The sequence below is a fragment of the Adiantum capillus-veneris genome, chromosome 25 (assembly GCF_014529385.1).
Source record: "Adiantum capillus-veneris isolate H3 chromosome 25, ASM1452938v2, whole genome shotgun sequence".
Lineage (NCBI taxonomy): Eukaryota > Viridiplantae > Streptophyta > Polypodiopsida > Polypodiales > Pteridaceae > Adiantum > Adiantum capillus-veneris.
The window spans coordinates 54,331,748-54,403,836 of NC_140955.1; the positions used below are offsets into that span (position 1 = coordinate 54,331,748).

At 41.6% G+C, this 72,089-nt stretch overlaps 2 protein-coding genes across 2 annotated transcripts; both read left to right on the forward strand.

Moving 5' to 3' along the window:
• The first annotated feature begins 5,723 nt into the window (after positions 1-5,723).
• Positions 5,724-6,483, forward strand: LOC147424910 (uncharacterized). Its single transcript, XM_086500003.1, has 3 exons — positions 5,724-5,780; positions 5,830-6,159; positions 6,241-6,483. The coding sequence occupies exons 1-3, from the start codon at positions 5,724-5,726 to the stop codon at positions 6,481-6,483; spliced, it is 630 nt and encodes a 209-aa protein (XP_086356129.1).
• Positions 6,484-15,684: 9,201 nt separating this feature from the next.
• On the forward strand, positions 15,685-20,872 carry LOC147424911 (nuclear poly(A) polymerase 1-like). Its single transcript, XM_086500831.1, has 18 exons — positions 15,685-15,840; positions 15,901-15,923; positions 16,067-16,162; positions 16,237-16,266; positions 16,336-16,422; positions 16,501-16,578; positions 16,751-16,858; positions 17,799-17,861; positions 17,945-18,106; positions 18,178-18,291; positions 18,369-18,431; positions 18,515-18,844; positions 18,917-19,081; positions 19,179-20,016; positions 20,260-20,268; positions 20,316-20,322; positions 20,405-20,500; positions 20,581-20,872. Exons 1-18 carry the CDS (start codon positions 15,708-15,710, stop codon positions 20,633-20,635), a joined length of 2,457 nt encoding a protein of 818 aa, XP_086356957.1. The 5' UTR covers positions 15,685-15,707; the 3' UTR covers positions 20,636-20,872.
• The last annotated feature ends 51,217 nt before the right edge of the window (positions 20,873-72,089 follow it).

Here is a 72,089-nt window from a genome sequence, read left to right on the forward strand (position 1 = left end):
CATATCATTCATCTATTAGGATGACTCCGTTTGAGGCAATGTATGGCTATAACTATCCTACACCTATTCATTTTCTTAATTCGAGGAATAAGGTAGAACTGTCACGTGAGATGCTTGAGAAAATGGATAACGAGTTGGCCAAAATCTGGGGGAATATTAGAGAATCTCAAAAGAGACATAAACTGTATTATGACAAGAAACATCGTGTTGTGGAGTATGAAACTAGTGATATGATTTTCTTAAAGGTCATTCCTGAGAAGTCTCATTTGATTCTTGGAAAGGATAGAAGATTGTCTCCATGATTTGCTGGGCCATTTAAAATTTTGAAGCGCATTGGTTCATTACCTTACAAATTGGAAGTGCCTTCTCATGTTAAAGTGCATCATGTATTCTATGTGAGTTTATTGAAAAAGTATGTTCCTAATGTGCATCATGTTTTAGAGGACAACTCTAAGTTGAAAGATGACAGACCATTGACTGTAGAATCAGACTTAGTACTAGATAGGTGTTTTAAACATCTGAGAAATAGAGACATTGTGGAACTTTTGGTTAAGTGGCAGAACTATCCAGTAGAGGATGCATTATGGGTTGATCTTAGTGTTTTGCAAAGAGAATTTTCCTCTCTTTAGACCAACTATGAGGACAGAGTTAATTTTGATAAGGGGAGAATGTAATAGGACTAGTCTTTGAAGTTCTTAAAGTCGAAAAGAATGTAGCAGGGCATATCTTTCGTTAGTACGATTTGAAAGATTGTTGAATAGTCTATTAAATAGAGCTTATACGAATGAGTTGAGATATTAAGAGAGAACATATATTCTTTTTTTTTAAAATAATACACTAAAGACGGATTTGATAAAGATTAATGAATAACAGATAGTCTGTCTATGAACAGTAAAATTGAGATTTTTATTAATATCAATGTTTATATTTATGTGTTTTAGCTTAAAATGCATGGGTAGGCTTAAAATAAGTTGTAAAAGTAGTGGAGACCCAAAAATAGAGGTTTTATGAATCGCGACCTAAAAGTTGCGTTTTTAGCCAAACAGAGATGTTTTTCGCAATTCTGTCCACACTGCCTTGTAGACCAGACCTATTCCCGTCGTTTTGAGTACCTGGATTGCTCTGTTCTGAGTTTGTTTGTATAAGTTATGATGAAAACAAACAGAAGGCAGCAGCAGTGTAGTGTACACAGGGACAGACAGACATACAACATCATACAGTTCTCCCTGCTATCAACCAAGAAGTGGATTGTTTCTTCATGGTAGAGTATGACAATTGAAATTATGAAGGTATATAATTTTATTTTATTTTTACTTTGATTATCATGTTGAATTGGTTGCACGAGTATGTTCTTTTGGCTATTTTGTAGGCGATGCAGAAATCAATGTGTGAAAGAGGATTTGTGCAAAGTGTCATGATAGAAATCTAACCTTTACGGATCGCTTAGCGATCACGTTCTTATATTATTCTCGCAGGTATACTTGGTACAAAAATCGTGCAGGCTTTTCGAGGAAAAGAAGGATAAAAGCACGACGGATGGTGCGTTTGGGGATCATTCACCGATCTCTTCTTCTGCGAGTGCGAGTGAGAGTGCGAGTGCGAGTGCGAGTGAGACGCTGCATGCAAGCGAACTGAAGCTCGGGGGTGGTCGGGAGGTTCGAGCTCCGTACAACGAAGTGCGTCCATATATTTTGCTCCTCTGTTGTATCAAAACTCTACAAAGATTCATCAATACAAAGATCTCTTTCTCTATCTTTTGCTATCGATCTCTATTATTCGGTTCCCGTGACAATTACAATAATGGCAACGCATCTTCTTTGCCCTTATCACCAGAATTTCCAGACGAATTGCTGCTAGCAGAAGCATTAGGAACAGAAGTTTTGTCACTCGCAGCAGAACCATAAGAAGTGGTTGCATTGTTGTTACCACCCTTTCTTTGAGAAGCAATAAAAGCCTATTCAACTACACGTTGCCTAGTACTGTTTTTTCTAGAAAGCGACTCTTGCAACAGCAATGTGCATAATGCATCAAACTTTACAACTTCAGGATTTCCTTGGGTCATTAGTCTCCAAGTACTAGCAAAAGTCTGGTAAGAATCTGGTAAGGCATCAAGGACAGTCTGCACAGGGGGTCTCTCTGAAATGACTCCACCTGCAGATTTAAGTTGCTCATTGATATCCTTGACACCAACAAGGAAAGTGTCCATATCATCTTCCTCATGCATAATCTTCAATTCCAACTCTTTACGCAGCAAAGAAATTTTAGCCTCATTACGGCTTGTATAAAGACCTGCTAGAATATCCCAAGCCTGTTTTGCAGATTTCACTGAATGAATGTGAGGAGTAATGGTGCGCTTCATAGACAACACAATCAATGCATGATCCTGTGCATCCTTTACATCCCAACGAGCTTGTTCTGCCATAGGCAAAACAACTCTAATAGCAGCAAGACCTGCAACATCCTCAACATCGCCTACATCCTCAAACCTAGGACGTACATCAATGCCCTGCACAATCTTCTAGACGCCCTTTGACACAGAACATGTTGCATCATGTAAGCCCACATAGGGTAATTGTCCCCATCCAACCTGTCCTTAGCAGCAAACATATTGAACACATCTGTGTTGTTGTCAGCCATGGAAAATGTCTGCACCTGATGTGAAAATTGTCCAAAATGAGGAGAAACTGAGTGAGACTAGCACGTGCTATATAGCACAATCCGCAGTAGACTGTATAGGACCTGTTATGCAAAAAACGGCACTCACAAAAATTCTGCACAAAATGACAAAATTGCATGTGTAGACTTGGCTGTAGTGGAAATGGAAGCCGAAATGAGCCTGAATCAGAATTCTGAGCACACTGAGCTCTACGATCATGCCTGAAATTTTTGTCGGCCTGCGAACGCTCGCCAAAGCTCATAGAAATTGGAGAAAGTGAGCAAGCGTGTGCTGGAGCTGCTGGCGACTAAGCCCGGGAGGACACAACCTGCTCTGATACCAATTGTTGGAATTAGGGTTATAGAGAAATGCACACAGCTTGGAGAAGATAAAGGAAGCTCAAGGCACACAATAGAGAGTGTGTTACTTAGTGTGCAATGGAAAGATAGATAGCCCTAGAGTGATGGGCGTATCTACAATGCACGGGGGAAAAAACCTCCTAAAGAGGGAAAATGCTACGGCGGTCCTAGTGTGTTCACACACATCACTACCGCATGTATATGGTAACAATTTATAAGCCAGCAATCAACGTGAGGGAACTAATTATACACAGTCAAACTAATTATATCAGCCAATTGGCGATATTCATAGCAAGAACGATGGCTTCAACGCTAGCTGTTGGCGCTTTTAACTGAGTGGGGGAGAGAGAGAGAGAGAGAGAGAGAGAGAGAGAGAGAGAGAGAGAGAGAGAGAGAGAGAGAGAGAGAGAGAGAGAGAGAGAGAGAGTAGGTAGCATAACTTATTAAGTACTAATTTTGCCAAGAAAATGTGAAAATCATAAGCATTTGTTCAAGAATTACTCTGACCAAGCCTCATTTTCCATTCATGCCTTAATAATTACATGTGATAAGACGTGATAGGGAAAAGGATGCACCAAACATATGGGAAAAATGTCACTAGAAATTGAATTAGAGGGGTGGATGTCTTGTTACCTCTGTGTGTGTGTGTGTGTGAGAGAGAGAGAGAGAGAAAGAGAGAGAGAGAGAGAGCTTTGATGCTATGCAAGCCGAGCAGAATCAAAAAGGAGAATCGAAGACCTTTCTAACACTGGTAATATTTTGCAGATCATCAAGCTAGAGAGCGCTTCGATTGCCTGCTGACGTGATGAACACTCTCAAAGATCAGATGCGTGTGCATACCACAATTTGTTGAGCGCTAGCTCTCACAAATTCTGTGATACACTATCAATTTTAGCTTGTTGAGGCAGTAGGCGATTTATAAGCCATGAAGCGATGTGAGCGGAAATTGTATGATACAATGTCAATTTTATTATATGTGGCAGTAGGCGATTAAGCCAGCAAGTGACATGAGGATTGATCCTTCACAAGATTATGATGGTTATCTTCAAGTATTTAGGCGCTAGTCTTCAACGCTAGCTACTGGCAGTGTGAGGGGATTAATGCAAGTAGGGTAATTTTGGGCATTTTTGAACATTAGTTGGTGTCAAGTCACCATAACTCATTTGCATAAGCCATCAGATTATTGGTGATGCCATCAACAATTTGTTGAGCGCTAGCGCTCGTAAATGGTTTTATACACAATCATTCTTCTTATTTTAGGCTTTTCACGATGCAAACGGCAGAGGACGTGAGGCGAGAAAACACCAAAGTGGACGTGAGGCGAGAAAAGTTTTGCAAGATCGATCACACTGAAGCTTATGATGGTTATTCTCAAGTAATTAAGCTTGTGGCTTCAGTGCTAGTGCTTTTAGCAGAGTGTGAGGGGATTTGTGGCAAGCCTTCAAACAATTTGCGAGCGCTAGCGCTCGCAAATTGTATTGGTACACAATCAGTCTTCTTATAGAAAGCAATATTTTTTAAATTTATCAGGAAACAAATCTCACAATGCAACCATGGTTATTTTGGGCATTTTGATTTTTTTTGGGAATCCATGACAAAATATTGGGCCAACCTACAATTTATTGAGCGCTATTGGGCGTTTTGGTAAATTGAAAGGCATTTTGGGAATTCATGACAAAATATTGGGCCGACTAATTTTTAAATTGAATAACTCCCTCTGTCGCTCTCTCCCTTTTGCACAACAACCCGAAGAGCACTGCTGCTCGCCTCCATTAGAGAAAAAGAAAGGTACATGAGACAAGATGTGTTTTCTGACGTCTATATAAATTATAGATGTTGGTACAATGCATAACGTATTTATGATCATGAGAGATGCGTTTTTTGAAGTCTATATAAATAGATGTATGCGGGTTTTTTTCATCATTCATTTTCTATTGATTACGATGTTTAACACTGTCAAGGTATTTTCATCCTTTTGATTGATAACGTCTTTATGATCATGAGAGATGGCGAGGGAGGGTTAGAGGGGGGGGGGGGGGGGGGGGGGAGAGAGAGAGAGAGAGAGAGAGAGAGAGAGAGAGAGAGGTTAGTACGATTGGAGAGAGGAGTGAGAGCGAGAGAGGCTTGTAGGACAAGAGTGAATCCGAGGTAAAGAGGTTGATAGAGATAAGACAACAAGTAAGATAATGGAGGAAGAGAGAAAGAAAGAGCGAGAGAGCAATAGAGGGTTGTAGGACAAGAGAGGAGAGAGAAAGAGGTTGATAGAGATCGTGGTAGGCCGGGAGGGGTGAGATAGATAGATAGAAAGAGATAAAATTTTGAATTTAACATTCTTATATAGTAGAGAGAAAGATGGTTGAGAGAGAGAGAGAGAGAGACAAGGAGTTGGATTGTCTGAGGTAAAGAAATTCAAGAGTGAAAGAGAAAAGAAATAGTGATACTAATATAACCTACATTTCTTTTTGACATATCAATATATTGTACTAGGCTTTTAGTTATCTTCCAATGGCCAAGAAATCTGATATTGGTGCTAGTGTTGAGTTCATTTATAACGGGGAGGCGATTGGTATAGGGCGAATAGAGAAGACTTCAAACTTGGCAAGTTACATGGAAGCAGATTGCCTTCAAAATGATTTTTTGTTGCCGTGTTAGAAGTGTATGATGGCAAGGATGCTCCTCTGCCCCATGTACCTTCAACGAGCCAAGAGATGAAAACCATGAAGAAGGCACAGAAAAGCCTTGTCGCGTGGCCGAAAACCGATCTGGTAATTGTTTTTTTCATTTTCCCAGAAGTTTGTGTTATTTATTTGAAAGCGGGTCACCAAGATCTCAAGGAAAGAAAAAGAAGAAGTGTCTTCATTTGCTGCTTTGACTATTTTGAAGAACGTAGCAACTAGTACGATGCCATCTCCACCTATCGCGACAATCGATAAATCCAAAAAATCTGCAAAAGGAAAAGCTAAAGTGCAGGAAGGAGCATCATCTGGGTTTGTGGAAGACAAATACAACTCTGATGAGGAGATTGATGTTATAGAAATGGAGGCTTATATTACTGCAAGGGCAAACGCTGGGGGAAAGTTTCCCATCAACGAAGATGTTATTGTTCAACAAGATATGTTATCAAAGCATCTCAAAAATTTGAAGGTAAATTAGAGCTTTTTGGTTTAAGCTTAGTATAAATGTCCTTTGAATTGATCTTTGACATATATTGTTGCTTGCACGTAGAGCATGAATCTACTCCCTTGGGTTCCATTGTGCCGTTTAGTGAAGCTAGAAAAAGAAAGACAAGTTAGTTGGGATACCAAGAGTCTGCAACCTCTTGCAGATACATTCTTGCTGGAGGGGTATTACGAACACAAGGGAAGCTTTTTATGCTCTCTCGATGCACCGGGATATCCAATCATTGATGTGGATGATGACACCAAGAAGACATGGGATCCCTTGTTGCTAGAGCGATCTATGCGGTAAACTGTTGTATGCCTAGGATGACAACTTGAGGGCAACATGAAGAGGAAATTGATAAGTGTCCTAGTTGCTTTCTTTAGACCAAGCTTGCCTTGTGTGATGGTGTGTGTGTTCCCTATCTAGCTCCTAAAATGAGGGCTCACCCCCCCTTGTGTAGGGATGCGTTTTGAATTTTTGAACACCTTAACCCCTCAAGCACCTTAGTCATGGAGAACCTTAGTACCTTAGTCATTAAGCACCTCAAGTACCTTAGTCAAAAAGCACGACAAGCACCTCAAGATTGGGCCGCGTTCCCACCTCAAGCACAACCCTATCTTGCCTAAGGTCAAAGGACTTTTAACACTAACCTTTGGAGGTCTTTAATGAAGGTAACCCTAAGGTATTTAAGCTCCATTAGCTAGCCTTGCTCTTTGACATACCATCTCTCATTTGGACCCCTTTGACATTGGCCCTTTATTGAGATAGATCCGTAAGGACATGTCTATATCCTAACCCTTGTTCCCGTTTATTCTCCCACATTAAATGATCGAGTTAATATGAGAAAATCATTTGGGTTGGTTAGATATTGGATTTTATGACATAATAACATAGAATGAAGATGAATAAGATGGATTACTCTCTTTCAATACTCCCATCCAGGTAGCGAAGCCTATCAGTTGGCCTCTCAAGGGGTCCAATGATAATTTAGTTAGTTAAATTAATTGTTTATGCATTTATCAAGTCCTCTCTCTCAAAGGGGAAAGGGGGACACTTGTCCCAACGCTAGCATGCTTGCTTAATATGCACTCTACATGTGATTGGCCAGGTTTGAAGGGGTCCAATGAGCTTCCATCATCAGCTAAGAGAGGGGGTCAACCAAAGCAAGGAGGGGGCTAGCTTGGGGGGTATACTCTCTCTCTCCCCCCCCCCCCCCCCCCCCCCCCTCCCCTCCACACACGCACACACACGCACACGCACACACATGCATGCATGCACGCACACACACACACATTGTGTGAAGTGCAAAGTGCAAGAGCTCCATCTCCTTCTCCAAGCTTGTGGAGAAGTTGAGAGCCTACTCCAACACTCTTGGCTATGGAATAATCCAACCAAGAGCCATGCTCCAATGCTTAAGCTTGCCATCTTCTCCATCTTGATTACTATGCTATTATGTATAATAACCAAGAAGAGTGATGATAAGTGAGGAACTATTTCTTTCTCCTATGAATGTTTCTTCTTCCTCTTCCCTACCCTCATTCTCCGTTAGCTCTCTCCACCTTTGAAGGTGTTTGAGGCCTTGGAGCTGAGACCGGGGATGGTTAATGCTTTTTGCAAATATTATATTATGATCGTGATTCATGAAGCTTTCCATCTTCATTGCATCACCTAGGCACAAGGAACACAAAGATAGTATTGTACCAAGTCTCTCTTGATGGGAGAATCTATAATACAAAAGCCTATTAGAGGGGGGACCGCCGGCTCCACATAAATCCGGTCCTCAACTGTTGTCAAGTTCTCTAACTCTCTCTCTTGCAAGAGTATTGTTCATGCCAAGTTAATTGAGTATTATGGTTATGTTGCTACCTCTAATTAAGTTCACCCACTATGTTCTCAAAGTAGTCTCACAAAAATACTCACTCTAATTCTCTTAATTCCGCTATTCTCAAAGTTCATAGGCCATTTCCATTATATTAGTATCAGAACTATTGGTTTCTCTTTTCTTGCTTAAGAAGAGAGGTCCTTAAGTTGTCCATGAAAGGATGGGCTTGTTCATTGCAATAGGGTGAGTGGGACAGGGATCTATTATCTTGATTGAGAAGGACTTAGTTTGAGGTACACCGTTGGGAATTATAGTCTTAATAATGGAGCCTCTCGAGACTTGCCTTTGGCTTAACCATTATTGAGCTACAAGCAATCTCAAGAGGAACCATAATCAGCCGAGCAATATTAGACCCTCTCCACTAGTCTTTGCAATCAATAGTGTCTAAACCACAGTTGTTGCTGCTTGAGGACTACTTTTCAAAGGTAAAGAAGAGTAGCGACCAAGGTTTTTGAGGGTACCAAATCACAAAGTAATTCTATACATAAGTTTAATTAGCATGGCTGACAATAACCAAGAGAGTAGAATGAACATTGATAACTTTGATTTTTCACATGAAGGTTCTAATGATGATGCCCCCATGTTTGTCAGTTATCTTGTTACTAGGTTGCACATGAAGGGCTAATGATGATGCCCCCATGTTTGTCAATTATCTTGTTACTAGGTTGCAACAAGCTATGTGCAACCCTTCTTTGCAAGCCAAAGTTACTCAACATCTTCGTGCTTATGGGATTTCCCTTCCTCTCCAAGAGAAGAGAGAGCTTAGGAGGCCTCTTAATGAGACTCCCAAAAAAGACTCTCTCCCATAAGAGAGGAGGAATCCAAAGAACGAGAGAAGCGAATCCCTAAGTTCCTCTAAAGATGTGGCTCCGTGAAGACGGCAGTCTAGACGACAGCCAGATCCTCCCAAGAGGAAATGGTCAACCCACAGTCCTTCTCCTCGTCACTCAGAGAGGAAAGAGAGGAAACAAAGGAAGAAAAGGGTAAGAAAGAGGTCACCCTCTTCTCCTTCTTCTTCACCTTCCTCCTCTTTCGAGGAAAGCGATAGCTATTCTCCTAGAGAATACAAGAGGAGAGGACATCACAAATTTTACCCTGCATGGCAAAGGTCCCAAAAGCTCAAGAAGTTCAAAGAGGGAGGAAAGAGTATCTCTTTTCTCATATGGTGGCACCTTTGGTGCTACCAACAAAGTATTGGCCTTCATCCAACAATTTGATGCAGCCTTTGGAGATGAGGGCTTCACAGTGTCCTCTAAGCTACATCATATAGCAATGCACTTCCAGAAGTCTGCTCGTCAATGGTGGACTAGCCTTCGTGGCAACGGAGAGGCCCCAAAGACATGGAAAACTCTACGAGTTTCCATTATGAAGCAATTCCTTGCAAGCGATGCAAAGGACAAAGTGCTTACCGAATGGCGGAGCGTGAAGCTCCTCTCCAACGAGTCTATCCACAAATAAGTGGACAAGTTTTGTGATTTACTTCTCAAGGCTATTGTCTTTCAAAAGACATACTTTGCTGCAAAAAAGGAACATTTCTGTGCGAGATTACCTGAAGAGATGTCCGAGTACGTCAACTCCCAACGGCTTGGTTCTATCACCGAAGTAATCCACCACACTATGGTTGTTTCGTGCATCAATTCCAGCAAGGGGTTGAAAGGAATGCCAAGCCCATGGAAAGCAAAGACAAAAGTGATGCAAAGGAGAAAACCAATGCCCAAAATTCTTCCCACGGCAATTCCAACAACAACAATCGATCCAAGGAGAAGGGAGTTTACAAAGGTAAAAATAAACTCTCTTCTGAAGATCTTGAAGCTTTTCGTAAGGACCACAAATGTTTTAAGTGTGGGGAGCAAGGACATGGTTATCGTTCTTGCCCCAAGAGCAATGCCTAGAGACTCCTAGAGCTTCCACGATCGAAGCTCCAAAAGAGGATGCTCATTGTAAACGATCACCCCTCTCCTATGCTTGGGGAAAGGTAAGGGAGTTGGTGACTGAGTTGGGCATTCAAGCTTTCGAGATGGGAGATACTGTAACTGTCGATGGATCTTTCACGAGACGGCAAGCCTCCGTTACTTCCTTGATTGGGGAGTTGAGGCTTCATGTCCAAAGCTACGTCGACAAAGAAGACTTTTTTATCGCTCCTCTCCAACATGAGGACGTTATCCTAGGGGCACCATGGTTCAACCGCATGGCTGCCAACATGAAGTTCCCTAAAAGGAGAATCTACTTCACCCTACAGGGACAAGAGCATGTATATAGATTCTAGTGAGTCCAGTTGTACTATACCTCATGTAAATTCACCTGCTTTTGATAAGTCAATGAAAAGCTTAGTTTTTGCGTACTTGAGTTTTTTCAAAGAGTCTCTAGATGATGCTAATGTTTTAACAAAGTAAAGTGTTAGGAATCAAGAAGAGTATAACTTGTCTAATTTTCTAAATGGATTCCAAGATGTGCTAATCGGTGATATTTCTATGGACTTACCTCCAAAACGAGGGGATGATGACCATCGAATTGAGCTCCTACCAAGAATCTCACCGCCTAACAAACCTCCTTATCGAGTTTCTCAAGCTCAACAAGAGGAGATCATGAGGCAAGTACAAGAATTGGTAGACAAAGGGATGGTGAGGCCTAGCTCCTCTCCCTTTTGCTCTCCAATCCTTTTAGTGCAAAAGAAAGATGGTACATACCGCATGTGTGTAGACTATCGAGCACTAAACTATATCACTATCAAAAATAAATTTTCCGTACCACAGGTAGAAGATCTGCTTGATAAGCTACAAGGCTCTACCTACTTTAATAGGATTGACCTTAAAAGTGGCTACCATCAAATAAGGATAGTGAACGAAGGTATCCTAAAGACCCCGTTCCATACAACGTTTGGTCTTTGTGAATATCTAGTCATGCCTTTTCGCTTGAGTAATGCACTAGCCACGTTCAATCGTTTCATGGAGAAAATCTTTAGACCCTATCGCAAATTCACTGGAGTGTTCTTTGATGATATCATCATCCACTCCAAGTCCTTGGAGGAGGAACACAAGCAACTTATCAATCAAAACAAGAGCGAATTTTTCCTTTAAGAGATTCATTACTTAGGTCATATTATCTCTCAAGATGGTATTTGTATAAATCCATCAAAGTTGGAGGTAATAAAAGCATGGCATAATCCAAGGAATCTACATGAGCTAAGAAGCTTTATTAGTATGTGTGCATACTATAGATGCATCATAGCTAAATTCTTTCAAATAGCGGGACCATTGCATGAATTAACAAAGAAGAATGTAAAGTAATCATGGATTGCTAAAGAGCAAAATACTTTTGACAAGATTAAGAGAATCTTACTTCCCAACAAGTCCTTATGCTTCCAATTCTCTCAAAGCCATTTGAGGTCTAATGGTGATGCTTGTGGTGATTGTCTTGGAGCAGTTTTGCTTCAAGAGGGGCATGCCATAGCATATGAGAGCCGAAGGCTCAATAGGGATGAACGAGTCTTGGGTATATACGGAAAAAAAAGCTTTTATCTGTTCTACATGCCCTAGACACATGGAAGGACTATCTTTTGGGGACTCCATTTATTTTGCGAACAAACCACCAAAGTCTCAAGTACTCATGACGCAATCCAAGCTGTTTGACAAACAAATGAGGTGGGCAAATTTTCTTTCCTAATTTTATTTTCATATTGCTCACATTGATGGTAAGCACAATCAAGTGGCCAATGCACTTTCACAATGACCAAGAGTTAATGTGGTATCTATAGCAACTCACGATGATCTATCTTCTATGATAGATGAGTATGCTATTGACCCTAACTTTAAAGACATAATGTCAGCCCTTGCATAGGGGAAGAAAGAAGAACCATTCACCTTGCATGATGGTTATCTTCTCCATGGAAATAGGCTATGTGTTACCCACTCCCTCGGTGAGAAAGTCATATATGAATCCCATGCTCCTCCCTATGTGGGGCATAGAGACATTCAACCTACGTAGAGACGTACTTCTATTGGTCTACCATGAAAGTGGACATACAAGAGTATGTTTCAAAATGTGTGGTATGCCAAAAGACTAAGTATGAAAGAGGGAAGAAACCTGGATTACTCTAGCCATTGCCAATCCCTAATTCACCATGGGAGAGTATATCCTTGGATTTTATCTTTGGATTACGCAAGTCTATCCATGGGAATACGGGAATATGGACAATAGTCGAGAGGTTTAGCAAGTAAATACACTTTATTCCTGTCAAAAAGACTCTTAAGGCACTTCAAATGGCAACTCTCTTTATATCTTAGATTTTCAAAAACCATGGATGATCAACATCCATCATGTCAGATAGAGATCCTAGAATAATCAATAATTTTTGAAAATGTCTATTTGGAAATTTAGGTACAAGATTGAATTTCTCTTCGGCCTATCACCCACAAACAAATGGCCAAAGTGAGATAGCCTCTCTTACGGTACTCGATCTACTAAAGATCTATGTTACAAAAGTAGATCAACCCTCATAATGGCAGAAGTACTTAGCCCTTGTAGAGTATGCGAACAATAATACTGTCCATACTTCTATGTGAAAAGCACATTTTGAAAGCATAGAGGGAAGACCTAAAAGTCCCTTGCCACTCAAAGTACAAGGAAGATCTTCACTGCCAATGACTATAGCCGTGACCTACAAGAATCTTTTCAAAAGATTAAGGAGGCTATATCCATCTCTCAACAAAGACAAAAAGCTGCCGCTAACAAGCACAAAAGGGCCTTAGCATTCAAAGAAAATGATTGGGTCTTACTTAAGTTTCCCACGGCTCGATTGAGGCAAACGACGGGCAAAAATCCTACGGGCCATCAAAATTATTATGCTAAACTAGCAAAAAGATACTATGGTCCTTTTCAAAACTTAAATCCAATCAATGAGATGGCTTATCATCTCAAGTTGTCCAACCATTGACTCATACACAATGCTTTTCATGTGAGCCTACTTAAGCCCTACAAAGGAGAGCCACCAAGTGAACCAATTATTGAAGACCCTCTAGAAATCGAAGACCAAGAAGAGGTGCTACAACCAGAAGCTATCCTTCGGCATGAAGACAAGGTACTACGACATGGTAAGATTATCCGACAATATTTTATTAAGTTAAAATATTATCCTTTTGAAGATGCTAGATGGATGCAAGGAATACAACTTAAGGATAATATAAACCTTGTCAATGCTTACAACGCTACATTAGAGTAAGCAAATGTACACGTTTCTTTTAAATGACCTATGTTTTTGTCTTATAAGACTAATTCTCTTTTTATTGTGCACAAATTTTAATAGTATGCATGCTTAGAATCATGTTTGTGATGACGACGTCTCTCAAACACCAAGTAGAATTTGTCACTCTACTTTGGGAGAATGAAATGGATTAAAGAACAAACATGCTTGCTACAGCTACGTCTCCCAAGCACCAAATGGATTAGTCGTCCATCTTGGAATGATGTCATAGGGTAAAAGGGATCCTCTACCCGCTAAGAAACATAGACTAATGACCTAGACTTTATCTCTTCTACCTCATAGTCGAGGACGATTATAATGTCAAAAGAGAGGTAATGTCATAAAATCTAATATCTAACCAACCCAAATTATTTTCTCATATTAAATTGATCATTTAATGTGGGAGAATAAACGGGAACAAGGGTTAGCATATAGACATATGCTCATGGATTTGTCTCCACATGGGGCCAAGGTTAAAGGGGTCGAAATGAGAGAGGGTCTGTCAAAGAGCAAGGGTACCTAATGGAGCTGAAAGACCTTAGGGTTAGCTTCATTAAAGACCTGCAAAGGTTAGTGTTAAAAGTCATTTGACCTTAGGCAAGCTAGGGTTTTGCTTGAGATGGGAACCCGGCTCAAGCTTGAGGTGCTCGTCGTGCTTGCTGACTAAGGTGCTTGAGGTGCTTGTCGTGCTTGATGACTAAGGTGCTTGAGGTGCTAGGCCTGAGCTTGATGTGGGAACCTTCTCCAGGCTTCATACAGTTGAGCTTGAAGTGAGAACCTTTCCCAATCTTGAAGGGTTCAAGGTGTTCCCAAAACTCAACATGATCCCTACTCAAGGGGGGGTGGGCCCTCATTGTAGGAGCTAGAGAGAGAACACATACACCCTCGCACAAGTCAAGCATTGTCTAAAGAAGTAACTAGGACACTTGTCAAGTTCCTCTTCATGTTGCCCTCATGGTGTGCCTATAGCCTATTGGTTGGCCTCTCAAGGTCCAATGATAATTTAGCTAATTTATTTAATTGATTATGCATTTATCAAGTCCTCTCTCTCGAAGGGGAAAGGGGGACACTTGTCCCAAGGCTAGCATGGTTGTTTGATATGCACCTTGCATGTGATTGGCTAGGCTTGTAGGGGTCCAATCATCTTCTAGCGTGAGCTACAAGGGGGGGTCGACCAAGGAAGTCGGGGGCTTGCTTGAAGGGTATACCCCCCCCCCCCCCCACACACACACACTCATTGTGTGAAGTGCAAAGTGCAAGAGCTCCATCTCCTTCTCCAAGCTTGTTGAGAAGTTGAGAGCCTACACCAACACTCTTTGCTATGGAATGCAAATCCAACCAAGAGTCATGCTTCAATGCTTAAGCTTGCCATCTTCTTCATCTTCATTACTATGCTATGCTAAGCAAGAAGAGTGATGATAAGTGAGGAACTATTTCTTTCTCCTATGAATGCTTCTTCTTCCTCTTCCCTACCCTCATTCTCCGCTAGCTTTCTCCACCTTTGAAGGTGTTTGAGGCCTTGGGACTGAGGCCGGGGATGGTTAATGCTTTTACAAGTTTATGTTATGCTCGTGATGCATGAAGTTTTCCATCTTCATTGCATCACCTAGGTCACACAGAACACAAAGATTGGATTGTACCAAGTCTCTCTTGATGGGAGAATCTATAATACAAAATCCTATTGGAGGGGGGACCGGCTCCACCTAAATTCGATCCTCAACTGTTGTCAAGTTCGCTAAACTCTCTCTCTTGCAAAAGTATTGTTCATGCCAAGTTAATTAAGTATTATGGTTATGTTGCTACCGCTAATTAAGTTCACCCTCTATGTTCTCAAAGTAGTCTCACAAAAATGCTCACTATAATTCTCCTAATTCCGCTATTCTCGAAGTTCATAGGCCATTTTCATTACACACTAAATAGTCGATATTACCAAGGTGAATGGCAATCCACAAACAACTACCAAAGTAGGTTAAGGAGTATGTTAATTTGCAACCTTTTGCTCGATTCAATTCTTTAGTAGCCCTTTGTTGTTTAAGGAGTACTATGGGACACAACTTGCTTCTTCCCAATGCTCATCAAGTCCCAAGTTGAGCTATTATTGGTGCCTATCAATTGGCTCTACTCATCTGCTCGTGTTCTACATTAATCGCAACCAACTAACCAAGCAACCAAATGCGCTCCAAGATCTATCGGATTATGTACGGCAAAGGCCCACCTAGCAAGGCTAGTTTTTTTTTTCCCAAACGCGCCACGGGAAAGCCTCTCATGCCCACAAACACACCCCTATATTTTTTTGGCAGTTGATGCCTTAAAACCTCAAAACGCAAAAAGATTTCTCCTAGCGATTTTTGACAAAAAGCACGATTATTAACAAAAGCATGAGAGAGAGAAAGCCTGTGGGCCGTGTGAATGTGTGTCGTGCGGGTTGTGGATGGAGTAGGTGGAGTAGGAGCAAAGAAACCCTCCTGTGTATCGACGGCGGCTGCCGCGTGCTGCCGACTGCAGAAAAGCGACGAAGACGAAACGACCAGGAATGAGTTAGGTCTGCAGCAGATCGCGAAGGTTTTCGAAACCCTAGCTTCATAACCCAAGTCACCGGCAGCTCGGCTGCTTGATCTCCGCCAGGTTTGCCCCTAATCCATATGTCTTCATGTAGCGGTGTCAAGCTAGGCGTTTTACCTTCTGGTTGTGATTGAGTTTACTGCTTGCAATAGATAACATCACGTGTTCTTCCCTAGAGATTAAAACGCTAACAGCTGCTTTTCCAGAAAATCACAGGTTCCCCAGGGATTGCTTTTTTGGATTTGCTTAAAGATTGCAATTTGGCTTACGCACATGTCCTGCGGCAGTCTCAGCAGCTCCTTGTGTGCTTCTGAATTTTCATGGCTGGTACCTTAGTGGTTGCTGGCGGAGCGGGTGATCCAAATTGATCACATAGGGTTGCATCCCACCTAACCTCACGAGCAGGGTATTCTCTCATCACTTCTTTCAAGGGGAATAAAATCTCAATATTGACAGCAGAATGGCATCACAACAGAATGGTCAGCACTATGGCGTTACTGAGCCCCTTTCTACTTCAGGACCCACAGAGGCTGACCTTGCCAGAAACCGAGAATTAGATAAGGTTTTTAATCTCATTCTTATCTCATCACAAAGCTAACCATTTGCTATTTTCACTTTCACCTAACCACTTGAATTTCAGTTTTTGGTGAGTGCGGGGCTTTATGAAAGTCCAGAGGAGTCAATGCTGAGAGAGGAGGTACTTGGCCGCCTTGATCAGGTTGGTTTGCTTTGAATCGTCTTAGATCATGCATATGGATGTGTATACTTCGAAGGTTGCTGTGCTGCTTGAGTCAGCACCGAGGTTTTATTGTTGAGTTTCCGAGAAAAATTGCAATTCTTTTCCTTCAAGAAGCCTTGGAAACTCATGTTTTTGAAACTTGCTGATGTAGATCGTGAAGATATGGGTGAAGAAAATTAGTGTCAATAGGGGCTACAGTGATCAGGTTGTGCAAGAGGCAAATGCAAAGATTTTTACATTTGGTTCATATCGGCTGGGGGTAAGTACGTTTAGTTTTGGAAAATAAAGTTTTGTTATTATCCAATGCATATATGGTTGGGCATGCCTTGCATCAAACCCTGAATTGATTGTTACAACATTGGAAACAAGATGTTGACAGATTGTTCCTTTTAGTACCTGGTTGTGGCATTATATACTCTCCGTTTTTCATGGTGGGCAGGAAAGGCAATAAGATGTTTTATCTGTTCTGATTCTACATGTTATTTTAGAGCTTTTCTGTTTGGTCACTGATGGCAGTTCAACAGCTGCAGTCCAGCAACTTCGGCTCTCAAACCTTTCATGTTTGTGGTATGTGTTGGCCAACCGTATTTCAGAGCAAATGTGAGCCTTCAAATTGGGCAGGAGGGACCTGCTCAGATTACGCCTCAATCTTCAAGGCTCAATACCTAGCCCAGTCCCGTACAGTTTCTCAGCAATAATCGTCATTATATTTGGCCTTTGTGAACCGCTAGCAATGACTGCAGCTGGCCTTGGCAATCTGTCCCATGCTTCCTTTCACATCTGCTCATTGTTTGGTCAAGTGGTCCTGAAGGAAGTACAAAAGGTCAAAAACTAGAAGTTCCTGTGAGTGGTGTGGCATACATGCTTTCATACGAGTACACACTAGTTTTGAAGGACTGTGGTTCTTGGTTTAGACATGATGTCCTCATTTTGGTTTGTGAAGTTGTTTTCACTCCTTGATAAGAGTTGTGAGTGGTGTGGCATACGTGCTCCAATACTAGTCGAAAATAACTGTGGTTCATAGTTCAGACTTTGGGTTTGCAGGTTACCTGCTTAAATCTAATTGTAGACTTAGTTGTAGGTTTCACAATTAAGTTTCCATTTTGTTGCACTACTCCAGTGTGCTTGAAGGTAACAAGTTGGGTGTGTTTTCTTTACTGAAGAGTAGACTGTGCATGTTCTTTGTATCTGTCTTTCAGGTTCATGGTCCTGGAGCCGATATTGACACACTTTGTATCGGCCCTCGCCACGCTACTAGAGAGGTATGTGTTTTGTGGAATGGCTGTTCTTGGGTGCATTGACCTGACTGCCTTTGTTTCATGGGATTTGGTTCTCTTTGTTCCAGGAAGACTTTTTTGTAGTGCTTCATGATATGCTTATGGAAATGCCTGAGGTTACAGAGCTTCATCCTGTCCCGGATGCTCATGTGCCTATCCTCAAATTCAAGTTCAAAGGCATTTCAATCGATTTGCTGTATGCCAGGCTTGCTCTTTGGGTCATTCCCGAGGTGTGTTTAGATTTCTTTTGATTGTTTTAAAGAATAATTGTGCACCTGGGCTTAAGCTGGCTAGTGTGTAGGATCTGGACATCTCACAAGAATCCATACTATGCAACGTAGATGAGCAAAGTGTTCGAAGTCTGAATGGATGTCGGGTTACTGACCAGATATTGCGTCTTGTCCCTAATATTCAGGTATAGCGTGTGCTCTATAAGTACAAGGAACTGGACACGAAGTGGGCTTATTTGTCTTTTTGTGTTGTGTTGTGCAGAACTTTCGGACCACGCTCCGGTGTATGAAGCTGTGGGCTAGAAGACGAGGGGTGTACTCTAATGTATGAATCTTTTTTGCGGTAATAGGATTATCTTTTTATTGACTGACGTTCGTAATCACCGCTGCTTGTGAATCTGTGCACAGGTCACTGGGTTCCTTGGTGGAGTAAATTGGGCTTTGCTGGTGGCTCGTATTTGCCAGTTATATCCGAATGCTGTGCCAAGCATGCTGGTTGCTAGGTTCTTTCGAGTATATACACAGTGGAGATGGCCAAACCCTGTAATGCTCTGTGAGATTGAAGAAGGGACACTTGGCCTCCCAGTGTGGGATCCTCGAAAGAACCCACGGGATCGATTACACTTGATGCCCATTATAACACCTGCATATCCATGCATGAACTCTAGTTACAATGTGTCCACAAGTACCCTGCGAGTCATGACTGAACAGTTTGAAAATGCGAATGAAGTGTGCAAGGTTAGATGCTTGTAGGTAGCTTGTGTGGTGACTATTGTGTGACTCGATGAGTGACTTATTTTTGATTGGCAGGCTGTGGAAATGAAGCAGGCAGAATGGAGTTCTTTGTTTGAATCTTATGCCTTTTTTGATGCTTACAAAAATTATCTGCAAATTGATATTATGGCTGTAGATGAGGATGATCTACGAACATGGAAGGGTTGGGTGGAATCACGCTTAAGACAATTAACATTGAAAGTGAGTTTTTCTTGTGCATTATATGTAGCCTCTAGCTGTGATGCTTTTCTCAGGTTTCCTGCTTTTTTTTTTCATAGAACATGGCCTGTTTTGCCAGATTGAGCGTGATACATTTGGTATGCTGCAATGCCATCCATATCCTTGCGAGTTTGTAGACATGTCCAAACAAGTACAACACACAGCCTTTTTCATGGGATTGCAGCGCAAGCAGGGTGTTCCTATCCGAGAGGGTCAACAATTTGATATACGGGGGACGGTGGATGAGTTTAGGCATTCGGTTAATAGTTACGGTTATCGGAAGCCTGGCATGGGAATTTTTGTTTCCCATGTACGCAGGAAGCAGATACCACTTTATGTGTTCCCAGGAGGTGTGCGCCCTTCAAGGCCTCAAAGGGCTTCTGGAGTTCTAGCATCTTCCAAATCAGGTTCCCCAGGACTTAAAACATTAAACAATTCTCCGCCATCTGGACAAGGAGGTCCTATGGGAGATGAAACTGATGAAATGCCACAAGAGAGTTCAAAGAGGCCGATGGAAAGAGTTGCAGAGGTGCTGAAAGCTGACAACTCTGGGCTGAGGATGTCTCAGTCAAGTGTCTCTCCATCGAGTGGTCAAGGAGATCTGGCAACAGATGATTTGGATGATTTTTCGCATCAAAGTATTAAGAGGGCAGCAGACACAGGGCCAGACAAACTGTCAGATATTTCAAAGAAGCAGAAATCCCCTGTTGGTGCTTATGGTCTTTCCAGAACAAGTTCTGGCAGATCAGAGGAAGGGCTTCTAGGAAATGAAGTTGAAGATGCTGCACCGAGAAGAACAGTGAATGGGCAGTCTTCAACAGCTCCTAGGAGTGGGTTCGCCAGCATTGCAATGAACGGTTCTAGCACTGAACGAGGCCCCTCCAAAAGGATACACTCGTTGGAGGAAACTGGTAACAGTAGGGGCTTTGCGAGTTCACCAGCAAGGCATTGTCTAAATGACAACGGGTCAATTGATGAGTTAGAGGTGGGCAGAGTTTTGGGTCTTTCTGCAAGTGCAATTCGTGTTTTTGTGCCTTGAAGTGCTGATTGCTTTTGTGAATAAAATTGAAGATATTGAGTTGATTTTTTGGTTGGGGTCTGTGGATTCCAATCACTCTCTTGTTTTTGGTCTTTGTGTTTGTTGTGGTTTAAAAATACAGTGAACATGGGTATAGTTCTATTTGGTGCAAGAATGGTGGTAAGGCTGAAGCTCCAGTGACCAGGTGAGCTTATTCTGTCATGATTTGAAGCTTTTCAATTGGGTTTTCTCATGGTTTTCAGTGAGGTTTTCCATTATGTCTACAGGCGGCGTCTTTCCTTTCCTTCGCTGTGGATGTTGCAGCTGAGTAAAACATTTGGGAATTTCAGCTTGGCTACTACGAGATTAAGAACTGGAAACCTGTAAGTGTTCACATGTTTTGCCGTGCTCTTCTTGATCGGAGGCGGCATTGCATGCCAGGAGGACTTCTGTGCAAATGCAGGACGTGGTTCAACTTGGCTTTCCTCTCCTCAGGGCACTCATCCAATCTCTCTTGAGCTCTTGATATTTATGACCAGCGAGAGGATTGGAATAGTGTTCTTTGTGAGATTTGACTTGGCAGCCTTGTTTTTTTGGTGGGAACGTAAAGAAAGTGCGGGAACTCGACACGCTCTGTAAATTTAGTTAGGGTAGCTGCAGCTTTCAAGTTGCTTAGAGCTCAACATTGAAGCTGTACTCAATTTTTGTAATATATAATTCTTAAAAGTTGATTGGTCTCAAGCGATCAAGTGTTCTTTTGGTGTCTTCAATTGTTGTTTTTGTTAACCTAGCAACTGCGAGAAACTTGATTGTTTGATAATGTGTTGTTGATTGCTCTTAGGTGGTTAGAGTTGTGTGTCCATTGTCCTCTATAAAGTCTCGTTTGTAGCGAGTTCTTGGTGAGAATTTGTGCTCAAAAGATGGAAAGAAGTATGCTAAGCAATACTGGAATGACATCATCTTATGTGGAGCTTCGACATCTTCCTGACTACAATGGTGGAGGCGTTTGAATGCACTACATTGGGTTCTACTGCTTTTTTGGTCACAAGAGCGATGAGCTGCACTTTATTGACTGCATGATGTGAAAAACAAGAAAAAGGGGGAATGCACCTCCATTATGGCATTGATTGCAAAAGGATCTTAATTTTGTTTAAAGGCACAAATCAAAATAGGATGTGCTCAGCAGTTTTCCCATAGGTGGAAATCTGTAAGGATAGCTTTGCAGCATTGAGGAAATGGGGATTGCTTTGAAGGTATAATTGCTTCTAAATTATTGGCAATGGTTTAAATTTCTCTTAGCTAAAACTTGATTGGTGTAAGGTTGTGTCGTATAGGTAATCGACTTTCTAGCTTTGTAATCATCAAGCAGTCAATTGTAATGTTTTGCAAGTTGCACAACTGCACTTTCAATCTGATCCTTGGACAGGGTTGACTAAAGCTCCCACCTCTTCAAAATCACTTCTACAAAATTATTGTGTAGGTCAATTTGCTGTGCAACAAATGGAATGTTCGCATACTTGTTGAGCAACTTCCATGGAAACTTTGACGAATTGCATACTACAGTGTCACTCAATTTTCAATGCGGCTTTTCGGCCAACAATATGATGCATGATGCACAGAAAAGCTCATTCCTTCTAAAGTGTACGTACCGCCTCTTTCTATATGATCGCATCCTGCTTGCATCGCTCTTGAAAAACGTGATTGAGCCTTTGCGTAGGCCACTACAGAAATGACTGTGCTTGTATGATGCACAGAAAAGCTCATTTCTTCTAAGTGTAAGTACCACCTCTTTTTATATTTTGGATGCTTAATATCAATATAAATGATTATGGTCAAGCTCACTAACAAATCCAATGTGCATATGAGTGAGAGAAGGGAGAGGGTGGCAAAGTAAAGGGGCAAGCATTTAGAGAGAGAGAGAGAGAGAGAGAGAGAGAGAGAGAGAGAGAGCACCTTTAGCAATGTTGCGCTTCATCTCAGCTAGACGATGGAGACGCCAAGCGAACCATCCTTTGCGAATTTTCTCGCGGGAAACAAGGGCAGCGATATAGCAATGAGCGGTCCTCCCTATCGACCTCCTGGAGCAGGGTGGGTTAGTATTGGTGATGGCGGTCATTAGTAGGCCATCCTTTGTTAAGGCCAAGGATGTAGCCAGTCAAGGAGTCTGAGTTACTTAGCATGGTCGGCAACAAGGAAGGTGACTTACAACTGAAGAGTCGCTTGAAGCTGAAGGAGCACAGAGCCCAACTAAAAGCTCAGCTCTCTGCAATTCAGATCAAGCTTCAAAAGGAGGATTCGTATGCAACAAGAGAGCCTTTGGAGAATTCGGGAGTGCAAAGGCTACCACAGACACAAGAAGTCTTGGACAAATTCTCACAATAATTCCCACATTGTGACTTAACATCAGGAGCTTCAGTGAGGGAGGCACCGCATCCCACCGGGCCGGCGGTCCCCTGCCCCCAATCGTACCTAGCTAGGTATGCGGTACCTCCCGAACAAAAGCTCCTGATGTTATGCATTGTATGAAAAACATTGAAAACGACTCCGTTTTCCTACATGAGAAAAATTCTAAATCTTCTTGTGAGAGTCATCAATATCCAAGCCCTTAAGCAAAACCTGTCACAAATAGTAGAGGTACAAAATGCGTGTATAGTGTCGATCCCTCTAGCGCTCAGCTCATCAATTGGATGTAGGTCCTACTATTCACAAGCGTGACAATTCGGTGGACTATATTCAATATCTAGGAAAGGAAATCTCCACAATTCGCTTTAATGACCCTACAATGGCTACAAAGGTCATGGCAAAGAGCCCACTATTCTTCAATCTGTCTCGAGTCTATATATTTCCATATGATCTCTCAAGTGAACCTGTGCTTGTTGAATTAGTGAACCTACTGTTATTGCTTTGGGACAATCTAAAGGATCTTGCAAGCACTCTTGGAACCTTGTCATTTATACCAGCGAGCAAAAAGCTTGGGAATGCATCAATTAAAATTTGCATATATTGGAATGTGCACAAGCCTCCTCCTGAGAGTATGGTCGTAAATGTGGAGGCATGATTAAAAGTGATCCCACCTAAGTTTGGCAAGTGTCATGTTTGAGTGCCTCCGCTTTGCATAGGAAAACACTAGCTCAGTCTCTTTAGAGAAATTTCATGTCCCTTGCTCCGAGAAAAGAGGGTGATGACTAGCAAAGAGTCTCCACTATTAAATATAAGCACTTTAAATACTTGGCACAAACTAATGCTAACCTTAAGGAGAACCCACCTGATAGGTTGATCCCTTGGATCTTAATAATTCAAAAATGTCTATTGCCCATTTGATTATTGCTATGGATGGATGAAAAGAGGACGAAGGTTTTCTTTAAAGTGACATGAAGGAAGACAACAAGAGGAGAAGTTTCCCCAAAAGCTACGGAGTTGGTCCCACTCTCTCCATGCTGGAGGGATTATATATACAGTCGTGGAATGTGAAGTGCATCAAATTTAAAAAAGAGCACTCTTTTCTGGGAGGAGGTATGAAAGTAAATTATGAATTGTTGGGTGATCCATGAGCATCACTTGGATGCCGCTAGATCCAAAAAGCAAGCTATAAGAATAAAACTAATGTTCTACGAGGAAGGACCACTTGGTTTTAATGGGGCACTAATCATTTTAGATAGGGACTTAGAATCACAAATGGTATTGTCACGTGCCTCATGTAGAATCCTGGTCGTGAGGATTAAGTGGACACATCAATATCTTACCATTATCAACATATACAACCCTTGCAATGGCTGTGCAATGCAAAGTGAAGAGCTAAGAGGGACATGACTTTGGAAAGGAGATTGGTGCATCATGGATCTAATGGAGGCTAGAAAGCACAAGACATGCTCTTCTAGTCTTTTGGCAAGATTGATTTTTTTTTGAAAGGCTCTCTGTGAGAAATGAGTGCTAATCGACTTATGGATTGCTGGTCCATGGAGTCTCTCACTTGGCTTAACTACACTAGCCTCCAATATGCCAATACGGCCTCCTGTCTAGACAGATGCTACTTTTCACACCAAGTGGATTGGCTACCCACCTTCAGTGAAGCTGAGTGTTTCTACCACCCAAAGTATATCATACCATTTCCACCTTAAGTTGAAGATTGCAAGGGAAAAGGTGGAAGATTGTGTTCTATTAGGGAAGGAGAAAAACTAGTCTCAGGTAAGCATCTCTTTAAGGACCCACTCTTTCATTAGGAAGTGAATGGGGTATAGGAGGGCCTCTTTATTTGACAGTTTAAGGAAATGATAAAAGCTTAAGCCAAGTTTGACCAAGCTTAGAAGAGTGGGCAAAAAGGTTTATGTTGAGCTTTTTAAAAATGCTATTTTTATATTTTATTTTTGAAAATAGATAATTTTTACCAAAAATAGAGGTGGATAATTGAATTTTATAATATATGTTTTTGAATTTTAAAATGTCTTTTTTAAAAACCATGTCCTCTCTGTGTTACATTGAAACCACTCTCTCTCACTTTGAGGTCATTAAAAGAAGCACTTTTCAACCCTCCCTTGCCACAAAGCAGATTTTTTACATTCTCTCATTGCATTCTCTCTTTAAAATGTGAACTAACAATTCTCTCTCTCTCTCTCTCTCTCTCTCTCTCTCTCTCTCGTCACTTCCCTTTCCCAATCATTGAAGAGACATTCTTTGTTATTACTTCTGACAAAAAGTGAAGATCTTCTAAGGTATTCTCACTCTCTTCCACTCTCTCTTCCTTTATTCTCTCTCTCTCTCTCTCTCTCTCTCTCTCTCTCTCTCTCTCTCTCTCTCTCATGCTTCTCCATCTCCAACTCTAGCTTAGAGCAATGTGATACTCCATTGTCTCTGTGTGAATTAGTATTTCTCTCTCTAACACACCCATGAGCAACCATTTGAATGCAAGGAGACTAACCAACATTCCCTCTCTTTCTTCCCTCCACAACATCATCCAAATCTCATATCTCTGGATTCTCTGTTTCTTTCCTCCATAGCCAACATTCTCTGCTTGTAGTTGTCACCATAATACCTTCTCTCTCTAATTTTCTTGATCAAGCTAACTCCAAATGTCATTCAATCCCCTTTCATTTCAAGACATTACTAACAAGCCAAAATGGTATCCTCTAAATGCTAATTTGGAGTAGGAGTATGCTATCGTGCGGCTTGGCACATCCAATCTCAATGCTGTAGATCAACTACAAATCATTGGGTGCAAAGCAATCAATTTATGGATTGATGGTCATATTTACTAGAGCGATTCTCTAACCAATGCATCACCACCATTTTAGAATGTCATTGAGCTATTGCGTTTTATAGGTGATGGAAGAGACGACCTATTTGGCTATTTGCAGGAGATTATATTCAGCTTTGTTCAATGAAATGGAAGCAAGAAAGCAACTCTGCTACATATTCTTCACCGCAAGAGAAGGATATGAAGGACATTCAACAAATCCAAGAGAAAGCCAATGAGAAGACCAAGGAGCTCAACAATGAAATGGCGAAGCTCAAGCAAAAATTAGACTAGCAAAAAAGGGAACAAGAGCGTTGGTTGGACAATTACGTTCAACTACATCACACTACACGTAATATGCGCCATTGAATCAATCATCTCACACACATTCCCCTTGGCTTCCAAGAGATGTCCATGCTATTTTGAGTGGTGGAGCTCGAAAGAAACATATCCATCAAACTAGGTAAGGGCAAGAATATACGCTTTTGATTTGATACATTTCTCGCAGGCTACTGTAACTTTATTTCAACATGCATAAATTTGGCTCAAATGATGATGTAATCGATTTTGATGCTCAAGCAATATGACGTACTCTATTGAAGCACATTGTAGAGCCAAAGGAGTTCGTAGCGCTATTGGATGATCCGTCCAATGCCAACATTGCCAAAGTTTTGTGCCACAAGTATTTTAGTCAATTGAAGAATATTGTGTCACCTCAAAAGGTGATGGAGGATTGTGACATTGCATGAATAAGTTTCAAGGCTTTGTTAAGTATGTAGCCTGATTCACCCCTTGTAAATTTTTCCCCTCCAAAATGAATATTTATAAGGCCCCCCGTCATGAGGAGAAGCCATCGTGTGTAAGAAAAATCACTTATCGAATAATAAAAAAATCATGCCCAGTCAAGAGTTTTGCTCAAGATCGGAATATTTCTTTTTGCTGGAATATTTTGGCTGGACAACAATCGAAAAGTGACCCGAAAATAGCCGATCAGTGTTAGGATTGGCGGGTGGCTGGTGGTCAATGGTCGGTGGTCAAAAGTCTTTGGCCAATGGACGAGTTTAAGGTGCACTTGTTTGCCAAAGGGCGACTACACATGGGCACATAGGAGAGTTAAACTTGGACTTGTCTACATAAGGGCGGCTACACACACGGGTGTCTCTCATGAGAGAGGGTAGCCCTTTTGGCCTATAAAAGGAGGCCTCTTCTACACACAAAATAGATTGCATAGTTGGTAAAGAAAAGTGTATGTGACAGTGAAGCAAGGAAAGAGTTCCATTGAGGGTATAATCCCCTTGTAACCTACTTCTAGTTTGAAGTGCCAAGCCATTGAGTGCTTGCTTTTCCGTGAACATAACCCACATTGGGTGAACCACATATATCACGTGTTTTCTCTCTCTCTCTCTCTCTCTCTCTCTCTCTCTCTCTCTCCTCTATTATCTCTCTTGTGTGTGAAATTATCTCTCTCCATTAAGTATATCACTCTATTCTCTATGTAGCTATGTCTTTATTCCTAACAATTGGTATTAGAGCAAGGTTTGATCGTAGCTAAAACATCTTAAGAAACTGATTCTTTGAATTGAGTGGAAGTAATGGCAGAGAAAGGTAAGCTCAAGATTGAGATGTTCGACGGTAAAAACTTCCAACATTGGAAGATGCAGATTGAAGACTACCTCTATCAAAGGATCTTTATTTGCCACTAGGCGGTCTTGCAGAAAATCCCACAACGATGGTAGATGAAGTGTGGAATTTCTTTGACCAAAGGCATTAGGAATAATTCGGCTATGCTTGGCATCAATGGTGGCCTTCAACATTCTGAAGATGAAGACAAGGAGGAGTTAATGAAGTCGCTTGACGACCTCTACGAGAAACCATCACCATCCAATAAGTAATTTCTCATGAAGAGATTATTCAATCTAAAAATGACAGAGAGTGATTTAGTTGCAGAACATCTAAATGACTTCAACACCAACATAAAGTTAACTTTGATCGGTGAATGTCAATTTCAACGACGAAGTGCGAGCTCTCCTTATACTATCGTTTTTATCGGAAAGTTGGGACAGCCTTGTGATTGCTATAAGTAAATTTGTTTCTGACACAAAGACTCTTCAGTTTGATGATGTTGTGGGTATTTTCCTAAGCAAGGAAATGTGAAGGAGAAGCACAAGTGAATCATCAAGTGATGTAGTATCAACGAAAACGAGGGGAAGATCGAAGGAGAGGTTCAAAAATCAAAAGGGTCGTTATCACCCAAGGCAGAGCAAGTTATGCACAAAGTCAGTAATATTGCGACAAGAAGGGCCACATCAAGAAGGATTCTGGTCTAAGAAGAAGGAGCCAGAGTCTCAAGAAAAGAAGCCAACATCGGAGGCCAATATGGCAGGTAAAGTATAGCAAGATGCTCTAATTTTTTTACTAGACAATGTGTCCAATTTTTGGATAGTTGACTTCGGAGCTTCATTCCATGTGACACCAACAAGCAGCATTTCCAAGATTACACCAAAGGTAATTTTGGGTATGTATACTTAGGAGATGATGAAGCTTGTGAAATGGTCACCATTTGTGTCAAAACTGTAAATCAAAATGAATGGAAGCTTAAAGATATTAGGCATGTTATCTCTCTTTGCAAAAACTTGATCTATATAGGTCAGCTAGATGATGAAGGTCACAACACTTCATTCGGAAACAAATGTTAGAAGATCTCAAAAGGATCTTTGGTGTTGCAAAAGGAAAAGGTTGGTACACTATGCTAGTGTATGCTCAACGCACAATTTTCAACTCTGCAACAACTACAAAAGTCAACAATGTGGTGTGGCATTATATCGACATGGGCATATGAGTGCCAAAGGAATGCAAATCCTTCAATCAAAGAAGCTTCTACCAGGTTTGAAAGAAGTGGATTTAGAGTTCTGTGAGGGTTGTGTTTACGGTAATCAAAAGGGGGTAAAATTTTTAAAAGTAAGAATGAAATAAAAAATAAAAAACTTGAACTGGTTCATTCTGATGTATGGGGTCCTACAAGTACACCATTCCTTGGTGGTTCATTGTACTATGTAACTTTCATAGATGACGCAACAAGAAAAACATGGGTTTATGCAATGAAGAATAATTCCAATGTGTTTCATATTTCAAAGGTGGAAATCCTTTGTGAAAAACAAAATAGGTACCAAGTTTAAATGCCTCAAATCCGACAATGGAGGCGAATTTTGCAACCCATCTTTTGAAAGCTTCTAGATGCTAGCAATGTCATTCGAAGGCAAAGTAAAACCCCAAGGACACCTCAACAAAACGGAGTTTTGGAAAGGATGAACATGACAATCATGGAGCAAGTACGAAGCATGCGGGTACATGCAGGCGTACCGCTTGAGCTTTGGATAGAAGTAGTAAGTACGTTTGCGTACTTGATCAACCGGTCACCCTCAACGGCACTAAATAGAGGAGTTCCAAAAGAGGCATGGATAGGTAAATTAGTGAATTATGCATTTCTCAAAGTGTTTGGATGCAAGGCTTTTATGCACATAGATAGAAGCTTGAGGTCAAAGCTAGATGCAAAATCCATTTTTTTTTCTTCATTGGCTATGGAGAAGCGGACTTTGGGTATCACCTATGGAATACTGAAGATGGTAAAATCTTTAGGAGTAGAGATGTAATTTTTAACGAACAAAATATGTACAAAGATTATTTGAAAAGAAAATGAACAAAAGGTACAGGTGATGAATACATGGAGCATGAGAACGGTGAAGACTCATGGAGTGCAAGTGGTGACAACTCATAGTAATGTCAACTAGATGAGGAACCTCAACCTATGCGCCTTGAAGATCTACGAAAGAAAGTAGACCTTTGGAAAGGCTCGTTCCTTCCTTCCTTTAATCATCTCTTGGTCTCAGAGTCTCTGGAGAGCCAGATTCATACGAAGCTATGCAACACAAATCCAAAGAAGAATGGACGAAGCGCATGCAAGCGGAGATGGACTCATTACATTGCAACCAAACGTGAGAGTTAGTTGAGTTGCCGAAAGGTAAGCGGACACTGCAAAACAAATGGGTGTACAAGTTGAAGAAAGAAGAAGGCGCAAAGAAAAGGTACAAGTCCAGGCTTGTGGTAAAGAAGTTTTCTCAAAAGAAAGGTATTGATTTCATTGAAATATTTTCTCCTGTTGTAAAATGAATTCCATTAAGCCTGTATTAAGCCCGTGTCTGCTCATGACTTAAAACTTGAGAAAATGGGTGTAAACACAACGTTTCCTCATGGTGACTTGGAGGAGGAGATTCATATGCTTTAACCAAAAGGATATGAAGAAAAGGGTAAGGAGAAAATGGTTTGCAGGTTAAAGAAAATCTTCTATGGTCTAAAGCAAGCATAAATACAATGGTACTTGAAGTTCGACCGATGGATGCTGGATCATGGATTTAGAAGATGCAACAAAGGTTTGCAATACAAGATGCAAAACAGGTTTCTACACCTTTGGCTAGTCACTTTAAACTAACCAAAGATTTATGTCCAAAGACACAAGAACAGATAGTGTACATGTCTAAAGTTCCATATGCTTTAGCGATAGGTTCTCTAATGTATGCTATGGTTTGGACAAGGCTAGATATTGCACATGCAGTGGGAGTTGTGAGTTGGTTCATGCAAAATTGAAGTAAAGAGCATTGGCAAGCTGTGAAGTGGATACTTAGGTATCTTAAAGGGACAATGACGAATGATTTGTGTTTTGGAGGCACTGATATTTTCTTGCAAGGATATGTTGATGCAGATATGGCAGGTGACAAACATACTTGAAGCAGCACTACTAGCTACGTCTTCACTGTTGGAGGCACATCAGTGAGTTGGGCTTCAAAGTTGCAGAAAGTGGTCTCACTTTCTACACGGAAGCGGAATATGTAGCTCTCATGGAGGAAAGCAAATACATTCTGTGGTTTCACAAATTCTTGGAGGAGCTTGGATACAAGCAAGACAATTGTGTCTTATACAATGACAGTGAAAGTGCCATTCATCTTGCAAATAATTCAGCCTTTCACTCAATGACAAAGCATATAGAGGTGAGATATCCCTTCAACTCTTTTGAAAGAGGGACAACTAAATCTTGGAAAGGTGCACACGAGTGAGAATTCTACAAACATGTTAAACCAACAAGGACAAGTTGAGCTTTTGCTCATCTTCAATTGACATTCAAGAATAAGAAGCTAGAATGGAAAGCAGTCATAGGTTTGGTGTGGAGATCAGTCTCCAAGTGGTAGTTTGTTAAGTATGGAGTTTGATTCACCCCTTGTAATTTTCCCTCCTAAAAAACACACATTTGTAAGGCCCCCATTATGCTCGATTGACAGTTTTTCTTGAGACCGGAATATTCCTTTTTGTCGGAATCTTGTGGCTGGACGAGGGGCAAAAAGTGACCTGAAAATGGCCGGTCAGTTTTAGGATTGGATTGTGCTCGATAGTCAATGGTCGATGGTCGATGGTCGGAAGTCTTTGGTCGATGGCCAAAATTCAATGGCCGATGGATGAGTTTAAGGAGGACTTGTCTACCTAAGGGCGACTACACACATGAGTGTCTCTCATGAGAGAGGGCATCCCTTTTAGCCTATAAAAGGAGGCCTCTTCTACACGCAAAATGGATTGTGGAGTTGGCGAAGCAAGGTGTATGTGAGGTTGTGAGAGTGAAGCAAGGCCGGAGTTCCATTAAGGGTATAATCCCTTTGTAACCTATATCTAGTTTGAAGTGCAAAGCCATCGAGTGGTTGCTTTCCCATGGATGTAGCCCACATTGGGTGAACCATGTCATCATGTGTGTTCTCTCTCTCTTTCTCTCTCTTCTATATTATCATGTGCTCTCTCTCTCTCTCTCTCCTATATTATCTCTCTTGTGTATGAAAATTATCTCTCCCCATTAAGTAACCACTCTAGTCTCTACTAAGCTACACCTGTATTCCTAACAGGATTACAAAGCTTTGTACAGAACTGTCATGCTAAGACACATGGCAAAGGGACTATTTCGGTTGCTAACAACACCTTACAGTGTAAGTGTTGTGAAGAAATGCACCAATCATGATATTGTAAGCTAGTTAGGTAGATCTCAATATGTGGAGGATGTCATGCCCTTGGAGGATACCAAATCCTTCCACTACAACAAGTTCAACAATGTGTATGTTGACTTCTTGAAGCTCTAGGAGTCAATGATCAACCTCTATGGGGCAATACACGAAGAGTGTGATGGTAAGGTTGTATTTGTTATGAAGATTGATGTGAGTTTCAGGTTGTGAAAGGTCAACGTCTCATAAGAGTAAGCATTACATTGATGAACAACGTCGATGTTGAGTTTAATGCCAACAAGAAGGGAAACGTGTGTTTTGGGGTTTCTTACAGAATAATATTTAGTGGCTTGTAGATTTTCATCTTTAACATGAGACAAATGTGTCCCTCAAATGGTATTTCAGTCACGTATCAACTGTTAACGTCATTTGACAACAATGAAAAGAACAAAGATTACAAGTTTCAAGTTTAGAGACGTTCCGAGTTGAATGGTATTTGACAAGAGACTTGAAAACTCTCAAGTGTATGTTAGGGTGCAAACAAGGTTCCATGAACCTCTTTGCATGCATTTATTGCTGCCACAATAAAGTCTCAATGGGAACTGAAGCCAAGGGTGCAAAGGCCAACAAGTCAAAGGGAGGAAGGAAAAGGATCGCAAAGTTACAACCAACTTTGTGAAAGGTGTATCCACTACACAAAAAAGAGTAAAGCACTACAAAAATGGTTCAAGGTATCCTTAATTGTGAACAAAGTGTACCCCCTAATCGAGACATGGAAGATCCAAATTGGGATCTTATCTACAAATTCCACTGATAAATGTGTATGTGTATGTGTGTGTGTGCACCCTTCATGTCCGTCTACAAACTCTTAATAAGTTGCTAATGCTCCATATTACATATACTTGAATATGGAGCCTTCAAAAAGAAGTGAATAGTGTATAAGAGAACTTGAGGCTATTCTATCAAGTGTTGATCTCCATGGTGGTGCAATTGAGTTAACAAAGGACAACAAGGCATTTGTAACTACATAGGATCACCCTACAAAGGATAGCAAGGCATCTGGAACTACATAGGATCACCCTAATAAAATATGTATGGGCGGTAGTAAAGCGAGGCATTTGTTTTCAAACAATTATGACTCCCAAAGTCTCCTTGAGTTTCAATTGTGAAAAAAGGTATGTGACATTATTCCTTATGGAGATAACGAAGCTGACGTGGAATTAAGCATTCTTGTGTGTGGCAATCTGTTTATAATATTTTTCATCTGCTTGAAAAGGCAAAGCTAACCTCTAAAGAGATCTTCACCTTGAAGTTTGCAATCAATAGTTTCACAACCCAAATGGTTGATGCATGGGGGGAAACATAGATAACACATTACATGGTTGGCTGAACACTTAGTCTCTAGAGTGGAATTGATTTTGTGTTTGAACTAAAGTCATTTTTTTTTTGCAGCACATACTTTTTGCACAGGTTCATTTTTTTATCAACACCTATGGTTCATTGGACATTTGGATTAGCAAAGGAATGGAGCGCTCACACTATCAAACAAAAGCAATATAGTTCAAAAATGACATCATGGAGGTGGAAGGATAGAAGCAATGCCCTACATGAGATGTTCAACCAATTCTACAAATTTTTAGCGAGGAGAGAGAGGAAGGAGACTAGAGTGAAGGTAGTCTCAAATGTAGGATAGAAAGGTGGTTAACATGAGGAAATCACAATCGTACCATGATTTGAGTGTAAAAGATCATTTTTGATGGTGGTTAGAGACAAGGTGGTTGTTAGCGGGTTGCCGCAACAAACGTCTGTAGCATTGCTATCTGACACTAACATAATGTCAATACGCAGCGAAGCGAGTCAAGATGGGGCACAGAGACTCAAAGAGATTGTCAATCTCAAAGAAGTGAACCTAAAGAACTACTCATGCATCTGCAATATAAAATCAATCACTTCCTAGTCAGAAAATCAGCCTATGTCCAGTCTCACCGCTCTAGGTCATCATGCCTTTTTGACATCCAAACGGAGTCGAAATTGCTACAACTGGAAGCCTGACTGCCCTGCAAAATACTCAAAAATAGCACATAGCAAGACATAAACGACTAAATCTACGTACCTGCCGACTCGTACAAATCCATAATCGAGCACAACACAAATAGAGAGAGACAGAGAGCGGGAGAGGGCAAGAGAGCGCATGCAGGCGCACCTCCTAGAATGGAGTGCTACGCTGGCACGGCGAGAGAGAAGAGGGAAGAGGAGAGAAGAACAACGCAAGCACTGGGTGCAATCTCCCCCCGTGCAAGAGTGACCATTTTCCTCTTGCACGTATTTAATTTATAGATTCTTGAATGGTCAAAGTGAGTACAAACTGGCCGGCCGGACATAATTGGCCAAAGCTCTTGGCCAAAGCTCACAAAGAGCACTTGAACAATCAAATATACATAAAATGTAACATCCTTCTGCATAATCCATTATCTGATGATTCTCTTGCCATCTGTCAGTTGCAATAGATAATAAAATATCAATTCTATAACATACCTCTCCGTTGGAAAGCAACTGTCCTCAGTTGCGAAGATAAAAATCTGCAAACAATACTTGTCAAAAACAGTGATTAGTATGTTGTGTCAAAAACATCACATAATAAAAGAAAAATTTATGAAACTAAACACATTAACTTATGCCTGCCGTCATCCACATACTACCTATTCTAGTGTCCCATACCACTAGAATAAGCAGTATATGTCATACCCTGATGAATCAGGATATCATTGGTCACACTCATCATCAATCTCATAATGTCAAGTCTCATCACATAAACACTGTCGTAATAATCACCAGATACCAAATCCCAATCCAATTCCAATTCCACAATATAAGTCCAAATCCAAATCACTTTCATTATGTACCCGGGTAACAAAATCATACCAGTTACAGTGGTGGCCAGCCACTGCAGCATGATTTTGTGATCGGTGTTGCCTAAATCGGCGAATCTACACTAATGCTGCCTAAATCGGCGAATCTGCATTTGGTATAAGTTTTAAAAAAAATCATGAATTTGCAATTTATCAATGTGCTGCCTAAATCGGTGGATCTGCACCAAGATGAGTATCTACACACTGCCTAAATCGGCAAATCTGTGTGTCCGTGACCAATGGATTTTAGGCATAACAGACGGAACATCTACTACCTGTTTGACACAAAATTGGAGTATGCTTATGTGACAAAGTACTTACAAACAATTTTTCTAGTATTCCAAAGCACCTTAGCTCGCATGAGTAGCTGCATAGCTTATGGACAAGTTAGTTCAGTAAAAATTCCCTTTCAATACCATTAGGAGTCATGACCTTTGTAGTGTTTGAGTATTCAGCTGAGAACACAATGCAGAGAAATGAAGTAAGAAAAGAGGAATGACATATTTGATGTATATACCATTGTGTGTGTGTGGGGGGGGGGATAGGCACATGTAAGAAAAAGCTGCAACTGTCAAACTTAACCAAAGTATAGTTGACAAATTCAAAATGTGCTTATTTTGTGTGAAGAATTGGCCATGAAATAAAAGAAGGTGCCATCCTGATTAATGTTGGGTAATAAACAGTGACTTAACATCTAAACTGGTACAAACGTATATCCAAAAACTCAAAACTATTACACATGGGGGGGAGTATCTACATCAAAATCAGAGAGGATCGTAGGCACATGCAAACATATCCTTTGAAGGTAGGGGTGAGTTTAAAATCACTAGAATGAAAATATGAATCGTGTTAATACGAAAAAACAAATGATAATGAGGGTTATGAAAGTTAGTCATCACACAAAGTAATATTTCTCAACAGTAAGTGCTTGCAAGGTCATGCTTATTAGTGCGTCCATGAATGAACTCCTTGGATACCCATGTCCTTTAAATGTAGACACAATACAGTGGAAGGGCAAATTTCAAACAACTGGTTTTGTTTTAATAGCCCCAAAATGATACGAAAGTTGAAGTATTGCAAGATAATTGATATCAAAGAGATAGTTCAACCTCACTTAAAAGAAAAAATAGTTGGTTTGTTTATGTATTGTCCACCACACTACTACAAAAGCTTTGCACTCAACTACTCAATGAAAAGAATCAATGACAATATGTTATCATTCAATGTGCATTGGTTATGTCGAGATTAAACAACAATTAAGAGAAATAAAAGTAAAATAATCCCTACGAATAGAAACTTAAATTTCCTAGAGCCTAGATGTAATGGGGTAGAATTTGACCCTAAGTTGGGATTGGTAGTGCGTGTTTCGGTTATCCGGTTGTGGACAATGTAATTTGGGCACGTTTGCCATGCGTCTTTAGTATGAAAGTTCAACTGGAATAAACTGACAAGTGCTATGCACCCATTAGTTGTGCGAGGGATGCACTAATGTGAATGAGGTATGTGATATGATTCTAACTCTGAATATTACTGACAAAATAGTGAATCGCAAGGCGTATGCAGGGTAATATGGATAGCCATTACCAGAGTTTAGCTTGCAATACTACTTATGTAGAAAATGGATCGTGATACATTTGCATGACACCTAGAGAGTTTGTGGTGTGTGGAGGATTACCAAAATAGCGGAGCCTGGAATATGTTGTGTTATCCCTCCTTGATATTACGTGTTACTTGTAACTCATGGGATATCTTAACGTTAATCCTTCATTAATTTGTAATTAGTGAAAGTGATAAAAATAAGATATAGAAATCATGATGTTTTTATACTGAGCAAAGTCTAAATGCCGCTAATTTTTTTTTCAATTAGCACTCGATAAATATTGATAGCTTGTCCAGTATGTTGTCGGAGATTGTACTAGTCGCTGAATAACTTCGTCAATGTTTGCCACAGGAAGTAGCGGTACTGGGGGAAAAAAGAGAGAGCGACACGAAATAAAATGTTATATTACGCGTCTTCGAAGTGCTATGGGACCAAACTCAGACAATCTTTATGGATCTAATACAATGTCTAGATACAAAATAAAATGAAGTAAAGTAAAAAAATTGAAAATCTTCAGGCTGAAATCATCATCGTCGTAGTCGTCACTGCCCGAGGATGTGCTGAGAAAGTATCGTGTCCGTCGCAAAAGAGCTTTGTCAATGTCTGTGTGTGTAGGTAGTCATATTGGGAGAGAGACAGGGAGATTTAATCAAGATTCTATGACTACAAACCTGTACAATCTCCACGGTCTTCAGTTGACAATGGAAAGGACCGGCCCAACAAAGAGAGTGCTGGACACAAAGAATATCGTGGCATACACAACACAGGTTACTATAAGCTCAGGCTGGTCAATCGTACGTAGAAACATAGTAGCATCATTCACACGGTCTTTGTGTCGTATGCCAACAACTTCTTCATGGAATGTAAGCTGCAGTGCTTGAGGCGGAAGTGAACTCTTGTCTAGGAAAAGAACGCATTGCTTTGAAGACGTGAGAGCGATGCCTAATACTGAGATACCCCGAGACCAAAAAGATTAGCAACAATGGACTTTTCTTCACCCATAAGAGGGATGGATATCCTTGCTATGGAATCAATTTTCTGAGCTATGTGAGCTACTGGTACAAGTCTGAAAATGCGAAGCAGATCCTTCACCTTGCATCAAACCTCGCCAAGAAGGTAATGAGGCCACCTTCAAAGCATGTGTGCACACCTCCCAAGATATGCAGAATGGGAAGGTGATCCCTGCATGAGAGAGAAGAGGAGATGCACGGATCTGAAGAGAGGGAGAAGGAAGGAGAGCATAGGGGCTGTGGGAGGCTGAAGCTATGCATGAGGAAAAAAAAATTTGGCTGCTGTCGTATGTGACTCCAAGAGTTGAGGGTAGGGTAGGTAGAAAGAAAGAGAGAGAATCGAATAGCTAAAGCTCACTGAAGTGGGTGGGTGAGAGGCAGCGGCATGATAGGTGTGTGTGTTTGTGTGTGTGTGTGGGGATGCCCGTAGGCCATAGAGAAAGACAACTGATTTAGCTGCAGTGACGGTTGTGGCAGCTGTGATTATTTGACTGAGTGGAAGATAGAGATAATATTATCAGTGGTGGCGGCTCCATGCGAGCGCATGTGTGTGTGGCTGCTAATAGGCCAAAGAGAGAAGAAATAAAAAACGCCTAAATTTTTGCAGTCATGGTGGGTGGAGTGCAGATAAAACTGCAGGTGGGCCAGCCCCTTTTTTTGTTATGAAAGTCTGCATGGCGGCTGCGGAGGTCGCTGATGTGAGGTCCATTGCGTCGCCTGAAGCCACTATGAGCACGAGCCGCATGACGCCATGCAGGCAAGTGTGTGTGTGTGAGAGAGAGAAAATTGCGACTGTAGGGCCGTTGGTGGTTGTAGGGATGGAAAAGAGAGAGAGAGAGAGAGAGAGAGAGAGACTAGAGATGCTAGCATGCAGAGTTGGTAGCATGCAATTGAACGTGTGTGTGAGTATGTGAGTCTGGAGGGCAATTAAACAACAACCACGCTAAGAGTCGCCTTTTCGCTAGCACTGCAGATGGAAATTAGAAGTGACACCAATTCTCCACCACTTGTTGTAGTTATTGCATGTTGCAGACTCGGCTCTAAGGATAGACTGCCGCTATGGGGCGCGCATCGACCAGCTCGCGACTAGTTGCTCTCACAAACAAAGATCCTGGCAGTGTGCTATGTGATTGTTCTCAGCTATGGCGCCATCAACTGGACAGACCATCAGCTGCAAAGGTGCAGTCTATTGGGGACCAGGATAGCCGCTGCGAAGTCGATCCAACACAAATCGGAGGAGTTCACATAAAGATCCTCTATTCATTATTGTGCCACAGTGACGTGACATTCTGGCAGGACAAGCCAATAATTACTCTGTTTCCTGGCTTTTTTTTTTTGTCACGAAACCTCTGGGATTGTGGCGAGTGTAGGCGGTGGTGTAACAGAGTTTGTGGAGGGTGGCCATGTTCTTCCTTCCTATGAGATGAGAGGTTCCGTCCCTATCTTCTTCTCTTCAAACTATATTATTCAATACGAATTAATATACCAGCTTACAAAGATATTTCCACCAATCGATATACATAAATATTATTATTATTAAATTTTTTTGTGTGTTTAACCAAAACCGTTTTGTTATAAGGTACGACTCTTACGAGCTTCTACACCCCCCAAATCGAAATATGCAAAAGCCATGAACTACTTCAATACATACATCAAGTGCTTTGACAATGAATATAGAAAATCAATGTCCATAAACACAAAAGGGAACAAAGAGGTAGATAAATTTAGAAAATAACTTACCTGTATCAATATTGCAAAAATATATTCCTCCATAAAAACCATTTGTGCATCACGAAGGACGTCGACCTTTGCTCTGATACCACTGCTACAGCCAGAAGCCTGACTGCCCTGCAAAATACTAGAAAATAGCACATAGCAAGACATAAACGACGAAATCTACGTACCTGCCGACTCGTACAAATCCATAATCGAGCACAACACAAATAGAGAGAGACAGAGAGCGGGAGAGGGCAAGAGAGCGCATGCAGGCGCACCTCCTAGAATGGAGTGCTACGCCGGCACGGCGAGAGAGAAGAGGGAAGAGGAGAGAAGAACAACGCAAGCACTAGGTGCAATCTCCCCCCGTGCACGTATTTAATTTATAGATTCTTGAATGGTCAAAGTGAGTACAAACTGGCCGGCCGGACATAATTGGCCAAAGCTCTTGGCCAAAGCTCACAAAGAGCACTTGAATAATCAAATATACATAAAATGTAACATCCTTCTGCATAATCCATTATCTGATGATGCTCTTGCCATCTGTCAGCTGCAATAGATAATAAAATATCAATTCTATAACAGAAATACAACAAAACTTAAGGAGGGGTGTTACAACACCTAAAGGCATAATCTTACCAAGTTTTGCAGTCCTCTGGGAAGGTACAAAAATCACGATCCATCCCAAAAAATGTATAAAAAACTGAAATATAACTTTACAGAAAGGTTCCCTTCAGGTTTAGAAACACTCTTCCAAGGTCAAAACATAAAAAAATAACCATTTGAGCCCTCAAATCAACACATTTATCTGACAGACAAGACGTCACAAACCACAACAGAATTGAGAATGATTATACTTAGATTAAAGAGCAAGAGACAAGGAACACAATGTGCTATTCAAAATTGAATTCTGATTACCAGACAAGGAGAAAGGTTGATTATAAATTGTAGCAAAAGTGCAGCTCTTAGTCGATGTCCAATAATTTCCCAAGATAATGATAATGTTTCTTTAAACTAAGGGTTTTGACTTAAAAACTTGGGACCCTTTCCCACGGCCATTGGCCACTTTACAAGGCTCGTAGGTTCTGAGTGGGCAATAGAGAATAACATGCTAGATTACACTTCAAGAATCATTAATAGCAAATTACAAGGCTTCTTTTGAAAAAAGGGATTGAACAACAAAATGTGGTGTGTATTCGGGTTTTTAGGTGACAGTCCGCTATATCCACCAAACAGTCCCCCCTTCCTATTCATTGCACGTCCTCGTGCAATTGCATTTGACTGTAGCCTTCAATAGTCCATCAGTATATTCTCTAGTATCCCTGTGAGTCTCTTGAATTTCTTTGCAATTGCATTTGATTGTAGCCTTCAGTAGTCCATCAGTCTTTTCGGGTTATTGCTGAGAGTGATCTGATATGCAATATGCCAAGCATGCAACTCCTTGGTCATGGGATTGAATATGGAGGAGTCAATGTCAAAAAGACCTATCACGAATTCCTTCTTGAAGGTTTGCATGTAATGTGAAGGCAAAAACATGACTCTTGCATATAATCCCATGATGATATTTCTATTGGGAACTTTAGTTTCCAGATTCCAACATAATCCTCTGGTTCCTTCCACCTGCCAAGGATGCTCTTCTGCTTCAATATCATTAAAAGCCGTAATGCAGGTGATTAGCATTTTGGCAATCTTCACAAGTATTTGGCATGAGAGATTTGGCACCTCCTTCATTATGTCGATGACTCCTTTGAGTGTGTGAATCATATATTTCGTTGAGGGAAAGAGGTTATTGGATGGCTTTGTTACTACTGGGTAGTTGAGAATTGAGGGTCTCTTGCTTTGCCAAGAATAGAAACTATCCCAGGATCGCCTTCTGCTAATGGGACAATAGGTCGGGTCGATCTGGAGATGCTGTGGAGCATTCTTGTAATATGTTTCATCTGTTGGACGTTGCTCAAACCATTTATTTTGCCAGCCGGGTTGATTATCGTTGATTGTTTGTACTTGTACAATAGTTAAAGGAACATCCCTGTAATCACCTTTGAGGTTGGGCTCGACGGTGGGCATCATTTTTCTTTTTCATAAGGGAGCCTCTTGCCTCATCAATGGAAGCACAATCATTTCATGCCCTAGATTCTTCACCACTTCATCAGGTGTAATCATGAGAAGGGCAATTGACTCCAACACCTTTTCATATTGCAAATATTCCTTGTGTGAAGAAGGATCACTTACCTTCGATACCCACCAATGAATTCATCTTTGGTAGTTTTGGAGATTGTTGTATTGGCTAGATCTTCAAGCTCATGTATTGTTGTTTCTGTGCTCGTACTAGGCATATCTGCATGCTGAGTTTCCAACGTCAACCGTTTCTGTCCTATTGTGTGAGCGACTTCTACAGTGATTGGTTGGGCTTGCATCGTGTTTATGGTCTGATCTTTTTATTGAAATGTCACCCAATGAGTCGCACCCTCCTTTGCTTTGGCCAATTGTTTATGTAGCCGTTCAATCTCCTCATCTTTAGCTTTTTGTAAATCTCAATGCCCTGATGTTGGATTTGTCTACCGTATTGTTCTTGAGCAAGGGTTGTCTTTGGATCCTATATTTCTTATGTTAGCAAAGTTGGTTTAGTTGACGTACTTATTGAGGTTGACATCTCTTGCGAGGCTATGGTGGCGGATACGTCGCAACGGACGTCAGCACAACGAGAACTCACCTAACAAGATTTGTTAGCTAAGGACAAAGCTCGACCTGCAGGCGCGTGGAAGCAAGCATAGGGTGTCAACCTACACTCGACCGACTCTCGACTACTTCCTATAGAGGTATCTACCCAATGTCTAAGCTACAGCCTTCAGGAGTGCATAAGAGGAGATTTCCTACAACGCTTCCAAGAGCCAAATACCCATCAAACGTTCTTGAAATGCCATAGATTTTGAAGAAAACCCTATTAACACCAATAGGTCGCTCTCCCTAAGGTCCATGAACCAGAATCCCAACCCTAAACACTTGGTGCAAAATCACGTAGGATGTCTGGTCGAAATTTGTAGGTCGTCGTTTCCGAAAACTTAAGTGCCTAATGTGTAGCTCTACTCAATGCGAATGCGTGGATATGCTGAAATGTGAAAACAGATAACGTATGCTCACCAAATCACCAGATGTAGCTCGTGGGTCGAGTTCGCAACCAGACTGTACACCCGCAATGTAGGTATTGGCGCGTAGCTCTCATCGGGGGCAACACGTTGCACTTCTCTACACTCGATTCCGACCACCGGTGCGTGCGTAGCGTCAAGATGAAACTCTCACTCTCTCTCTCTCTCTCGTACACAGTACGCTCACTCACACAGACATAACTTTTTAAAATGACAAAGATTTTTTCATTAAGGTCAAAAGTGGTATAAATACCTTACAATCTCAAACCCTAATGTTCCAATTTAACCATCTACTCAATCTAAATGTAAAAAATGGAATACAATCTGGAAGCTTCTATAAGCCCCACTATTTACAAGGGTGAAATGACGGTTTTTCTCAATTAAAGAATAGTTACAAAAAATAATATTCCGCCGAGAAATCATTTTTTGTTGGGTGTGTCCAGCTGCTAACACTCCCCCCCTCCTAGTTCATGTCGTCCCCGACATGGCAGTTGAGCTGCTTCTTTAATGGAGGCTTTCTGGCATCTTTAGAAGGGACTCATATCGCGCATGCTGAGCCAGTAACGTTGGGCCGAATATCTCTGTGTTGATGGTGAAGAAGCTGGTGTAGAAGGCTTCTTCGAAGGCCTGGAGGTGATAAGAAGGCAAAAACATAATCCTCTGATATAGCGAAAGTATCACCTCGTGAGAAGGCTGAGCAGACAGATCGTATGCATGTCTGTATGTATCTTGGAAGAAAAAGATACTGTCTGTCGCCTGTCTATGTTTGAAGGTTTCGAAGACCGCCAGAAGGGTTTTACATATTTTTCTTAGCATGATGCAAGATAGGTCAGGCGAGCCAGTGAACAATTTGATGGCGCCCGTTAGGGTTTTCACCATGTATTGCTCACTCATTCTCTCGCCTGCCTTCAAGCCTGGCAGCTTCGGGTAATTGAGCCAAGTAGGTTGGCTTCTCTGCAACAGTTCTTGGGCTTTCCATGTTCTCATCCTTGGTAGAGGGCCAAAACTGAGGTTGTCTCTGACTCTTTTGGGCGCCTCTACCAGATGGATTAGATATTGCGGATATTTTGTGAGCCATGTCTTTCTCCACCCGGGTTGAGAATCCACTATCAGCTTGACTCCTTCAGGTTTGGAGATATCTGCTTTGTACAATGGCACTGTTGGCTCCTCTTTTATCCGTTTGTTGATCGTAGCAGCTTCATACTTTAGCAGAGGATATGGGAGAGAAGGTTGTAGCCATTCACGCCGAAGGATACTGGCATCTATCTTTTGAATTGTCATTGATTTAAACACTCTCTGCTCCCACTCCAATGCTTCTCTGGCTGTGTCTTTTACTGCCGCTTCTATGGCCTTCTGTAGCTTTTCTTCTTCCTCTTGTGTCAGATCTTGGGGTTCTTGTGAGGGTCCCACCAGGATTTCCTCTTGCAAGGTGGTGTCCACTAGATCTGACACATTCTTTATGTTGATTCCTTCCGTTGCTGCTGGCCCGATGCTAAACTGTTGCTCTTCAGTTTGTTGTTGGCCTTTCAGCTCATCTATCTGCTGTTGAAATTCCTTCTTTTCCTCTTCAGCTTGATCTCCCATGTTTACTAGGAAGTCGTTCATATCTACATTTATTTTTTCCGCCTCCTCAAGCTTCCTCTTGATGGCTTCATTTTCTGTTTGCCATCTCCGAAATTCCTCGTCCATCTTTCTTTTGACGGCTTCTAGCTCATTTTTCATGGCATGGTTCTCTTCTTCCAAGCGGTTTTGCATTACAAGAGATCCCTCGGCCAACTCAGTCTTTGCCTCTTCTCCAGTGTTAACTCCTTTTGGAGTTCCTTCATTTGTTCTTCATACAAATCAGTCTCTGAAGTTGTGCCAGTCGAGCTAGCAGCTCTGACTCTGGTCGGAGATGATCTTAGCCTTTGGATGGTCTGATCTTTCACTTTAATATGATCTTTTAGCTCTATTACCTCATCTTGGCTTGCCTCATGTTCTATCTCGGCCTTTTCCTTGGCATTCCTCAGGGTTTCAACCTCTTTGGACTCTTTAGCAAGTTGTAGAGTCAGGTTGTCCCTTTCTCTCTCTGCATCTGTCAATGACTTGCTGATTTTCTTGTATTCTTCTTCTACTCTCTGAAGCTTTTTTTCGGCTGCCTGATTATGTCGTTCCATCTCCTGGCATCTTTGTAATGCCGTGTCCAGACTGGCTTGCAGCTCTGTTTGTTTCTCCATATTCTCTTGGCTCTGTCTTTGTAGTGAGTCCACTTCAGCCTTGATATAAACTTCATTTGTTTTGAGAGTATCAATCTCACTCTCAGTGGCCATTGATCTTGCTCTGAGCCCGGTTAGCTTTTGCATTACCACATCCCAATCATTGGTTGGTGGATTTAGGTCCACTGTATCGATCGCCGTCTCTTTCAATCTACTAACCGAAGGCTCTGCATCTGTTCCGAGGGTTTTGTGCTTGCGAACTCAAAGGCTACAGTAGCTGCCTCTTCTCGAGAATACCAAACAACTAGTAGATCAAGAAATATTCTGAAATTTCGTTCTTCTGGATCTGGCTGCTCCTCTTTGGGCTCAGCTTCTGCCTTCTGCTCTTCCTCTTGGCTCTTCTCTTGCTTGGACTCTTCTTGTTCATTAGTTCTATTCAGCTCTTCTTCTTGTTGGGTTTGTGGAGGGCTAAGAGGAGGTGGTGATGGTGGTGGGCTGGATTCCCGGCTTGACGGTGGAGTTGGTGGCTTTTTCTTGAAATCTCAGTCCGCCTTGGTCTTTCTCTCTCTTTCTTGGCCTTCCTGCTCTTCTAGCAGTTTCCGTCTTACTTCGTCCACCTCTTCTTCTGTAAATGGGATATTCGGGATATTCTCTGCCGTAGCATCTAGGATCTCAAAGTTTTTGATGTAGTCTTCGAACCTATCCCGGTGAACCCTTTGAGATGATCCCGACATGGCTTCCAGGGATGGCTTCCACAACTCACTTAGATCTCCCTTGAGTGCTCTTTCGGCTCTAAAACTTTCCATGAATCTTTTGAGATGCATCGCTTTCTTTGACTTGGTTTCTTTGATTGGCACTTGTAGACTGTCTTTCTTTCCCTTCTTCGACTCCGGTGGCTCTTCTAGCACGGTCTCTAATCGGTGCTTCATCCTTGTGGCTACCCTGGGTGCTTTGGGAGGTTCTTCTTCTTTATCTTCCTTTAGCTTTAGCCAATCATTCTGTGAGGGAGGTTCAGACCAGTTTCCCTTGGCATGCAATGCTCCATAGACCACTTTTGTTATCAGCTCACCAGGTATAATATAGGTGGGATTTATGTTCCCCATCTTCACCAAGTTGTCATGGATGTAAGCAGCATAATTGATCACTTTTGGTTTGCTCTTCTGCATTGCCCAGGTGAAGGTGGTGGCAATGGCTCCAGCTGGCATCCTGTACTTCTGTGGCCGCTTTGTACACATGTGGAAGTATTGGTTGTAGAGTTGGCTCATGATAGCCACTTTTGGGTTTGCAATATCTTCAAATGTGTAGTTGTTCTTCTTCTCCGAGTAGACCTTGACTTCATCTCGCCTCTTCGTCACACTATCTCCTTTGTTTGAGATGTCAAGTGTGGCTGCCACCACCCTCTCTGTGATGACAATCATGGTATCTGGCTTACCTTGCAGATCGGTGACTCGGGCCACTCCATCTTCTTTGATTGTAGTTACAAATTCCCACACTCTTTTTATATCAATTCCTGCTGGCAAAGCTTCAAAGTAGTTGTGTAGATCTAGCTTCTCCAGGTAATCCCCCATCTTGCTCCTGACAAATTCATTGAGCTCCCGTGGTATCATGGGTAGCTCCACTGCATTTCCTTTAGGATTGTTGAATACCCCTTGGTAGATTCTCAAATCATTGGACTCTAGTAGATCGTCTTGAATCCATGTGCTGGTGGGCTTCAGGGTTCCTTCTGCTATCACAAATGGCTCCACTTCTTCTAAGTAGTCTTTTTTTGTCATCATCTTCTTCTTTGCAGGTGATTTTGTGGCTGCCATGGATCCTGTTGCACTCAGTAGTCCAAAGTTAATGTTTTTTCCATATTAGCTGATAAACTGAGTTCTAACTACCCAAATGACTTGAAAATTGAAAATAAACTTAAAAGGAACTAGGAAAACTGTGCATGTGCTCATAGTAGCTTTCTGGCTAAGAAATTATCATTTAGACATCCTACGCGTAGGATGTCTAACTTGTTTGTTTTTGGTGAAACTTGGCAGGCTTGTGGCCCTTGACCTGTGCAACATGGCTATGTAATTGGAATTGGGTTTGGGCATCAAAAAGTGCAATTGACGCTTTGTGTGCCTGATGCCGTTTCTGAAGCTTAGTGCCGCTTCGGGTCGCCTTATGGCCATGCAGGCTATATAGACTTGTCAAGAATGTCGAGATGCTCTTACCCATGAGTTTTGGTAGCATTTGGGCGCCTTTCCGCTGATTTACCATTTGGTGGCCTCTTGCAGGGCTCTAGAAGTTAGGGTTTTTCCCGATGGTTTTCCACCGCCTTCGGGCATTCAAAAGTGGTCTCCTATGCTAGGGTAAGCCGCCGATGAAGTTCCATTGCTTTTGGGTTAGCCGTTAGGTGGCCACTTCTACCTGTAGGTATCTACTGCTCGCTTCCCGTGTGAACCCTACACTAGTTTTCACGACAAAACATCAAACATACGCGAAAAGCTCAAGGTGGTGAGCCTACCTCTCATGTCTGGAGCCTGTCGGGTGGTTGTACGTGTCGTAGAAGCCGCTCGAAATCCGGTTCGCTCTAGGTGGCAAGAGCTCTCTCTCAAGAAGGCAATAGTAGAAATGAGCTTAAATGAAGTGAAAAAATCTTATAATGGGGGTCCCCGAACCACTTTCCATGAAATTTGACATGTGCTCCTAACTTCCTGCGAGATGCGGTTTAGGCTCGAAAAATTCTTGATTTGGACTCCATTTGCCCAGTTTTCGAGAAATTTGACGCTTTCCGCTCCATTCACATAATTACACCCCCATTGTACCATAGGTTGTCCTATAGTCACTGATTATCCCCATATTTTTTGTTTTTCATTACGATTGTTTTTCACCTGCTTTTTGTATTTTTGAAGTTTTTTTGCCGATAATTAGTAAAATTAAAAAGAAAATAGAAAATTAAACCCAAAAAATCCCCAAAAATCATAATAACTCAAAAACATCACCGCAAAACACTATATACACTCACATGCAATTTTTATGGCCGGATTTCTCTGTTTTACCAATATTTTGCCCGAAAAGTGGCTATTTTTACCTATATACACACATCTAGGGGCTTGATTTGGCGTTTGGCCCCATATACTTGTAGATTCATGCTGTATAAGGGCATATGTACTTAGGTTAGTCCAGAAAATTTCACAATCAAACGACAACCCTTTAAAGTAGTCGAAAAAACATGCCCTTTTTTGCTCTTTTTGCCATTGGGTCCGCATTTGAGAATGCCTCCCCCCCTCCTAGCCGGAGTCCTCCCGGACAACAAGGTATCGCCTCGGTGTATGTGCCGTGCATGGGTTAAAAATTGTGCTAATGCTCGGCCGTGTAATGTGGCCCTATATGATGCATACTCAGTCAATGCATGGAAAAATCAATGCAAGTTTTCATGTCACACCACATAGAGAGTCGTTTTCCTCTTATGTATCCATGCATGTCATAGTCAAGCTTGGTGATTCTTATGAGCTTGACATTATTGGCATTGGTGATCTGAAACTTCAAATGCATAATGGCACTACCTTTGTGTTACAGAATGTCAGACATGTGCCCAAGCTTACAAAGAGCTTGCTTTTTATAGGGCAATTGGATGATCTTGGCTACACTACAATTTTTGGTAATCATTCTTGGATGATCTGCAAGAACAACCTTATCATGATGGAAGGTAGTAAAAACAAATCCCTGTACTCTTTGTTTGTTTTGAGTGTTGACGAACACTATCTATGTTATCGAGTTGCCGTCTATTGAGTTGTGGAATAGCCGGCTAGGGCATATTAGCCAAAAGGGAATGAAAACACTTCAGTGTTTTGGCTACTTACCTGTGTTAGATTACACAAACTTTCCATTGTGTGAGCATTGTCTATACGGCAAACACTTGGTTGACATCTTTGCCATTGAATAAGAAACTAGGCAAACCTCTAGACTTGGTGCACAGTGATTTGTGTGGTCCAATGCCACATAAAACTCTAGGGGGGGCGAACTACTTTCTCACGTTCATAGATGGTTCTACCAAAAAGGTGTGGGTGTATCTCCTTAAGTGTAAGGAAGAGGTCTTTTTGACATTCCAGAAATTCCTTGTCATGGTTGAGAACCAATCAGGAAAAAAACTCAAATCTTTCCACATGGACAATGGTGGAGAATATGTCTCCACAGAGTTCAAGGATTTTTGCAATATAAGAGGCATTCGGTGGCAATTTACTGCTCCATACAAATCTGCACAAAATGAGATAGTTGAAAGAATGAATCGCACGATTCAAGAGCGAGTTATCTCTATGATGTCTATGGTGAAGCTTACTCCAGAGTTTTGGGGGGAAGTTGTTCTAACAATAGTGCACATCATCAATAGGTCACCTAGTTCTCTTTTGAATTTCAAAATTCTAGAGGAATTATGGACTAGTAAAAGCCCAATCTATGAGCATTTACATGTATTTGTATGTGAGGCATATGCACATGTGCCCAAAGAAATTCCTTGTAAGTTAGATCCCAGGTCACACAAATGCATTTTATCGATTATGGTGCAAATGGAGAGATGGGATATCGTCTTTGGCACCCAAAATCAAACAAAGTCATTCGTAGCTCACATGTGATTTTCAATGAATCAAAAATGCACAAGAAGCCCATCAAAGAAGTTGAGTACAGACGCGTTTGTTTTGAGGATGTGGCCTCTGAACCAAATCAGTTCAGTAGTGTTGCAAATAATCCTCAAGTGCAAGATACTACTATTACTCCGAAGAGAGCAGAGTCCAGCAGTCAGGCACTGAGATGCTCTGAGAGAGTATCACGTGCACCCGAGCAGTTTGAGCCAGGTATACACCACATTCTGGTCACTGACAGTGGAGAGCCAACCTACTACAAAGAAGCTATACAAATGGATGATAGCGTTAGGTCGGAGCAGGCTATGCAATCAAAATACAATTTGATTGTGGCTAATGAGACATGGCATTTGGTTGAATTACCAAAAGGCAAAAATGTTTTACCTTGCAAGTGGGTATACAAAAAGAAGTATACAACGGAAGATCCCAAGCCTAGATACAAGGCTCGTCTAGTTGCCAAGGGTTTCAAGCAGCAAAAAGGTGTGGATTTTGATGAGATTTTCTCTCTAGTACTCAAGATGACTACACTTCGCACTGTGCTTGGCTTGGTTGCTATCCACGACATGGAACTTGTCCAAATGGACGTGAACACAACATTTCTTCACAGGGATCTAGATGAAGATGTCTACATGAAACAACTAGAGGGCTTTGTATGTGAAACCCAAAAGCCAACGACGGCAGAATTGGTTTGTAGACTTAAAAAGGCACTCTATGGCCTCAAGCAAGGTTCAAAGCACAATGGTATCAAAAATTTGACAAATTCATGCAGTCTCAGGGTTACATAAGAAGTCAAGAGGATCACTGCTTATACACAAAAATATTGAACGATGGTTCTTTAATCATCTTGATCTTGTATGTAGATGATATGCTTATCGCAGACAAATCAATTGATGAGATCAATCACTTGAAAAAGATGCTAAGCACTCAATTTTCCATGAAGGATTTGTGAGATGCCAATCACTTTCTTGGTATGCACATCAAGGGAGACAGGCAACATGGAATTCTTGAATTATCTCAAGAAAAATACATCCACAAAGTCTTGAAACATTTTAGTATGCAGGGGGGGAAGTCATTGAGTACCCCAATGCAAGCATTCCAAACTTAGCAAGGAAGATTCTCCCAAGACAGTGGCTGAGAAAGAGAAAATGGTGAAAGTGCCATATTCTTCAGCAATTGGTAGTTTGATGTACGCTATGGTAGCCACAAGACTAGACATTGCACATGCAGTGGGAGTGGTTAGTAGGTACATGGAAAACCCTGGCAAGAAGCATTGGGAAGCAGTGAAGCAAATTCTCAGATATTCAAAAGGTACAGCTAGCAAGTTTTTACGCTTCAAAAACAGTGATGCATCTATTGTAGGTTACACGAATGCGGATTATGCAGGTTGCGTGGATCATAGAAGATCCACATCTGGCTATGTGTTCATGTTTGCTGGAGCAGCTATCTCTTGGAGATAGTGTCTCCAAGACTGCACGTCTTCATCTACTACTAAGGCATAATATGTTGATGGGTTTGATGCCAGCAAGGAAGCCATATGGTTGGCTCGTCTAGTGGGAAATTTGGGCATTCATGAGGTTCCAATACTGCATTGTGATAGTCAGAGTGCCATTGATTTGGCAAAGAATCCGATGTTTCACTCAAAGTTGAAACACATAGAGGTCAGATACCATGTCATACGAGATGCATTGGATGGCAAGAGCATCGAGCTTGTCAAGGTTCACACTGACAACAATCCCGCAAATGCTCTCATGAAGAGCCTAGCCTCGGAGCGATTTGCACATTGTATAGAACTCATGGGTGTAGGATGAAGCCTCGGTGATGCTTCATCAACTTTGTATAGACTAACTATATTGATGCCGCTATTGACCACCATGACCTTCAAGTGGGAGGTTGTTGGGATGTAGGCCAGGTGGCCCTCGGAAACCGCTCATGTTTACACTTTCTACCTAAATGAATATAGGGAGAGAAAGTGAGAGAGTTGACTCTCTCTCACTTTCCTCTCCACGAACCCCAAACCTGCTATGTACTTTGCTTCATCTCCTTCCCTCCTCTCCTTCCCTCTCTTGCACCCACCCCGTACACGCGCACTACACCGTCAGTGGAGCATGCCACACTCTTTAGAGTAATTGGAGCGCCCAAATTGAGTATTTACATCATCAAGTACTTAAACGCCAAGACCTTCTGAAAGGGATTGAGTAAGGCACGAAGGAGAATTGTAGAGGAGGAAGCAAATCACTATGTGCTGATTTCAAACCAATTGTACCAACGGGGAAAGGACAATCAATTAAGATTGTGTGCTACTGGAAGCAAATATTTCTCCATCCTAGAACAAGCACACTCACACCAACCAGGTGGATATTTTTCTGTTGACAAAACTACATAGCTGATACTTCATGCAAGAATATGGCCAACACTGTTCAGAAATGCGGAGACATATGTAAAATGGTGTAATGAATGCCAATGCACTAAAGCACCTCTGCGGAGAGATGAAATGCAATTAAGCCCAATGATAGGAGTTCGAGCCTTTGCAAAGTGGGGCATATATATTATAGGTCCCATCATACCTCCTGCATACCGCAGACAAGCTCAGTATATCATAGTAGTGACAGATTATTTGACCAAATGGGTGGAAGTGAAAGCAACACAAAAAAATGATGCACAAACTACGGCACATTCCTATCCAAAAACATATTTACCAGATACGGACTACCCATTGAGATTAAGAGCGATCAAGGAACACACTTTGTGAACACCGTTATTGAAAGCTTACTTGATGAATTCATGGTGGTTCATCACAAATCAGCACCCTACCACCCCCAAGCTAATAGACAAGCAGAGAGTACCAATAAAATCTTATGCACGGTGCTAACCAAAATAGTGAGTGACTCAAGAACTGATTGTGACCTAAAGCTACACTCAGCATTATGGGCTTACATGGTAGCAGTTCCATAGGAACCTCTCCCTTTAACCTTGTGGTCGGGATTAATGCAATTCTACCCATGGAATTCTTGATTCCCACACTTCGAGTCGCAACACAGTTAGGGTGGACAGGACACAAACTATCTGAAAGGCTAAACATCTTGGAACAACTAGATGAAACTAGATTAAGGGCGGTAGCAGGAATATATGGTTAGAAATGACAAATGAAGGCTTTCCATGACCAACAGGTAATTAGCAAGGAGTTCCAAAAAGGGGATTACGTTTTGGTGTATACCCTAAAGCAACACTCTAAAAAACTCAAAAAGCGAGGGATGGGGCCTTTTGTAATACATGACATATCACAAAGTGGCACCATCAAGCTTGCAACATTGGCAAGTAAGGAGATGCCTAATTGGATAAGTGGGTGCAAGTTTAAAAAATATCTTCTCCCATTGACACAAGAAGAGCTACAAACAATTCATGCGACATAACAACAAAAAAATCGAGCCCATACTATTCAAGAACAAGCTAAAGAAGAATCCAGAATCAAAATATTAAAGCAGAAGGAACAAGCAATCATAAGGAAAATTGGTGGCGGAGCAAAGGCCTCAATCCTCCTCCAATAAATCAATTCAAATGGAGCCTACATGGTTAGGTGGCATAGGTCTATGAATTTTTCTTCAACTTCATGATGGTTCCACCGAGCGCGCATTAGTGGACACCGAGGCACGAGAAAATGTCGTCAACAACTACTCAAAATTTTTAAAAATGACAAGGGAACCTCTAATGCCAAATAATACTGGGTTCAAGGTGGCCAACCAAGGAACAATGGATAGCTTGGATCACGTCAATTTATCAAGAACTGGTAATGAAAATGCTTATCCTCATCAATTTCATGTAGTCACGGAGAAAGACCTTAATGAGTCAATGATTCTGGGAGTGCCATGGATGTGCACATATAAAGCCACACCGAATTGACAGAATTATACCTTACAATTCATGTTAGATAACACATTTTTTGCCACTCCATTCGCACAGTCATATCACCTATGGGAACCTCTTCTACCAACACATGAACCTATACCACAGTGTTCTACAAAGGCCATGAGAAAAATATGGATTAAAAAATCCATTATGCAAGCCCATCCAAAGAAAATATGGATACCCAAAAGACGTTATACTAAATTTCAACCTACGCCACTCCACCCAACACCAACAAACCAAACCCAAACAAACAAGCTGCAACTTTTGTTAAGACCACAAAGCCAATACAACCAAACCATCAACAACCAACGTAAGTCATTTGGAAATGCAGACCAAAACCAACTCTCCAATTGAATAACTCACAATCTTCAAAATCCACATCAAAGCATTTTCAATGGCGCCCAAAAATAGGCCATGAATCTAAAGAAGATGTAGTGTCCAAACTACGAGGTTTCACAGTCTAAGACAGGCATGTCTTCTTAAACTTCTTTTGGCTGGACCACAAAGCTTCTACTACCATATACATGTGGTAGTGATGTGTGTGAACACACTAGGACCGCCGGGGCATTTTTTCCCTCTTTAGGAGGTTTTTTCCCCCGAGCATTGTATATACACCCATCACTCTAGGGCTATCTATCTTTCCATTGCACACTAAGTAACACACTCTCTATTGTGTGCCTTGAGCTTCTTTCGTCTTCTCCAAGCTGTGTGTGTTTCTCTGCAACCCTAATTCCAACAATTGGTATCAGAGTAGGTCACGTCCTCCCGGGCTTAGTCGCCAGTTGCTCCAGCGCACGCCTGCTCACTTTCTCCGATTTCAGTGAGATTTGGGCTCATTTCGGCCTCCGTTTCCACTAGAGGCAGTACTGCACAGGCTATTTCTTCATTTTGTGCAGAATTTTTGTCAGTGACGTTTTCTGCATAACGGGTGCCTTATAGTCTTCTACGGTTTGTGCTATATAGCACAGGTTGTTCCCGCTCCATTTCTCCTATTTTCGGCAGTTTTCACATCAGGTGCAACATTTACCATGGCTGACAACAACAACACAAATGTGTTCAAGATGTTTGCTGTTGAGGACAGGTTGGATGGGGACAACTACCCTATGTGGGCTTATATGATGCAACATGTTCTTGTGTCAAAGGGTGTCTGGAACATTGTGTAGGGCATTGATGTACGTCCTGGTTCTGAGGATGTAGGCGATGTTGAGGATGTTGCAGGTCTTGCTGCAAGGATTGCAGCTGTTAGAGTTGTTTTGCCTACGGCTGAACAAGCTCGTTGGGATGTTAAGGATGCGCAGGCTCATGCATTGATTGCCTTGTCTGTGAAGCGCACCATTGTTCCTCACATCCGTTCAACAAAATCTGCAAAACAGGCTTGGGATATTTTAGCAGGTCCTTATGCAAGCCGCAATGAGGCTAAAAGTGCTTTGCTGCGTAAAGAGTTGGAGTCGAAGATTATGCATGAGGAAGATGATATGGACACTTTCCTTGCTAGTGTCAAGGATATCAATGAGGAGCTTATTTCTGCAGGTGAAGTCATTTCAGACATTTCCCTTGTGCAGACTGTTCTTGATGCCTTACCAGATTCCTACCAGACTTTTGCTAGTACTTGGAGACTTATGACCCAAGGAAATCCTGAAGTTGTCAAGTTTGATGCATTATGCACATTGCTGTTGCAAGAGTCACTTTCCAGAAAAAACAGGACTAGGCAGCGTGCGGTTGAACAGGCTTTTATTGCTTCTCAAAGAAAGGGTGGTAACAATAATGCAGCCACTTCTTATGGTTCTGCTGCGAGTGGCAAAAATTCTGTTCCTAATGCTTCTACTGGCAGTACTTCGTCTGGCAATTCTGGTGATAAGGGCAAAAAGAAGATGCGTTGCCATTATTATAAAGCCAATGATCACTTGATCAAGTCGTGTCCTAAGTTGAAGGCCAAAGAGGCTAAGAAGAAAGAGGGTGGTTCCAATGCAAATGCTGGTTCCACTACAAATGCAGCCATTGTTGAGTCTTCTATGAAAGGAGACTGTAATGCTGATGTTGATGCAGAATGGGCTTTTAGCGCAGAGTGCACTTACAATCCTGCTGTCCATGATGCATGCTTGTCAGTTGCTGCAGATTCACATGTGTGGTATTTTGACAGTGGTGCTACAAAGCACATTACCTCACATCGTGAATTGTTTACCTCTCTCGAGTCTCTCCCTCATGGGAATTCAGTCACTTGTGCCAACAACGCCTCTTATCCAGTTCAGGGAGTTGGAAAGATAGTGCTTACTGCTGCTAATGGCAGTTCTTTCACACTTGTTGATGCACTTTATGTACCTGGGATCAAGAATAATCTCTTGTCTGTATCCGCACTTGCTAGACTTGGACTTGTAGTCAAATTTGTGGATGACAGATGTACAGTTCATGATCTCAGTTTTGGTGATGAAATTGTTGCATCTGGGCTTTTGTGCCGTGGGATGTATAAGCTCACTTTGTATGACAAGTGTGGACAAAATTTTGCAAATGCTGTTGCAGATTCAAGGGCTATTTCAGATGCAAAACTTTGGCATGCACGTTTTGGTCATCTGAATTTTGCCAGTTTGCTGCGTTTGCAGAAATCTGATATGGTTGCTTCTTTGCTACCTCTTGAAGCACCTGTCAAACATGTTTGTGAAGGTTGTATTTTGGGTAAGATGCAGCGTTCTAAGTTTCCAAAGGATGGTTCAGTTTGGGCCACATGTAGGTTGCAGCTTGTGCATAGTGATGTTTGTGGGCCCATGCAAACTCCGTCCTTGGGCAATTACCTATACTTCGTGACTTTCATTGATGATTACTCCACGCATGCATGGGTATTTCCGCTTAAATGAGAGACATATTGCTAAATTTAAGGCTGATTTGAATGCTACTTTCAAGATGAAAGATTTGGGGTTGTTGCATCATTATTTAGGTATATAGTTTAAGCAGTGTGATGGTGGTATTGCCTTGTGTCAGAAAAGTTACATAGAGACATTGCTATGTAAGTTTGGACTTGAGGATTGCAAACCTATTGCCACTCCCATGGAAACAGGTTTGAAGTTGAGTCTACATGATGCTGGTGATCCTGCTGATGTCACTCTTTACCAAACTGCTGTTGGCTGCCTCATTTATGTATGCAACACGAGGCCGGATATTTAGTTTGCAGTCTCACAGGTCAGCAAATTTATGCATAGCCCAGGGTCTAAGCATTGGCAGACTGTCAAGAGGATTTTCCGCTACCTTAGTGGAACTTTACATCTTGGCTTGTTTTATCCCAAGGGGGGATCATTGCCGCCAGACTTACATCCTTTTTCGGACTCAGATTGGGCTGGTTGTTTTGACATGCGAGTGTCCACAAGTGGTTTTTGTTTCATCCTTGGTAGTTCATGTATATCATGGTTGAGCAAGAAGAAACCTACTGTGGCCACTTCGAGTTGTGAGGCTGAGTACAGGGCAATCTTCACAGCTACGGTTGAGTGTGTATGGCTCAGACGCCTTATGGCTGATTTGGGTGTTGGACAGGACACCGCCAACACTATCTACACTGACAGTCAGAGCGCATTGGCAGTTGCGAGGAATCCAGTTTTTCATGCTCGCACAAAGAACATTGAGGTGCATTACCACTATGTCAGGGAGAGGCTCTCAACAGGAGAGATCAACTTGGTTTATGTGCCAACACAGGACAACCTTGCAGATCTTTTCACAAAGGCATTGTCTCGTGAGAAGCTTGAAGCTTTCCGCAAAGCTTTGGGCTTACTCCCCTTTGTGGACTGATCCTGTCCTCAGGGCATGGCACTTCCCTTTACTCATGTGCTAGCTCTCGCTCACCGCATCAATCCAGGGGGGATTTGTTACCATATACATGTGGTAGTGATGTGTGTGAACACACTAGGACCGCCGGGGCATTTTTTCCCTCTTTAGGAGGTTTTTTCCCCCGAGCATTGTATATACTCCCATCACTCTAGGGCTATCTATCTTTCCATTTCACACTAAGTTACACACTCTCTATTGTGTGCCTTGAGCTTACTTCGTCTTCTCCAAGCTGTGTGTGTTTCTCTGCAACCCTAATTCCAACAGCTTCAAACTAACCTCGTCATCGACAGCCCCTGAACATACAGTTCAAAACCCACATCTTGCACCGCATTTTGTTACCCCATGCACATCTTCCATTCGTATCCTAGAGCCACAATATATGGCTATGTATAGACACTTACTTCGTACCCATGCACCTTGACACATGTTTGTCCGGGGTGACTCACTGTAGGAAGGGTAGCAAGAACTAGCAGCAAGATGATCATCATTCTGTATATAATATTTTCTTGTTATTTATTTATTTTTAACAATTTTTCAGAGCTTTTGAGCTTGTAGTAGGCATAGTAATGAGCCATATTGACACCATTCATGAAAAATAAGATGCCAGGTTGAGAATATGTATATATGAGTGATTACAATAATTTTGGCAACATTTTGGCCAATTAATAATAAATATGGGTAATTTTGTTTTAATTTTAGAAGCTTAAAAAAATAAAAAGGATAAATAATCAAAAAGATTAATAAGTTGATCCAAAAAAGTTGGAATTGGCTTCTGAAAGCAAACGCCAAATCTTTGAAGCAAGGGCTTCAAACATGGCAAATATGGAAATTGGAGCCAACTTCTGAAGGATCAAAACTACAGATTAAAGGCCATTGGTTGACCAAATACCCGAATGAGGAACGGTTGGAACCGCAGGTGATATAAACAGGAAGATATGAGCAATGGAGGTAAGTATGAATCAAGCATTCCAAGTAGGTAGGGAGCATATAATCAAAATGAGGCAAGTAAAGCTCATTTGCATTCACTGAGGGAGAGAGAGAGCTAGAGAAGCTAAGAGAGTTCTGCATGCTGCGACCACTATAGTAACCCTTACTCCACTAGATCTGATAGGTATGATCAACATTTTTATATGCTCCACAATGCACCAGCAACACCAAAACAACAGATCAGGTTAGAATCAAGACAAAATTTTTGCAAATTGTCAGAGCCAATTGGGATGTCCAAAACTTGTCCAAAACCAAAACCCTCTCATCAGTAGACTCCTGGCACCTGGCAGAATCATCCCAAGCAAAAACAAATGTGAAAGGAGTTGGAACATGGATCGTGATCCATGTTCCCAAAACCCAAAACCCCATATAATTTAGGCAATAAGTTGCACATAAGCCTAGAAACAAACTCTACTACTTAGATTTGCAAAACATGTTCCAACATGGATCGCGATCCATGTACCTTGATGATAAAAAGAGGACATAAGTAGGCCATTGGCGGGAGGAGGAAAAGGGATAACTGTCCATGCAAGTTAGGCACAAAATGGATCATAAAGTCATTAACACCAAGTGATTTGGTACTTTCAGTCTACAAAGGGTCCTTTTGTATCTAACCAATGCTAAAATGATCCAACTTCCAAAAAGCACTATGAAGTATGGTTGGGAAGGGAACTTGAAGCTAACCCACTAACCAGAGTAGCATTTGGAAGTTCCAGTGGCTTCATCTAAAATAAATACAAAGCAGACGGGAATCAAATAGTGTATAAAACCCAAAGATCCAGAGAAGAAACACTTAAGGTCTACATGTAAGGTCATGAAAATTGCTTGCATCAATTTCTCATTTCAGATGAATCCAAAAAATGATGAAACTTGGTGGTAAGTTGGGCAACAAAGTGGTTCTCAGGCACAAATCATCAGGAGTCAATGAATCATCATATATCAGTCAAGGGCAGTGCTCAAAATTGGATCCAAAAAATAGATATGGTCAAAATGGGGCAAACTTGACCATAAACTAGAACGTTGAGTAAACTCAGGAAAAACAAGTCCAAACTTGGAAAATTTCACCAGTGTGCTAGGATGACCTATAGGAACATGTGTGCAAAAGGGTGCTCCAATACCCAGCCAAACATGGATTGTGATCCATGTACATTCTTCACCAGACTAAGAAAAATCACCACCATCTGATCCTGAACATCATACCAAGTCTAGCCCCCATGAAGTATCAAGTCATTTGAATCCTAAAATCCCAACCAAAAGGCCCAAATTCTCTAAGTCTGAAGGAAATTGCCAACATTTGGCCTAAAATTCTTAATCAGTGACCCAAACATCAATTTTTTTGGACCAAGGCATCACCTTGATAAGCCCTACAAGATGGTACCACCAGATCTTCAAAATGTTATCCAACATGGATCGTGATCCATGTACCTGAGAGTCAGATTGCATATGTGATCTCATGACTTTGTGATTATAGTAATCCTAGATGCACTTGTGAAATTTGGTCAAATTTGGAGTAGTTTTGACAAAGTTATGCTCATTTTTCAGTTTATGTTATCGTTTTTCCATTCCCCAACAGCTTTTTGATCATTGTCTAACTCTAAAATCAACTTGAAACTGGTCTCAAGATGCCTTGCAAGAAAGCACAAAAAGAGTGGAAGGTGGCACCTTATGAGATCATTGATATCTCATCAAACGAGAAAGCTTACATCACAGAACAAGAACTAGAAGCAATACCCGCAAACATTTTGATCGGGAAATTCCAAGCGGCAGATGGAGTGATAGTAAAGACCACCTTATTTCCAAAGGAACTATGGACAATACATAAAATATCAAAGTTCTAGAAGGGACCAGATGTCTACAGTTGGACAGCTTCTTGAGATTACTGCCATGGGGAATAGATTTTCGAAGAGCCCATAAACTAATTAGCTCCATTCAACACAATGGAGAAGCAACTCTAACCGACAAAGATGGGGCTACATTCAAGATCAAAATCACCCCAAAAATCATCAAGGAAGCTCTTCACTTGTAGCACGGAACCCACAATTTATTGCGCAAAACCAAAGCAATAGATAATGACAAGGCATTTCTAAATAAGAGGGGACACAAATTGACCTATCAAGATCTGATCTACTCCGAGACAGAGTTGCCTCTGCGGTTAATATCGCAACACTTCAAAGTGCAAAATCCACTGCACTACACGAAACCAATTTTGCATATGGCAATGGTCATGGCAATGGGACTGGCAGAAAGAAGGGTGGTCAGCTGCGACTTTGGAAATTACATCTTTCACAATTTAGTGGAAGCAAACATCAAAGGAAGTCATAAAAGAAAATCATATACAAATGTTAGACCAATGCTGACCAGAATTTCCTACCAGGCCTTAGGCATGATTGATGCATTACCACCTGCAGAAGTACAGTTGGATCTAATTCATAAATCCAAAAGAGCGGTGAAGCCGATGGTAGGACCATCTACAAAATCATTACCAAAGACAAAGCAAACAGGGCAAAGCTCAAGAAAACATGACTCTAACAGCAATAGGAAACAAAATCAGATACGTCGCATAGTGATGAAGCTAAATAAAAGGATAGAGAAACTCCCTCAGAGTATTAGTCTTCAAAGGAAGGAAAAGACAATGAGTTTTCAATTAGACAACAAGATTAAAGATAAGATCTACCAGGGCTACAGAAGTAATTCTAATTACACAAGCACATCGAACTATGGGAGAAGGTCAAGCACAAAGGGAGAGACTCTGCCAACAAGGAAAAGGGGGAAAAAGAAGTCTTGGAACGACGAAGGCAGATGATGAAAGAGAGGACGAGGAGTACATGCCTCTGCAACACAAAAAGCTGAAGCTCTAGAAAGAATCAAACAACGAAGAAGAGGAGAGGCAGCGAAAAATCTAAATATTGCTAGCGATATGCGGCAACGAATTCAAAGCGAGCTTAAACACAAGATGAAACAAAGGGAAAGAGAAGAATCAAAACGTCCACGCATTGATGACCTTGGGAGGAAGGTAATTTAGACACAATTGAAAGTCATATAGAAAACATGACATCACCAATCAAGGCAAAAATGCCTTCCCCTACTCAAGAATCAGCTAATCCAGAGGTTGAAAAGGAGAAAAAGGAGTACACCATGGACATACCTGAACAAACAACAGACAAAGTGCTGCCAACAAAACAAACAATTTAAGAAAATGAGACGGATCATAAAGCACAACATGAACAAGCAAAGATAATAGAAGAAACAACAAGAATAGAGGATGGCGCTTCCGATCAAGGTAAAAAAAGAAGAACAAAAGCCAAGGTCGCCTCATTCGCAGGTTGTGGTAGATGAAGGGGCACAAATGATCAGATCTTTTGACATCAACGCACATTTGGAACATATCAAGCTCCAATTTCAATGCCAAAGAGAATTCTACAACTTGTGTAAATTAGACATGGAAGACACCAAGAAGGAAGCAACCAAAGTAGTCAAACACAATCCGGAATTGCAAAACAGGATTGAGAAGTTACAAACAGTTCAATTATAGGTCCAATCAGAACTATAGAGAGAACAAGAGAATTCCAATCAGAACTACAGAGAGAACAAGAGAATGTTGCTTATTACTACAAGGAAGTTCAAGCATTTAATGAAATATACACAACTTTGCAGGTAGAGTAACATCGACTAGAGGAAGAGTTGACCAAAGAGAAGCATCAAAACAAAAAAACTCGGAGAGTCGTATGCAGTGGTGAGCAAGTGTAACATTTAATGGCCTAGTAACTTGTGTGTAGCAGAAAATAGCATGAACATAGTGAGCATTTCATTAGAATAGATTCCTAATGAGATTAACAAGAGTGCTTGGGTGGAGAAAGCAACAAAAAGCATAACACCTAGTTAGATAGCATGAACAATACTTCAAAAGAGAGAAAAATAAAGCAATTCACAACAGTTGAGGACCGGATTTGCATGGAGCCGGTCCCCCCTCCAAAAGGCTTTGTATTATGGTTTCTCCCATCAAGAGAGACATTTTACAATACAATTTCTTGTGTTCCTTCAATACTAGCTAGTGCAATGAAGATGGAAGCTTCATGCACTACGCAAAACACTTATCAAACACAACATCAATTCCCTCACGGTCTCAGACCCAAGACCTCACACACCTTCAAAGATGGTGAGAGCTAGCGGGGTATGAGAGTAGATTGAGAGGAAGGAGGAGTATTCTTACGAGAGAGATGTACATCTCCTCACATAATCACTCATATTAGCATAGCTTAGCTTAGAAATTAGCATGGTAGAGGAGATGAGCATGCATTGAAGCTTGGCTCTTGGTTAGATTTGCATCACAAAGCCAAGAGTTGTTGGTGTAGGCCTTCCTTCTCACAAGCTTGGAGTAGGTGATAAGCTTTCCATTAAAGCTTGAGAAGGAGAGAGAGTCTTCTTTACTTCACACATGAGATAGTGTGTGTGTGTGTGTGTGTGTGTGTGTGTGTGTGTCCATAATTCCTTGCAAAAATCAGCCCCCTCTCTCTCTTGGTCGATCCCCCTTGCTAATTACTCATGCTAGCATCCTATTGGACCTCCCCAGGCTTAGCCAATGACAATTAAGCAGCATAAGTGATAGCCTTCTGACATGTGTCCCCCTTTTCCCTTTTGTGAGAGCTTTAGGTAATTTAATAGTTCAACTAAACTCTCATTGAACCCCTTTGCCTCCAGGCCAATAGGAATCAGGCAAGCCATTGGCTGTTGAATGCTCATTGGTCGCCTTGGGAGACTGTCCAATAGTCTTCTAGAGAGCTTAAGTCTTATTGGTTCTTTTATTAAGTGTTTTTAAATTAATTAAACTAGATTTACTCTAGCCTAATTCTCATTGGTCCACCTCCAAGGCCATTCAATGGGATTTGAGTACACCTTGTGGGCATCTGGGCTAGGGAGCTGACATGTGTCCCTCTTTCCCCTTGTGTACAAAGGGAGCTTGTGTGTGTGTGTATGAGTTTCTCTCTCATCCCCTACTTCTTGGGCTCGCCCCCTCCTATGTAGGGCTTGAGAAAGTCTTTTGGGACACAAATAAAGCATCCAATTTCCCCTAAAGTTGACCTTTGGACACAGCCTTTGGATTTTGGAACCTTAGCATTTTGGAAGTCTTAATGGGCTGAACCTTAAGGTCTTTTAAGACCATTGTTGCACATAGCTCTTTTGCAGATGCCCCCCCCTTTGGATCCCTATTTTCCCTCCTTTGGATCCCTACTGTGGCCGGTATGCTAACTTAACCAATATTCTATCTTTTTCTCCCCTAGCACTTCCCCATATTAAATGATCAGTTTAGCATGAGAAAATCATTGAGGAGAAGAAGATATTGATTATTATGACATTACCTCTCTCTTGAAATCATAGTCATCCTTGACTATGGTGTAGAGAAGATAAAGCATATTCATGAGTCCTTTTTCTTAGCAGGTAGAGGATCCCTATGTTAACCTACGACATCGTTCCAGAATGGATGACTAGTCCATTTGGCGCTTGAGAGCCTGAGGCTGCCGCAAGCATATTTGCACATTAGTCCTATCAATATTCCATAATAGAGTGACAAGCTCTACTTGGTGTTCGTGAGACGTCGTCTCCGCAAACTTGATCTAAGCATGCATACTACATTTTTGTGCACAATAAAAGAAAAAGAGAGTCTTATAAGACAAAAACTTTGTTCATTTTTAACATTTGTACATTTGCTTACTCTAGGGAAGCATTGTAAGCATTGCCAAGCTTTAGGTTATCCTTTAATTGTATGGCTTGCATCCATCTAGCATCTTCAAAAGGATACTTTCTAAACTTAATAAGATATCGTCGGATAGTCTTACTGCCTCTTAGTACCTTGTCTTCATGTCGGAGAATGGACTCGAGGTGCAGCACCTCTTCTTGGTCCTCATTCTCCGGTGGGTCTTCAATAGTTGGTTCTTGAGGTGGATCTCCTTTGTAAGGCTTTAATAGGCTCACATGGAAAGCATTGTGTATGAGACAATGACTGGGCAAATTGAGTTGATAGGCCATCTCTTTATTGGCCTAAGAATTTGGAAGGGACCATAGTACCTTTTTGATAACTTAGCATAGTACTTTTGGTGTCTCGTAGGATTCTTGCCCGTCGTGTGCCTTAATCGAGCCTTGGAAAATTTGAGTAAGACCCAATCATTTTCTTTAAAGGCTTGGGCTCTTCTGTGCTTGTCAGCAGCAGCCTTTTGCCTTTGCTGTGAGATAGAGATAGCATCCTTAATAATTTGGAAAGATTCTTGTAGGTCTCGGCTATACTCATCTGCGACGAAGATCTTCCCGTGTACCTTAAGTAGTAAGGGATTTTTTTATCTTCCCTCTATAACCTCAAAAGGTGCTTTTCCCGTGGAAGTATGTACAATGTTATTGTAGACATACTCCACTAAGGGTAAGTACTTCTCCCATTGGGATCTTTGATCTACTTCCGTTACATAGGCTTTTAGTAGATCGAGAATTCCTAGGTTAGCTATTTCGCTTTGGCCATCCGTTTATGGGTGATAGGCCGAAGAGAAGTTTAGCCTTGTTCCTAAATTCTCAAAGAGACCCTTCCAAAAATTACTGGTCATTCTAGCATCTCTATCCGACACTATGGACATTGGCAAGCCATGGTACTTGAAGATTTGTGAAATGAAGAGGGTTGACATTTGATGGGCTTTGATAGTCTTTTTGACAGGTATAAAATGAGCTTGTTTACTGAACCTGTCTACTATCGTCCATTTCCCGTATTCCCATGGATAGCCTTAGGCAATCCAAAGATAAAATCCATGGATCTGCTCTCCCATGGTGAATTAGGGATTGGCAAGGGTTGAAGCAATCCAGTTTGCTTCCCTCTATCAAATTTTGTCTTTTGGCATACCACACAGGTTGAGGACCGGATTTGCATGGAGCCGGTCCCCCCTCCAAAAGGCTTTGTATTATGGTTTCTCCCATCAAGAGAGACATTTTACAATACAATTTCTTGTGTTCCTTCAATACTAGCTAGTGCAATGAAGATGGAAGCTTCATGCACCACGCAAAACACTTATCAAACACAACATCAATTCCCTCACGGTCTCAGACCCAAGACCTCACACACCTTCAAAGATGGTGAGAGCTAGCGGGGTATGAGAGTAGATTGAGAGGAAGGAGTATTGTTACGAGAAAGATGTACATCTCCTCACATAATCACTCATATTAGCATAGCTTAGCTTAGTAATTAGCATGGTAGAGGAGATGAGCATGCATTGAAGCTTGGCTGTTGGTTGGATTTGCATCACCAAGCCAATAGTTGTTGGTGTAGGCCTTCCTTCTCACAAGCTTGAAGTAGGTGATAAGCTTTCCATTAAAGCTCGAGAAGGAGAGAGAGTCTTCTTTACGTCACACATGAGATAGTGTGTGTGTGTGTGTGTGTGTGTGTCCATAATGCCTTGCAAAAATCAGCCCCCTCTCTCTCTTGGTCGACCCCCCTTGCTAACTACTCATGCTAGCATCCTATTGGACCTCCATAGGCTTAGCCAATGACAACTAAGCAGCATAAGTGATAGCCTTCTGACATGTGTCCCCCTTTCCCCTTTTGTAAGAGCTTTAGGTAATTTAATAATTCAACTAAACTCTCATTGGACCCCTTTGCCTCCAGGCCAATACGAATCAGGCAAGCCATTGGGCTGTTGAATGCTCATTGGTCCCCTTGGGAGATTGTCCAATAGTCTTCTAGAAAGCTTAATTCTTATTGGTTATTTTATTAAGTGTTTTTAAATTAATTAAAATAGATTTACTCTAGCCTAATTCTCATTGGTCCACCTCCAAGGCCATCCAATAGGATTTGAGTACACCTTGTGGGCATCTGGGCTAGATGTGTCCCTCTTTCCCCTTGTGTACAAAGGGAGCTTGTGTGTGTGTGTGTGTGTGTGTGTGTGTATGAGTTTCTCTCTCATCCCCTACTTCTTGGGCTCGCCCCCTCCTATGTAGGGCTTGAGAAAGTCTTTTGGGACACAAATAAAGCATCCAATTTTCCCTAAAGTTGACCTTTGGACACAGCCTTTGAATTTTGGAACCTTAGCATTTTGGAAGTCTTAATGGGCTGAACCTTAAGGTCTTTTAAGCCCATTGTTGCACATAGCTCTTTTGCAGATGGCCCCCCCTTTGGATCCCTATTGTGGCCGGTCTGCTAACTTAACCAATATTCTAGCTTTTTCTCCCGTGGCACTTCCGCATATTAAATGATCAGTTTAACATGAGAAAATCATTTAGGAGAATTAGATATTGATTATTATGACATCAAGACTCTTACATAGTGTTAGTGGCTGGACACACCCAACAGAGAATGATTGCTCGGCGGAATATTATTTTTTGTAATTATTCTTTAATTGAGAAAAATCGTCATTTCACCCTTGTAAATAGTGGGGCTTACAGAAGCTTCCAGATTGTATCCCATTTTTGACATTTAGATTGAGTAGATGGTTAAATTGGAACATTAGGATTTGAGATTGTAAGGTATTTATACCACTTTTGACCTTAATGAAAAAACCATTGTCATTTTAAAAAGTTATGTCTGTGTGAGTGAGCGTACTGTGTACGAGAGAGAGAGAGTGAGCGTACTGTGTACGAGAGAGAGAGAGAGAGAGAGAGAGAGAGAGAGAGAGAGAGAGAGAGAGAGAGAGAGAGAGAGAGAGAGAGAGAGAGAGAGAGAGAGAGAGAGAGAGAGAGAGAGAGAGAGAAAGTTTCATCTTAACGCTACGCACGCACCGGTGGTCGGTATTGAGTGCGGAGAAGTGCAGCGTGTTGCTCCCGACGAGAGCTACGTGCCAATACCTACATTGCGGGTGTACGGTCTGGTTTTGCGAACTCAACCCACGAGCTACATCTGGTGATTCGGTGAGCATACGTTATCCGTTTTTGCATTTTAGCATATCCACGCGTTCGCATTGAGTAGAGCTACACATTAGACACTTAAGTTTTTGGAAACGACGACCTACAAATTTCGACCAGACATCCTATGTGATTTTTCACCAGGTGTTAAGGGTTGGGATTTTGGTTCATGGACCTTAGGGAGAGTGACCTATTGGTGTTAATAGGGTTTCCTTCAAGTTTTGTGGCGTTTCGAGAACGTTTGATGGGTATTTGGCTCTTGGAAGCGTTGTAGGAAATCTCCTCTTATGCACTCCTGAAGGTTGTAGCTTAGACATTGGGTAGATACCTCTATAGGAAGTAGTTGAGAGTTGGTCGAGTGTAGGTTGACACCCTATGCTTGCTTCCATGCGCCTGTGGGTTGAGCTTCGTCCTTAGCTGACAAATCTTGTTAGGTGAGTTCTCGCTGTGCTGACGTTCGTCACGGCGTATCCGCCACCATTGGCACCGATGCCGGGGACGAAGACCCTAGGTAGGTGACCGAGACTAGTCCTTGAGGATAGGGATTCTCTGACTTGCCAGAGTCTCATTTTACATTTAGATAGGATCAGAGGGTGGAGGACTCTCTAGGTCTTAGGAGAAGTCTAGGGAGCGAGTGTCTGGCCTAGATCCTTCGACTTAGGTATACTTAGGTAGACTTAGATAGTTTTAGGCATTACTTGAGTTGTGGTGTAGAGAGTAGGAGTTGGATTGGTAGAGGCGGTGAAAGGAGATCTTGAGAGTCCGGAGAGGTCAGAGAGCAACCGAAACACCAATATCACCATTTCACATTATGAGTAGGAGTAGGGTAAGTAGGACATCGTGAATTATGATCTGGAGCACTTCATGCATGTTATACTTGTTGTTAGGTTCATCACAAGGTTGTAAAAGACGGAAAAGAGTGTTTAAAAGATGAAGTGAAGTTCAAAAGTTTCTGTGAGTGTTTCTGATAGAGCTGGAGAGCATCACGAGTACTTCTGTCAGGAAAAAATTAAATTTTAAGCCAGGAGACATCGTACGTGTAGGATGTCTACAGGGTGATCTTGTGGAAATTTTGAAATTCTGAGTTGACCAGTGTGTTCAGAAGGTAGGTTTTACCCTATTTTCACCTGGAAAGTGAAAGTTTGATCATATCTTGACAGGATAAGGCCTAGTAGAAAGGAAATTGCCAGACATCCCACCCAAATTGTGCCAAGGCATTATTTTAAGACCAAAACCATAGGATGGCTACATGAGCATGATTTGCATGATTTATTGAGTGCCTGAGAAAGGTTTCATCTCAATTGGGTGAGAAAATTGGGTTTTAAACAAACTTTAGCATTTTTGACTGAAAAGGGCTAGAATAGCTAAAATTGGGGTCTTTTGAAATCCAAACTAAAATCTAAGCATAGCACTGGGTTGCTGACATCAAGGGGAAGCTGTGGCTCAAGTTTGGGGTCAAACAGGCCATATAGACATCCTACACGTAGGATGTGTTCTGTGTGATTTAGCACTCCAAACCCTGATTTGAGCATACCAAAGTGATCAGCACCTTAAGAGGAGTCTATGATTTGCATTTGAAGCCATTTTGAGCAGTTAGACATGCTACGTGTAGAATGTCTAATGCATGAAATTGAAGCCAAAAACTAACTGTAGGCATAGTAGGGTGTTGTATAGCCTGAGGCAAGCCTCCTAGTCAATTTTGGTCCAAATTGGAGTTGATTTGACTAGTCAGACCAACATCAGGCTGCTGGAACAGATTTCTGATCAATTGACCAGCTTGTAGGTGTCCAAATCAAAAAGTAAAAACAGTTGTGGACTCAGCACATCAAGGGGAATCCATAGTGCAAATTCCAGGCAAAACAGAGCAGGAAGACATCCTACGCGTAGGATGTCTACAGGGGCTTAGTGAAGAGAAAAGCTGACAGAGGAAATAGAGTGATGTTCCATTTGACTTAAGAGTTCCAGAACTTCTTTCAGAAGTGAAATTGGACCTTCTTTGACCTTTTGACGGAGCAAAGATGGAATTAACACTTTTCCGATACATCGACCAACATCCGAGGGAAGTACAGTTCCAGATTAGCAGACCTAATTAAGAACATTAGTGGTGGAGGTTAACCCTCCAGTTATACCAATCATTACTAAGACCACCTCTAGCGGTTAAATGCTTTGATTCGATTGCCAAAATTAAATGCTTGTGTACATGTATATTCAACAGCAAAGCAAGAAGTTGTGCGGAAATTGATCCTTTACTAGGTGAGTGGTTGGATTTGTGCTAAATTGCATTGCTAAGTTTGATGAATTTAAGATCAGGAAGACACATTTTTAGAGATCAAAAGGTGGCAGGTGATCAAGGTAGCTTAGTGTCCACCCAGGAGAGTGTAACTCAGGCAAGGCTAGATCCATTAGCTCCGATCATTGAGGAGGGTAGTGATACTGACACTTCATCCGATAAGTCCTTCTTCATGATGTGTAGTCAACAGCCAGAGGTTTCTCCGATGAAGGACCAATGCCAGGAGGAAGCACCTCCCAAAATCCTTTGAACGATACCAAGTTCACTATCATCTTCTTAGAAGGAACAAACTCTAGGGGAGCCCTAGTTTATTCTGACTATCGAAAATGCAAGTGTATTTGTATTGAAGAAAGACCTGCTCAGAGACTGGAGATAATTCGAGTCTATGATGATGGAGATAGATTCCGAGACAAAAAAGGGAACCACTATCTGATAGTTAGTAACCCTGAGGATTACAACAGATATGGAGATAACGTGGCAAAAGGAAAAATGATTTCAGAGACTCAAGAACCGCCTCCAAACATTAATCGACCTGGAGCCCTTTTTATGTATGATAAGAGAACAACCAGGGTCTCCACCTATAATAAGAATGTGGGAATTTACAAGCATGAGAGCGAGGGAATAGTCTCTTACTTTCGATGCAAAGAACCCTATCCAAACGAATTAAGCAAAGACAAGGTTCTTTACTTATTCTCTTATGAAATTGCTATGGGGAAGGATATTGTTTTTGTTGATAGGTACGGGCGAGAATACAAACGTATTCTCCCAGAGGAGGTAGAAAAGGCAACAGTTCTAGAAACATCAACATATGCCCCCGAAGAAGTGCCAAGGGTCACCTACACCCCTAGTAAGTCGACAAATCCATTTTCAGAAGAGTACGACGCAACCTCACATTCTAGCCGACAATAGACATTCAACTACCAAAACCAACCAGCAACTCAACCATCATTGCAGGCATGGCTTCGCACAGAGTGCAACATTAGAACAAGACCAAAACTGAGATGGTTATCCAGCGGCACAAGGGCTAAGGGATTTACAAGAACCACCATTCTATTCACGGTATCAAGGCAAGACTAAGACAAAAACTCAGGGGTCAACAGAGCCTGGAAGACAACCCATAGATTGAGTTCAAAGAGATGAATCATCTCTTGCAAAAACAGTCAGAAATCATGGCTTAGGAGCACCACTGGGAGAGGAACCCGCCCACTACCAAAGGCCAGAGGAGGTATATAGATTGGGACGAGAAGAACCGATGATGAGATTTGTAGACCATCGTAGAATTAGACCTTCTCAGGTGCAAAAATGGGTAAACAAGAAATACACGAGAAAAAGAGATCCTGAGAGATCATGTAGCAGCCTTTGTGCGTGTAATTAGAGTTGAAGAGGTGTTAGACTTCCCTACCCAATTTGCAGGGTTTGGACTAACCCTAGAGGAGGATGCTGCTACTTGGTTTGACTCTGTGGAGCGTAGAGACTTTGAGTCTATGGAGGAGGTGTTTGACGATTTTATTGAGGAATTCTCACAAAGGGGGATAGCTCATAATATAGTCTCACAAATCCATAATATAGTCTCACAAATCCATAAATTCAAACAGAAAGAAGGAGAATCTGTGCGAAAGGCAAGCAACCCTACGACTAAAAAGATATGTTAAGTTCTGCCCTGTGGAAGAATTGTCAACTCAGTCCAGATTTATGCTTATATTTATTCAAGGACTAAGAAATGCAGATCTCCAGAAGGACTTACATATGAAGAGGAGCACGGCGTTAAATGAGTTAACTAAGGAGGCTCTTTACCTTGTAGACAATTGTGCGGTCTACAAGGAGGGTGAATTCAAGGATCTTGACGATGATTCATCCTCACAACAAAGTGGAAGCAAGTCGCTAAGACATCACTAAAAGAAGAAGTAGCAGTAAGCCAGGAGCAGCTTGTAGAGGAAGTGCTAAAAAGGATTAACTTGTATGCCAAACCTCATGCTAAACAGCCAAAGTGGTGTGCTATTGAACAAAAATGGACAAACCATGTGACGGAGGAATGTTATTATAACAAGGGGCATGTGAGAGAGAGTGCTCCCCAGGCTCAGGTAGCATCTCCTCAACTTCCACCGATACCTAGGTATCAAGCAGGCAACCTACCAAGACCTATAGGTGTAGAAGACCACAACCAGTGTTGGGGCAACAACCACCCCTACCAGGATTACGACCAGTCGGCATAAGATACACACCAACCGTAACCGAATCAGAAGAGAAGGCTTTGGTGCCTATGCATGCATATTACAAAGATCCCAATGGATATGCTGCAAAGCCTGTCTATTATCCATCGGAAGAACCCCCAACACCAGAACCTTGGAGCATGATGGGAAGTGCAGGACCACCAACAGCTGCACAGGCAGCAGGAGAAGGAAGATATAGCTTGGATGAACGAACATTGTTGTTCATAGCCAACAGAGGCATGGGCCGACAGAGACATGCATACCAACAAAGAGGAGCTCAAGGAGCACCTCAACAGCCTAAGGGACCCTACTACAAGTGTGATGGAGACCATTGGCTAAGAGATTGTCCTCATGATGAAATCATTAGAGTCAACGTATATTGCACCGAGTGTGGAATTACTCATTTGATTCCTGATTGCCTTAAGAACCAGAGCAAAGGAGCAAAAACTACCTTGAACATGTTGGAAGTAGTGCCTTCCAGTGGAGGGTCAAAAAACGAGATAATAATACCTATTCAGGCAGTGATGCGAGCCCAAGCTCAAGGAATGATAAATGAACCCATAATTGAAGAGCCAAAAACCAATGCCCCAAGTTCAGAAATGAAAAATCAAAGAAGCACTTGGAAAGGTAGAAAGGCGCGTATGAAAGCCAGAAGAGAACGAGAGCAAACGACTCTATCCGAGGAGTTGAAACACACAAAGGATAGATTAGAGCGGTTAGAGGATCTAGCTAGTCTAAGCTCACACACTGCGGCAACCATAGCCCCCAAGGAAATAGCAGAACCCAAAAATGCAGGATCAGGAGGATCAGTGTTGGCAGAAAAGATAAATGAGCAGTTAGACGCACTTTTAAAAGCTTACGAAGCCAAACTCAAAAACAACCAAACCCAAGAGCAAAGATGGATGACCTATCCATATGCCGAAATAAAAAAACAGAGGTTGGAAATGTGTCACAAGATGATTGAAACAGCTCAATCCTTGATAGAAAACCCTCTTGGTAAACCTGCAAGTTGGCACGAAGTACCAACTCCAACCCCTATCAAACCAACTTTAGAGAAACAAGCTCAATCCTTGATAGAAAACCCGCTTGATAAACCTGCAAGTTGGCACGAAGTACCGGCTCCAACCCCTATCAAACAAACTTTAGAGAAACAAGTAGACATGAAGGAGAGACTCACGACAACCTCTAAGTCCAGGAGAGAACCTATCATAGTGCCAAATACAACAGATGAGACAAGTGATGGTTTTCAGCCTAAAACATTGGTAGAAATGGGTAAGGATTGTAACGATCTAGATGACCTGTGGAAGCAAATCCGTGATGCCAACGAAGCTAACTGGGTGAGCTACCACATGAATAACACGAGAAAAGAGAAAAATGAGATCTTACCTCCTATTGAAGAATTTGAGGCAAGATCACAAATGAACTTTGATATGCATTCACAAGGGGGAGACGAGGG

What these genes read in the sequence shown, in the direction of transcription:
- LOC147424910 (XM_086500003.1), top strand. Translation starts at nt 5,724, where the DNA reads ATGAAAACCATGAAGAAGGCACAGAAAAGCCTTGTCGCGTGGCCGAAA. An exon ending in CGTGGCCGAAAACCGATCTG is followed by an intron (nt 5,781 to 5,829) that starts GTAATTGTTTTT and finishes TTTATTTGAAAG; the next exon opens with CGGGTCACCAAGATCTCAAG. An exon ending in AGCATCTCAAAAATTTGAAG is followed by an intron (nt 6,160 to 6,240) that starts GTAAATTAGAGC and finishes GCTTGCACGTAG; the next exon opens with AGCATGAATCTACTCCCTTG.
- LOC147424911 (XM_086500831.1), top strand. Translation starts at nt 15,708, where the DNA reads ATGTGTGTCGTGCGGGTTGTGGATGGAGTAGGTGGAGTAGGAGCAAAG. An exon ending in GACGAGGGGTGTACTCTAAT is followed by an intron (nt 18,432 to 18,514) that starts GTATGAATCTTT and finishes ATCTGTGCACAG; the next exon opens with GTCACTGGGTTCCTTGGTGG. An exon ending in ATGCGAATGAAGTGTGCAAG is followed by an intron (nt 18,845 to 18,916) that starts GTTAGATGCTTG and finishes TTTGATTGGCAG; the next exon opens with GCTGTGGAAATGAAGCAGGC.